The 72,089-nt window shown below is 37.0% G+C and overlaps 2 pseudogenes; both read left to right on the forward strand.

Moving 5' to 3' along the window:
* The first annotated feature begins 16,202 nt into the window (after nucleotides 1-16,202).
* On the forward strand, nucleotides 16,203-16,944 carry LOC121990862 (annotated as a pseudogene).
* A 186-nt stretch (nucleotides 16,945-17,130) lies between these two features.
* Nucleotides 17,131-18,663, forward strand: LOC121990863 (annotated as a pseudogene).
* The last annotated feature ends 53,426 nt before the right edge of the window (nucleotides 18,664-72,089 follow it).

Genomic DNA, 72,089 nt, shown 5'->3' on the forward strand with positions numbered 1-72,089 from the left:
GAAGTGATTGTTTGCTAATGTGTCGCATTCTAGGTACCCGAACCCATTCCGGGCCCCTCCAGCTGGTCGCCTCAATCCACTTCGCAGCAGCTAAGCGATAAGCCATTTATTCACTCCCGAGCACCCATACTAGTCCAGGTGCTTGGCTTGTTGCTGACGTGGACCCGAAAGTGATTCGCAATAATGGCTCTGGGACGAGGTGCTTATTTGGCACCAAGGTGGTTCGGGCGCCTAGATGTCCGGCTTCTTCTCCGGTCGCTTAGGTGATCCTCTAGCCATCCAAAGTTGAGCTTACCCAAAACCCAACTTCGACCTTCTCCTCAAGCAATCTTCCGCTCCAGCTTCTCATCCCTTTGAAGCATTGTGCGCATCCTTCTCGTTCGCCAGTGTACTCTTCCGCAACACCTCATCCCTCGGATGCACCGAGCCTGTCGACTATCTTCCTATGTCATCCTTCTCGCTAGCTGTGTCTTCCTCTTGATTTTTTATATTTCTAAGTTCTTGCACACTTAGATACAAGGATCAAACACAATATGACCTAACTTAACCCGGTTAATCACATCAAAACTCATCCCGGGTACTTATAATCGATCTCTTTTTGATGTGAATCAACCCAAGTTAAAGTTAGGGTAAAATAAACATAGAATTTATTTGAAAAATAAATTAACATGAATAATGCAATTAAGTACAACTATAATATTTCAAATAAGTCCTAAATTTAACCCACCAATTTCTCTCCCTTAGATCACATAAAAAATAGGGGTTAATTTTAAAAAAATGATTTTTTTTCTAAGGTTGATTAAACAATACCCCAATTTGACAAATTTTTTAAAATAATTATGTCTTGAATATCCGAATCTCTAAAAATAAAAAAAACAGATTTATCAAAAATAATTTAAAAATTATTTTAAAGTGACAAAATTTTTTATCAAAAATAATCATCATAATTTGAAACCATGATAAAAATTTCAAGTATAAAATATTTTAAATTTAACCAAAAACAATATTTAAAACAGATTGAGTCATTTTTAATAAAATGAAATTTAAAAATAATTTTCAATGTCTAAAAATCTATTTGATTTTCTCAATATTCATTATATAACGATAATCCCTTGAAAAATCAAAATTTTCAAAATTAGTCTCCAAAAAATTTTAAAATTTTAATTATATTTTTTAATAAAAAATTCATAAAAAATTATATGATCATTAAAAAATCCCAAAACTTTTTATACTAATAGATATTATCATTGTTTACCTCAAGAAAAAATCTTCAACACAAAATATGAATAGTAGCTATACAAGGTAATTAATTTTCTAAGAAATAATAAAACTTAAAATAAATTAAAAGTAAAGCATGCATGAAAATGAATTTTAATCTAGTTAAATATATTTTAGGAACCCAAAATAAATTCATTCCCACTAGATTTATCAGAAATTTTTTTGTATATAATTTCTAGGATTTTTTTTCTAATTTGGCCCTTGTGAAATCTAAAATACCAATTTAGCCTTGAAATTTTTAGAATTATGAACATTTGAAAATGCATAGTTCTTTTACAATTTTTCTAGTTGATCTTTTAATTTTTCATTTTCATCCTTAAGTTGTTAAATTTTCCTATAGGCATTCATATTCTTGTTTTGATTTTAGATATTTAGATCTAGTTTTACACAAAGATCTACTTAGTATTTTAATACTCTCAGACAGTTGATCTGGAGGAAACTTACATACCTGACTTACCATATCATATTCGTCGATAGATGCTTCCCCTTCATCAATGCTCTCCTTGGAAGTAGCTTCATCTTCAGGTAGGTATTCAGCTATTAGTACTGTGTTGGTGATCTCCTTGATCTCGAATTCCTCTGATGATGAGATGATGTCCATTGAAGAGTTGGATTCTTCTTTTCTTGATTCTTCGTGGAGTTACAAAAACTTTTTCCAAAGTTCTTTTGCACATTTATAGGCGCTGATTCTTCCAAGTTCTTGAACAAGTAGGACACTCAGAAGATGGAACTCAACCTTACCATTTGCCATTAATTCTTCCCTTTGCTTGTTAATCCAATAATGTTCCTCAAGTTCTTTTCCATCTTTATTTTTGTGCACTTCAAAACCAAATTTAATTGTTACTAAAATACCGAAGTCGATTTTGAAAAATACCTCCATGCATCTCTTCCAAAAAGTGAATTCCCCCTCAAACACTAGTGGGTAGATGCTAAATCTGGCCATTTCTTGTTGCTTTAGTCGACAGTAAGTCCTTCTGAACTATCCTTATTCTGATATCACTTGTAGATCCTAATTGGCAGGCAAGAGGGGGATAAATTATCTTGGTAACAAATTTAATACTTTCCTTTGCTTTCTCATTTTAGCAAAGAAAACATAGGTTAGTTGAGTAAAAGTTAATCAAAATGAATATAAAAAGAATAGTAAGAGACAATACTAATTTACTTGGTTTGCAATCAAAAAATTGCTAGTCCAAGACTTTGAAAGCTCCACTGAAAATCTCCTTCTGGCTGAGTAGCTTCTTACAACAAACAATTAAGTACAAAAAAGACTATAAAAGCAGTAAATAGAATTTGTAAGTTCAAATTCAAGTGTTGTGTAGAATCTTAAGCCCCAAGCCTCCTTTTATAGTTTCACTAGTCAAAGTGATTGTTTTCTAACATGGCACATTTCAGACGCTCAGACTCTGTCCGGGCACCCCCAGCTAGTCGTCTCAATCTACTTCACAACAGCTGAGTGATAGCCATTTATCCACTCCTGGGCACCCAGACCGATCTGGGCGCCCGGATCATTGATCATGTGGACCCAAAAGGAATCCATAGTAACAGCTCTACGATAAGGCGCTTGTTCAACACCAAGTTGGTCTAGGTGCTTGGATGTTTGGGCACTTGGACTTGATCTAAGCACCCACATGAGTCAGCTTCGTGCAGACTCGTCTGACTTTTTCTCCAATCGCTCAAGTGATCCTCCAGCCATCCATAGTTGAGCTCACAGTAAATCAAACTCCGTCATTCTCCTTGAGTAGTCATCCGCTCCGGCTTTTCTTCCCTCAGAAGAACCGTGCATATCTTTCTCATCCGCCAGTGTACTCTTTTGTATGACCTCATCCCTCAGATTCACCGAACCCGTTGACTCACTTCCTGTGCCATCCTTCTCACTAGATGCATTTTCTGCTTGACTTCTTGTGTTTCCTGCACACTAAGACACAAGGATTAACTACAATATGACCTAACTTAACCCGATTGATCACATCAAAACTCACCCAGAATACTTACACATATTGGCAAAGGAATGAACAACTTTGGCAATCATCAGTCTAGTTTCAAACTACTGATAATTTGCAGCCATAATCTCAATAAGTTCTCTAGCCTAAATAGGTGTCTTGTTGACTAGGGCCCCTCCACTAGCTACATCAACTATACTCCTGTTCATGGAAAACAATCCCTCATAAAAGTACATAATCAGTAGCTGATCACTAATCTAGTGATGAGAGAAACTAGCAACAAGTCCTTTATGTTGATGCAATTTGCACTAACGGTCTAACTCATATTTTGATGAATGAAAAGTGAGTAAAGTTAGGTATTGTCATAGTCTAACCTTGTTATCGAGTGTGCAGGGTTGACTAACCCCAGTTAGGATGTCAATTCTGGATTGGTTGAAGACCAGATGTGTGATTTCGATAAGTCGGGATGTTCGATTCCCGACAGGTTGAAGTCCAGATGTGAGATTCTAGCAATGGAGAAGACCGGATGTGCGATTCCAATAGGTCAAGATGTTTGATTCTTGAAGTCCGGATGTGTGATTCTGGAGATAACTCTACACTTGGTAAGTAGAGGTAAATCACAAGAGGAGAGTGACTAAGTGAGAACGTGTCCCCGTACGAAAGGACAATAGGTGTCGGTCCAATTAAGGTCCATTTTAGAAACTTAAATTGAGACATTGATTAAATCCTAGTCTTGAGGGATAGGATCTAATTGTTGGTGCGGTTAGCACTGATGGTTTAACTCAGGTTTTGATGAATGATAAAATAAGGTTAAGTTAATTTCAATGTGATCTAATATTTTAAATAAGTGTGCAGGAGAAGTTTAGCTAGGTCGACGGGTTGATCTGATAGCTGGTACGAAGATTAGCTAGGTCGACGGGCTGACCTGATAGTTGGCACGAAGCCCAGCTAGGTCGACGGGCTGACTTGATAGCTAGCACGAAGTCCAGACTGGTCGACGGGCTGACCGGATGTCTAGCACAAAGTCCAGCTAGGTTGACAGGATGACCTAATAGCTGGCACGAAGTCCAGACGGGTCGACGAGCTGATCGGACATCTGGCAAGTAAGTTGAGGTAAGTCACTAGAGGGAAGTGACTTGGTGAGGACGTGTTCCCCGTTTGAGGGAATAGTAGACGTCGATCCAACTTAGAACCATTTCAAAAATCTAAGTTAAGATCGTGACTCGATTCCGGTCTCGGTGAGACGGAATCTAATTACTACTCTTTTATTATATCTGTGCTAACTCTTGTCTTGCAGTGTAGTATAACTTTTATTTTACCTCATACTAACATTTTCTTGCAGGAGAAGGACTTTCTGGAAGATGGTGGTCCGAGCACCCAGAAGGGATCCGGGCGCTCGAAATTGGTCTGGGTGCTCGGAGGGCAAAACTCTATCTTGTCGCAACGAGGAGCACGCTGATTGGCCGGGCCTACATCACGGTCTGGGCGCCCGGAAGGATTCGGGCACCCAGAGCATCCTATATAAGGAGGTCTCACCCTAGAGCTGAGAACAACAATGTCTTCCAATGACTGCTCTACTGTGTTGTGCTTCTGGGACGCTGTGACTCTGCGAAGCTTCTCCGACAACCTGCGGCTCAAGCTTCTCCGATAAGCTTTTGCGACGCTGTAACACCCGACCCGGGCGGGCCCCACCCGGACCGAGCCGGGAACGCCACCAGAATTGCCCATCGGGTTGACGACTAGCTCCACAAACCATCGGAGGTCCTTTCAGCATGCTTTGTCCTCACTTGCACGCACCCTGGAAAACTTTCCAGGAGGTCACCCATCCTCAGATTTCTCCAAGCCAAGCATCTTTAAGTTTGGGCTTCCGAAAAGGAAGGTGCATCTTGGTGATATGGATAGTACCATCTAACCTTTTAAGTCATACATTACCAGAATCTTAGAACCGGGGTATTACAATCACCCCCACTTAAAGACACAATGTCCTCGTTATGTAACCATGAATCACACCATAGACGAATCCCAGAATCTCCCTCGCTAGGTGGTGCCCTGGGTGTTCCTGCCACAGGCGCATTCACACTCACAAGGTCGCTTTGATACCATCTGTAATGCCCTGGCCTAGGCGGGCCCCACCCGGACCGAACCGGGAACGCCACCAGAATTGCCCATCGGGTTGTCGACTAGCTCCACAGATCACTGGAGGTTCTTTCAGCGTGCTTTGTCCTCACTTGTACGCACCCTGGAAAACTTCCCAGGAGGTCACCCATCCTCAGATTTCTCCAAGCCAAGCATGCTTAACTTTGGAGTTCTTTAAGTTTGGGCTTCTAAAAAGGAAGGTGCACCTTGGTGATATGGATAGTACCATCTAACCTTTTAAGCCATACATTACCAGAATCTTAGAACCAGGGTATTACATCAAGTTTCTTTTATATTGTTGTCAGTATTTTCTCTCTAAAAGTTCTTGTACTTACATTTGTAATATAATTTTATGAACTATTAGTGATTGCCCAACGAAAGCACTCAACGAATGCGGGTCTTGGAGTAGGAGTCGATGAAGACTCCGAACTAAGTAAAATCAATTCTTGTTAGCATTGTTCCTTTTCTTTTTCGCTGTGCACACGACTACAAATTTTTTCGATCGCTATTCACCCCCTCTAGCGCTTTCATGATCCAACAAGTGGTATCATAGCAGGTACCTCTCTGATTTGGTGCAACCACCAATCAGACAAAAGGGGTGGATTTTTTTTTTCTTTTCCAGCTTTAAGTTTTTTGAAACAATCCAAACTAGTATTGTTGCCTTTTTGGACCTTTTTTCGTAGCAAGTTAAACTAAATTGGTGCAACACTAATTCAGTCTTAAAATTTCTTTCTTTCTCCCACACTACTAATCCAAGACCAAGTCTTGGGATTTCTTTTTTCTTATTTTTTTTTAGTGCAAGGTAAAATGTCTCAAATCGAAGGTTTCAGCACAGTTCGTCTCCCTCTATTCAACGGTGATGATTTCCCCTACTAGAAGAAGCGAATGGAGGTCTATCTGAAGGCCGACTTCGACCAGTGGTTTAGCGTCACCATAGGATACAAGGCACCGGTTGACAACTCTGGAAATCCACTAGAGCCGGAACAGTGGAATTCAGACATGAAGAAGATAGCCCAGACATATTTCAAAGCACTCAATAATTTGCAATGTGGGTTGACGAAGGCAGAGTTGAACCGGATGGGCCCACACCAAAATGCAAATGAACTATGGGACAAGCTCGTCCAACTACACGAAGGGACGAGCGATGCCAAGGTAACTAAACGTGATCTTTTTCTAAATAGATTATTTAATATTAAAATGCAAGAAGGAGAAACAACAAGTCAGCTCCACATGAGGATCAAAGACATCCTCAACAGACTTCATGCGATAGGCCACCAAATGGAGAATCGCGATTTGATCAGGTACACTCTAAACACGTTTCCTCAAAATGCATTCTGGGTATCCATCGTGGATGCCTACAAGATTTCGAAGAATCTTTCTAAGTTAAAATTAGATAAGTTGTTTTGCGAACTTGAGCTACACGAGCAAACTAACGCCAAGACCAAGAAAGGTATCACCTTGTTTGCAGGTTCCTCTAAGGAAAAGACAAAGACCAAGCCTGAACCAGAAGATGAGTCTGACCAAGATTCAGAAGACGAAGAGTACCTGATGAACTTGATAAGGAAGATGTTCACTAGGAGGAAAAGAACTTTAGCAGAAAAGACCTGCAGAAGATCAACTCCACAACTGAACCAAGAAACATGACCTGCTTCGGGTGCAACAAGAAGGGTCACTACAAGCACGAGTGCCCGAAATTGAAGAACGATACGTCAAAGTCAACCAAGAAGAAGGCACTTAAAGCAACATGGGTCGACTTGTCTTTAGATGAATCAGAGGCCGAAGAGCAGAAGCACCAAAGCCACCTCGCGTTGATGGCCCACGAAGCAGAATCGGAGAACGAATCGGAAGACGGGTCCGAATCCGAATCGGGCCATGAGTTCGTACTCATTTCCGAAGGTCCTGAGGAGGTATATCTTAGTTTAAATAAGAAGTTTTTTTAAAGTTATTGCATGTTTAGATAGAAAGTTAACTGCAATTGAAAATGAAAATAAAATTCTTCTTGAGGAAAACCAACACCTCAAGGAGCAAATTGAAAATTCAAATTAAAATCAATTTTTAACACTTGAAGAGGAAAATTCAACACTAAAAGCTGAAATTGAAAAACTAAAAGGGCTTTTAGAAAATTTTACAACTAGATCAAAAAATTTAGATCTTATCTTAAATAATCAAAAAGTTGTTTATAATAAATCTAGACTTGGATACAAGTCAAATACAAATAAGTCATTTATATCACTAATAACTCAACATAAACAACAAACTAAATCTTGGGTTTCAAAAGCGTGCTTAACCATGCAAGTAGGAATTAACCAATACTATATACCCAAAGATAAAAGTATATTATGTAAAATCAAATAAACCAAATCAAATGTCAAAATACAAACCTAGACCAACTAAACAAAAAACAAACTATTTTATAACCTACCAAAAATTAGATTATCGTCAAATCAAATACAATTATAAAAGTAATCGACATAAACCCAAAATTTAAACTTAAATCATATTAATAATTCAGGGAGAGGCTCCAAAATAGTTGGTACCTCCAAAAACTTACCTACCTGATAGGGTAATTAGGACTAGTTTAAAAAGGGGACAATAGTTTAACTTGACCTACGGTATTTGTGAAGTTTTGGATGATAGTACATTAGGAAAACTCTGTCTATGCATGTCTAAGAAGATATGGCTTCGACCTGGTGCATTTGGCTTAGTGGAACTAACCGAAGCTACCCCTTACGGATCCAAACTAGTTAGATCATGATTTTGTACTAAGTTCAGTGAATAAGACTATTTGGAAAACCTCGAAGGCATGGTTACTCTAATGATGTCTAAGTGACTCACCATAGCCCAGAAGTTTATCCAAAGAATGTCTATTTATTGAGCTCAAAGCTAAAACTGAATCTAACACAAGGTTAAACCGAACCCTTGTTGGAGTGTATACTAAAAGCCTAGCTTTTGTAAATATTTATTTTGAAATAAAAGAATCATATTTGGTCAATGTCTACATTTATTTGTTAAATGTAATTGTTCAATTAATTTATATAATATATAACATGGAGTGTGGTGTCACACTCAGAAGATCATGTTATCGGTTCTTTATAAATTATAAACAGATGCTCACGACTAAGATGGAAAGGAACAAACCATCGGAATAGTCGTAGTGTAATTAAGTATATCTTGATTAATAAATTACACTGGTACACTCTAAGTGTATTGAGTAGGACCATTTAGGTAAGTTCTTTTTGTACTGACTTAATAAAAGAACTAGACCTTAGTTATTATGGAAGTGTGTGCTCTTAATCCTAATATAATAACAAACACATATATTTAATATTTATTTCTTTGACTTATCAAAGGGTGAGGTTTAACTCGATAAATCAATATGCCCGATAAGTTGGGAAATGATATTACTTATAGTGTGTGTTGTTGATTATAGAAGGAATCTGTGTCCTAGTTATCTAGGTTGAGAATGCCCCCAAGAAGAGCTCATAAGGATTGCTATGTTAAACCCTGCAGGTGGACCTAGTTCGACATGACAATACAGTTGAGTGGTACTACTCTTGGATCTAGATATTAATTAAGTAAGTTGTCAATAACTTACTTAATTAGTGAACGTTCGTAATCTTAAACACAAGGAGACTAACACACTCATGATAAGAAGAAGCTCATAATGTAATTTGGGATTGGTGCGGTAGTACGATAATAACTCTCTAGTGGAATGAGTTATTATCGATGAACTTGAGTTGTGTGTTCGGGGCGAACACGGGATACTCAAGCTCATCGGAAGGCCAAAACCAATTTCTCCTCTAGGTCCCTGTCGTAGCCTTATTATAGCCTCAAGTCCATCCAAATGTAAGGCTCTTCTTGGTGTCCAAGAAGTGGGCCGGTCCAATGCTTGGTGACCAAGCAAGGGTCGGCCACATCCTCTTCTATAGGGGCCGGCCCTTTGCTTGGTGACCAAGTATGAAGGGGCCGACCACAATATTCAAACAAGGAGGGTTGTTTTTGAATTTTTAAAATCTTCTCTTTGTAGAAAACTATAAGTTTTAAAAGAGAGATTTTAATTTTAAAAACTTTCCTTATTTGAATTTGGCCACATGATTTAATAGAGAGTTTTAAAAGTTTTAAAACTTTCCTTTTTTTAACCATCCTCATGGTTTAAGAAAAAAGGGAGAAAAGTTTTAAAATTAAAATTTTCTATCATCATGTTAAAAAAGGAAATTTTATAAGAGAAGTTTTAAATTTTAAAACGTGGTTTTAATTTTTAGAACTTTCCTTTTTTAACTCCTACTTTAGGAAAGAGAGCTTGTAAATTTTATAAGAGTTTTTCTTGTAAAATTTTATAAAAATATATTTCCTTTTTCCCCTTGATGAGGTGGCCGACCACCTTGCTTGGTGCCCAAGCAAGTGGCCGACTATATTAAAATAATTAAAATCATCACAAAATTAAAATTGGTGATTGATTCAATCAAGAGGAAAGAAAAGGAAAAATTAAAAGAGAAAAGGAAAAACTCTTGGATGATTTTAATTTTTGTAAAAAGTTTTTCCTTATTTACCTTGGGCAAGTAATATAAAAGAAGGGGTGAGGGGGGCTTCATGAGACAATTCTTATTCTCTTGCTTGGAGATCATCAAGTGGTCGACCCCCTTTCTCTCTTCTCTTTTCCCTTTTGCTCTCTTCTCCTTGGTGGTGGTGGTGGCCGGATTTTAGAAGAAAAGGAGGAAGCTTTTGAGTGATGTTCATCTTGGAGGATCATCGTCCACACGACGTCCAAGGCGAGGTGAGGAATACGGCAGAAGATTTCGAGGTCATTAGCTTACAAAGAGAAGGTATAACTAGTAATTTTCTTCCGCATCATACTAGTTATTTTCTTTGTAAGAATTCTAAATACAAGAGGCAATTAGATCTAGTTTTTCAAAATAATTTTTCGAGTTTGTGTTTTCTTCTTTTTCGAATTTGTGATTCGATTGTTCTTTTTGGTTAACCTAGAGTTATTTAACGAAATAAATATTAGCTCTCCTTAAAAGGCTTTGCCTAGGCGGTGGTGGTTGTTCCCATATCCAAGAAGGCCATGTGCCTCGCCATGCAGTTCTGGAAGCCAATTTTGGAAATTAATATTTATGGAATTAATAACTTAGGTAGATTTGAATCAATAGTGTTAAGTTCCGCTTGCGATTCAAATCTAAACCATTAAGAACAGATAAGTTAAATTTAGAATCAATGATGTTAAGTTCCGTTTGCGATTCCTAATTTAACTTCTAAAGAACACAATAGGTTATTTAAGGAAAGGTTCGACACTTGTACAAAATTTTTTTGTACAGTGGAACCGGTACGTTTTCCTAGGACTAACCAATAACCCTAAAAATTGAACTTAACCTCACCTCACAAAAATTATAGGTTTCCCTAATTGAAAACATAGATCGGGTGAGATGACTAAGGACTTCAAATCGAACAAAATCGAATCGAATCAAACCAAATCGAATTGAATTGAACCAAATCAAATCGAATCGAATCGAATCGAACCAAATTAAATTAAATCTAATTTAAATTAAATTAAATCTAATTAAATCTAATTAAAATTAAACTAAATCTAATTAAAATTAAATCTAATTAAATTAAGTTAAACCCAATCAAATAAAATTCAATTGAAAATTAGATTATTTAAGTTAAAAAATTATTTTAAAAATTAATTTAACTTTAAAAAATAATTTTAAAAATTAATTTAACTTAATTTTTTTTAAAACAAAATTAATTTAGCTTAAAAAAATTTATTTTAAAAATTTATTTAACATAAAAAATTTATTCTTAAAATTTATTTAAATTTAAAAATTATTTTAAAATTAATTTAAATTAAAATAAATTATTTTAAAAATTTATTTAACTTAGAAAAAGATTAAAAAAATAAATTTAAGTTATTTTTTTAAAAAAATTCATTAAACTTAAAAATTATTTTAAAAATTTATTTAACGTAAGCAATTATTTTAAAAATTAATTTAACATTTAAAAAATATTTTAAAAATTTATTAAAATAAAAATTACTTTAAAAATTAATTTAACTTAAAAAAATTATTTTAAATATTTATATAACATAAAAAATTATTTTAATAATTACTTTAACTTAAAAAAATGTATTTAAATAAAATAATTATTTTAAAAATTAATTTAACTTTTAACAAAAGTTATTTTAAAATTTTTTTAGATAAAAAATTATTTTAAAAATTAATTTAACTTAAAATAATTATTTTAAAATTTTATTTAACCTAAAAAATTAATTTGAAAATTAATTTAACTTAAAAATTAATTAAAAAATTAATTTAACTTAAAAATTATTTGAAAATTAATTTACCTTAAAAATTAAGCTAACTTAAAAATTCATTTAACTTAAAAATTATTTTAAAAATTATTTTAACTTAAAAATTAATTTAACAAAAAAATTATTTAAAAATTAATTTAACTTATGAATAATTTTAATTGAAAAATTAATTTAACTTAAAAATTATTTTAAAAAATCATTTTAACTTTAAAATTAATTTAACTTAAAAATTATTCCAAAAAATAATTTAATTTAAAAAAAATTTTAACTTAAAAATTATTTTAAAAATTAATTTTACTTAAAAATAATTTTATAATTCATTTTAATTTAAAAATTTTTTTAAATTAAAATTATTTTAAAATTAAAAATAATTTAAAATTAAAAATAATTTTAAATTAAAAATTATTTAAAAAATAATTTTAATGTGAAAATAATTTTAATGTAAAAATTATTTTAACTTAAAAATTATTTTAAAAATCATTTTAGCTTAGAAATAATTTTAAATCAAAAATTATTTTAACTTGAAAATTATTTTAAAAATATATTTTAACCTAAAATTTTATTTTAATATAAAAGTTTAAATTATTTTAAATTTTTTAAAATTATTTCTTGTAAAAATCATTTTGAAAATTGTTTTAAAAAAATCATTTAAATTTTTTTCTTTAAAAAAACTTAAAATCATTTAAAAAAAATACTTAAATTTAAATCAAAATTCAATTAAATGAAACTTTAAACTTAATTTAACAAAAATAATAATATTAATAATTAAAATTTTGTTAGTTATTCTAACTTTTTTAAGAAATTAATTGACCTAATTAGTATCTTAATTTAACCTAATTAAAATATTAACTCTAAGTCATATTTAAATCAAATTTGACTATACATTAAAACGTAAATTTAAAATTAACTTAATCTAGAAACATAAATTAAAATTAAAAACTAACTTAATCAAATTTACTTAAAATTCAACTCAAATTAAAATTAACATAAAAAATTAAACCTAAATTAACTTAAAATTAAAACATAAATTTAAAATTAAAACTAAAACTTAAAACTTAAAGCTTAAAACTTAAAACTTAAAACTTGAAACTTAAAAATTATTTTTAACTTAAAAACAATTTTAAAAATTATTTTAACCAAAAACTATCTTAAAAATTATTTTATTTTAAAAATTATTCTAAAAATTATTTCCAAAAAAATATTTTAAAAATCATTTTAACTTAAAACTTATTTTAAAATTATCTTAAAATCAAAAAATTATTTTAAAATTTTTTAATTTAAAGACTTATTTTAAAAATTAACTTAAAAATATATTTCTAAAATTATTTTAAAATTAACTTAAAAATATATTTTAAAATTAATGTAAAAATCTATTTTGAAAATTATTTTAACTTAAAGATTAACTTAAAAATTATTTTAAACTTACTTAATCAGAACTAAAACTAAAATAAAAAAAAATCAAATTTAATATTAACTTAACTAAAAATTAATTTAAATTAAATTAGATTAAAATAAATTAAATTTAAAATTTATTTAAATTAAACTAATTTAATTAAATAAAATAAAATTAATATAATTAAATTATGTTTAACTTGAAACTTAATTTAATTTAAACTTAAATTAAACCTAAATTTAAAATTAATATTAAAATTAAAATTAATTCTAATCTATGTTACTTTACTTAAATTACAACGTAATTTAATGACTTATTTAATTTACTTAATTCCTAATCTTGATTAAAAAATAATAATAATAGTAACCTAACCTACTTATCTCCTAACTTATTTAAGAGATTAATTAATCTATTAAAAGGTCATTTTAAAAATCTTTAAAAATTATTTTAAATATCTTTCAAAAGTTATTTTAAATATTTAAAAATTATTTTAAATATCTTTTAAAATTTATTTTAAAAAATCTTTAAAAATTATTTTAAAAATCTTTTAAGAGTTATTTTAAAAATCCTTTAAAAAATTATTTTAAAAATCCTTTAAAAATTGTTAAAAAAAAAACCTGGTTGCTAACAATGATAACCAGAAAGTGCTAGGTTAAGAGAGAGTAAGGACCTTAATAATATGTTGCACATTCTAACATACTCAAACCCTAGTATAAATTAAGGGAGAGTAATAAATTAAGGGGAAGTAATAAATTCAGGAGAGTAATAAATTCAGGGGATGTATCAAATTTTTTTATAAAAAATTCTTTCCAGTTTTTTTTGGAATTCTTTAATTATTCCTTATCAAATTTCTTTTTCAATTTTTTTGAAAATCCTATCTCACTTTTTTTTTTAAAAATACTTTGAAAATCTTACTTTAATTTTAAAAGCCTTATTTCAAAAATAATGTCAAGTTCATGGGGAGGATTAATTATTTTCATACTTACTATTTTCTCTTCTTTTAAAATATTTTTGCAAAATTACTTTTGAAAAGTATTTTTCATTTCCTTAAAAATATCTCTAGCAAAATTGTTTTTAAAATTGCTTTAATTTTAAAATTTTAATTTTTGAAAAATGGTTTTCAAAATCTTATTTTTTTGAAAATAACTTTCAAAAACTATTTTTTTTTAAAATAACCTTCAAAAACTTATTTTTGAAAATGGATTTCAAAAACTTATTTTTTAAAATGGTTTTCAAAAACTTCTTTTTGAAAAGGGCTTTCACAAACTTATTTCTAAAAATTGGACTTATGTTTGAAAATTGGTTTAATTTTTCAGCTTATGTTTGAAAATTCGTTTTGAAAACTTATTTTTGAAAGATACTTTGAAAATTACCTCAATTTTACAAACTTATTTAGTTTTACAAAGTTAATATGTTTTATTCCTTAGTATTTCTAATAAAAAGTTAGCTATTTAAAAACTTAGCAATTTTAAAAAAGATAAAGGATGTTGTTAACTATTTTTGATCTTCTTAAACTTTTTCAAACCTTCCTTTAACTTATTCTTTTCTAAGTTAACTCCCCCAAGTCAACCTGAACATTTTAATTCTCTGGTGTTAAATTTTATTTCAATGTTAACTTATTTTCTGTTGTCAACTTGAAAATTATCTATGCTTGTCATTTCTTTGATGAATGCCAAAGCACTACAAGAAAAATCCTCATAGACATCGGTGGAACAACAACAGTTTTAAGCAAAAGCCGATGTCTTTGAGTATTTTACACCGATTTTTCTAAAAACCGGTGTCTATGAGTGCAGATTTTCACTCATAGACATCGGTTTTTTAGCCGATGTCTATGAGCGCCGTTTTTTTTGTTAATAGACATCGGTTTTAATAGCGGTTTTTAAAACCCGGTGTTAATGAACCAAAAAATAATAATTTAATTTTTCCACCATCCAAAATTTACAACACTTCACAAAGTTCCCTCCAAACCTAAACTAATATCGCACCCCTTCTCTCAGCCTAAACCTAAACCTAAACCTCCAAGCCTCATCTACCTCTTCCCCTTCGATCGACGCCCCTTCCTTCTTCCCCTTCGATCGACGCCCCTTCCTGGATCGACGTTCCGTTCTGCCTCCTCGTCCGATCCTCTCTTCCTCCTCCTCCTTCCTCTCTTCGCTCTTCCCGGCTAAGGTAGGGGCCGACGAGATCCGAACAACGAGAGGACGCCCACGACCACCATGGCACGGTTGGTCGGCAATGTGAGGGAATCCGAAGGAAGAGAGAACAGCACCGAGATCTAGGAGCTCGTACACAGAAGGGGCATCGACTTACTTCCTCCTATCCCTCCCCTCCCGCTATCTCCCCTTCTGTGCCAGATCTACCTCTCCGGCAATCACGACCTCGCCTTCGTCGGCGCCCTTCCGACGGCTCCCCCTTTGCCGCCACCTGGAGCGGGAGTGGTGGTTCGAGGGGGAGGGGTACGAGGCGATGCACGTTCAAGGCAGGCGGTGGAACGACGACATGGGTGGCCGATCTGATTGTCGGCATGTACATCTGGTCGCATTTCCTATTTCCTATAGTTTGTGGAAAATCAAATGTGAACCCACAGTCTAGGGACTTGGTGCTGCAATTGGTCGAAAGGTTTGTCATGAGGCAATGCTGATACTCTTATCCTTTTGTTTCTATTTATTGCTTTAGTCAAAAGCTACTTGCTGGCTTTATTTCAGGATTCTCTCTGGACCGAAAGCTCAAACTATTCTGTTAAATGGCGCTGTTCGGAAGGGGGAACGCATAGTACCACCTGCTGTACTTGATCTACTCATGCGGGCGACTTTTCCTACTTCTACAGCTCGAGTCAAGGTTTGCCTATTTCCATGGAAGATCTCCATATTGCATAAAATTTACGATGAGTTCCTAATATATCTTTCTGCAGGCAACTGAAAGATTTGAGACGTTTTATCCTACTCTAAAAGAGTTGGCTCGTACTGGTTCTGGTACCAAAACCACAAAGCAAGCATCACAACAGCTTTTGCCTTTTGCCATCCAAGCGATTCAAGAAAGTATAATTGAGATGTTGCATTATTATGTGTCCTGGGCTGATGTTTTCATAGTATGACTGTACTTAACATGGAACTTATATACAGATAATTCTGAGCTAACAAAGGAAGCGATGGATTTGTTCATCTGGTGTTTGACTCAGAATGCTGAGTGCTATAAACAGTGGGTGAGTTGTTCTTCAAACATGCTATTTATAGCTTTTATTATTTTGTAAACCTTGCTAACTGCTTTAACTGTTGTATCATGAAGGAAAAACTCTATGTAGAGAATGTTGGTGCGACAATTATTGTTCTTCGGAAACTCTCCACTGAGTGGCGAAATTACTCGGCCAAAATTTCCCCCGACACTCTCAAAGTAACACTTAAGCATTTGAGGGCTAAAGTAAGTATAGCTACTATCAAATATTTCTAATTTTCTTGTCCAAGTTCAGTCATTCGAAGCTCACGGTTTTTGGATTTCCATCCTTGGCATCTATCGTGTGCATGATATGATAAATTTACTTATTTGTTGCACTTGTATCTAGATGTGGTCAGGTTTAGTTGCACAGTGTTTTTCAAAATTTAGTTGCTGATCAGAATCTTTTTCTTCTTATTTTCTCTATCAAAGAATGAAGATGCCCTGTCAAGAAACACAGACCCAGCCAAGTAGCATCCATCAAAGAAGCTGACAAGTACTGCAAGACAATTTTGATGAAGTTAACACGTAATTTTGGCTGCATGAAGGGTAGTGTTTTGGTGCTTGTGCTGGGAATTAGTCTCTTTTTCACTCTTTCACCGAATGTCGAGTTTATTAACTGGGAGAACATCAATTGGGAGAAATTTCAGGTGTTGTTCAGTTCTCTCCAATCCTATTAGAACAACTTGGAGTTTAACCAAATTTTACCAACAAAGGAGATAGGTCAAGAAAGGATATGATGGCGCTAAATTCAAGGATAATAATAAGTTTGGTTTTTCACCTCGGCTAGATAACTATCTGAAATTGCTCTGGTGTTCGTCGTTGCAGCAAGCTGCTCCTACTGCTATTTGCTTTCCATCCCACCAATGTTACGCAAGTATGGTTTTCATCTTGTTTTGTCTGGAAACCGTTACTACATTTCTGATCAGGTACTCGATTGCATGTCAAATTCATCTTTATATTGAAACTTGTGTCTCAGATATTTAAAGCATGTTCAAAGTTTTATGTGCAAATTAAGGAATATATATTCAATGTTAGCATTTTGTTTATATATTGGAATATGTGGAAGTCGTTAGCAATGAACCTGGATGTATGAAGACATTCACAAATGCAGAATGCCTTAAAGCACATATCAAAACTTCTCACCTTTATGTTGATTGTGTGATTTGTGGAACAAAACAGCTGAAGAAGAATATTAAATGACATGAACACATGCATGAAGCAAGTGAGGTGACTAAGAGGACAAAATGTAACTTTGAAGGTTGTGAACGCACCTTTTCAAATGTAAGACCTGAATTTTGTGTAGTTATCGATTTTCTGTCTCTCAGGCCGTCAAAGCTTAATTGCTATTTGGAGGCAATCTAGTAGCACTTTTTCAGTTAATAGGATGAGGTTAAAATCATGACCAAATAAAACCATAATATGTTTGCATCCCAATTTGTGCGCCATCAGGAATTTGGTTAGGACATTGTTCGAAGCTTAACCTCTTTGCAAGAGACTAAGACATGCTGAAACTGTTATTGAGGTTGATTTTCCTGTATTAGAAGCAGTTCTTGAACTAGGAGACAATTATTGAATATGAATGGATCAAAGGTAAAGATCATGGAGATGTCTAATTTGAGCCTTTTTAACAGAAGCTTAAAACACCTAGGCAAAGACAATTATCAGATATGAACGGATCAAAGGTAATTTGAGCTTTTTTTAACAGAGGCTTGGAGTGTGTAGGCAGTTAAAATAGATGTTCAAATGGCCTTTTACCACATTCATTATTAATTGCATAAATGCACACTTGTTGATAAGGACAATTTATTGGAAGATCACCCTTTTTTTCTTCTCATATGCATCACTTAATTTATTTCTGGATAAGCAATCAATCTTCTATTTAGTAACTATAAAGTATAGTTTTTGCGCCTTGCAGGTATCAAATCTCAGATAGCACATAAAAGCAGTCCATCAAAATCTTCGTCCAATTGCATGTAGATTTTCTAAATGTGGGAAGAAATTTTCGTACAAGCATGTCAGGGATAACCATGAAAAATCTGGTGTGCACAGTTACATTCAAGTAAGTGTTTAGTCTAAGATTTATCTACTAGACTTGACATGGTGATCTGAAATGTTAGCAAATTCAATTTTGAATTTTGTTTGAATCTGAACAAATATTTAATCTAGGTTTGCATGAATTCTGAGTTGCTTTGAGCTTATTGTTGCAGGGTGACTTCCTAGAAATCGACGAGCAGTGGCAGTCACGGCCACGAGGTGGACGGAAAAGAAAGTGTCCTTCTATCGGATCTTTCTGCAGGAAGAGGATTGTTTCACCTGAGCAAGCATCAACGCTTATGTACAATGTTCTCCGAAACATAATGCAAGCAGAGTTTTGCTGGTGGGACGAAATAGAATAGGTGATTGTTTTTACGCAAGTAGAGTTTCGTTTTCCCTTCTACCCAACTCTTTTCCTTGCTTCTAATTTGAGTTTTGTGCAAGCAGAGTTTTTCTTCTAATTTAAGCATTCAAATTAGTCATCTTGTTACCTGGTACTCTTACTACTTTTTCAACTATGGTTTTTGGTCTTGGTTTACTAATATATTATTTATGTGTTTTTACAGTTTACAAATCTCAAGTACTCTAGAGTTGAAATTGATGAAGTGCGGTTCGAGTGGGCTGAATGCATGCTAGATTACATTTGAAGTGCGGTTCTACCTTGATGTGTTAAAAGAATGTTCTACCTTGATTTTGATATTTATTAGCTAGCTTTTGATGTAAAAAGAATGTTTGGGTATTTTATGGATATTGTTGTAAGAAGATTATTTATATAATTTGTGAATATTTGTGTATTTTATAGATATTATTGAATGAAGAGTATTTGTATAATTTATGAATATTTGTGTATTTTTTTTGTTATTGTCGGTTTTTCATTGTTTCGGAAATCAAATTTGTGCTGTTAAAAAATATACATATTACATCGATTTTTCACCGCTGCAAAACCGGTGTTATTAACTAATATTACACCGGTCATTTACCGCTGCCAAAACTGGTGTTATTAACATACAATATTACATCGATTTTACACCGTTGATGAAACGGTGTCGTTAAGTGATACTACTCCGGTTAATAACCGATTCGAAGACCGGTGTCGTTAAGTGATACTACACCGATTTTAACCCGATGTCTAAAATGGCAGACTTTTAACATCGGCTTTATAGACATCGGTCGAAAATGAAATAGACACCGGTGGAAAACCGATGTCTATGAAGGTTTTTGTTGTAGTGAAGGGAGAGGGTTAGGTGGTTTAAGTGAGTTAGCAACAAAAATAGCAAACATAAAACAAGGCTAACTTAAAAACCCTGTCGTTGTTTATAATTGCTTACTTTTTGTATTTTTTTCACTAACTTAACCCATGTTGTCATTGTATCAAAAAGGGGGAGATTGTTGGTACGGTTAGCACTGACGGTCTAACTCAGGTTTTGATGAATGACAAAATAAGGCCAAGTTAGTTTCAATGTGATCCAATACAATGAATAAGTGTGCAAGAGAAGTCCAGCTAGGTCGACGGGCTGACCTGATAGATGGCACGAAGACCAGCTAGGTCGACAGGCTGACCTGATAGTTGGCACGAAGCCCAGCTAGGTCGATGGGCTGACTTGATAGTTGGCATGAAGTCCAGACGACTGGTCGACAGACTGACCGGATGTCTAGCACGAAGTCCAGCTAGGTCGACGGGCTGACCTGATAGTTAGCACGAAGTCTAGATGGATTGATGGGCTGATCGGACGTCTGATAGGCAAGTTGAGGTAAGTCACTGGAGGGGAGTGACTTGGTGAGGGCGCGCTCCCTGTTTGAGGGAACAGTAGGCGTTGATCCAACTTAGAACCATTTCAAAAATCTAAGTTGAGATCGTGACTAGATTTCGGTCTCGGTGAGATGGAATCTAATTACTACTCTTTTATTATATTTGTCCTAACTCTTGTTTTAAAGGGTAGTATAACTTTTATTTTGCCTCGGACTAACATTTTCTTGCAGGAGAAGGACTTTCTGGAAGATGGTGGTCTGGGCGCTCGGAAGGGATCTGGGCGCCCAGAGGGCAAAACTCTATCCTGTCGCAATGAGGAGTGCGCTGATTGGCCGGGCCTACGTCACAATCCAGGCGCCCAGAAGGGATTCGGGCGCCCGGAGCATCCTATATAAGGAGGCCTCACCCTAGTGCTGAGAACAACAACGTCTTCCAATGATTGCTCTATTATGTTGTGCTTCTGCGACGCTGCGACTCTGCGAAGCTTCTCCGACAACGTGCGGCTCAAGTTTTTTTTGTATTATTGTCGGTATTTTCTCTCTAAAAGTTCTTGTACTTATATTTGTAATCTGATTTTGCGAACTATTAGTGATTGCTCAATGAAAGCACTCAACGAATGCAGGCCTTGGAGTAGGAGTCGACGAAGGTTCCAAACCAAGTAAAACCGGTTTTTGTTAATATTGTTCTTTTTCTTTTTTGCTGTGCACTCGACTACGAATTTTTCCGATCGCTATTCCCCCCCCCCCCCCCCCCCCCCCCCTCTAGCACTTTCACGATCCAACACTATTTACTGCTTCTTATTATTATTGGGTTAACATTGTCTTGCAGGTTATTGGATTAACACTTTTTTCAGGGCAAAATAAGCATAAAAGGTCTCGGATAAACAATGCCTAAAGCGTCTTCCATGGTATGGAAAGAGCCTTCGCACTGTTCATGGAACATGATAAACTTCAAACTTCATTGAAGAGAAGGAACAAGAAGTTCAGGATCAAACTTCAAGGGTTGGAGACACCATCAAGGGTTGGAGACACCTTCAAGGCTATGGACGACCCCTTCCACACCCTTTATAATGGTATCTTGACCAAGCTTCAAGACATAACTTCTATATGAGCTTCTACATGTCTGTTTGGCTTTCTAACTGCTCCAGCTTGCTGCTGCAGCCTTGCTACGACTAAGCAACACTCGACTACCACTGAGAAGCCATCCAAACACTGAGCTCGAGCTAACCATCTACAAAAGTGTTTGGTAACGATAATTTAATTACTGTACTTAATTTCTGTAAGCGAAAAGTGTAGCTTGTTACACTCTTTCAATTCTCGTGTATTCAATTCCCTCTTCCAGCAGTTCAAGAGGAGGTTTTTAGTGGATTACCCATCGATAGGTCCATGGGACCTGGGTCTTGGAGTAGGAGTCGTCGATACTCCGAACCAAGTAAAACCAACCATGTCATTACTTGATTTATCTTTTCTATTTTATTTGTATTTTCATTACAAACTTTGTTTTTCAAAATCACAAAAGTTAATTTTTGAAAATCACATGATTCACCCCCCCCTCTCACATGCATCTTAATCCAACAAGTGGTATCAAAGCCAGATTCTATTTTGAATTGGTGCAACCACCAATTAAGCTGGGGGAACCATTTTTTTCTTAGATTTTCTAGTTTTTTTTGCATCTTATTTGAATTGGTAGAACTTACCTTTTCAAATAATTATTTCTCGTTTAGTTTTACTCAAAATTAGTGCAATACCACTCGAATCATCGACATATTTTCTTTTCTTAAACATTACTAATCCAAGACCAAGTCTTGGTACCTTTTTCTAGTTTTCTCTTTCAGCAAATCAAATGACCCAACTTGAGGGATTCGGAATCGCTCATCCTCCTCTCTTCAACGGAAATTTCTTTTTATACAAGAAGAAAAGGATGAAAGTTTATTTGTAGGCGGACGTCAAGCAATGGTTCATCATTCGACAAGGGTACCGAGCGCCTGTAGATGAAGCAACAAAAATACCACTTAATCTAGAAAGATGGAGTCCAAAAGATAAAAAGAAAGCTCAGATCGACTCCAGAGCATTGAACATGATGCAGTGTAGACTCACAAAGGAAGAGCTCAACCGAGTCACGTAGCACGAGAACACAAAGGAGCTTTGAGACAAGCTCATCGAGCTATACAAAGGAACTCCTAATTCGAAGGTAACGAAATGTGACCTACTTGTTAATTCATTATTTAACATTAAAATGTAGAACAGTGAAACCATAAACTAGCTCCACGCTCAAATTAAGGATATCCTCAATGGCCTTCACCTAATTGAACACTAGCTCAAAAATTAGGATGTAATAAGGTACACTCTTAACTTGTTCCCCCAAAACACATTGTGGGCATCAATCATAGATGCGTATAAGGTTTTGAGAAACCACTCTAAATTAAAATCAGATGAATTATTTTGTAAATTAGAGTTGCATGGACAAACTAATGGCCTAAAGGTCGAGAAAGGGATTTCTTTTCTTGCAGGTACATCAAAGGGAACTACACCTAAAGCTGAGACTAAATCTGAATCAAAATTAGATGAATAAGAGAAGCTAGTGAACCTGGTAAGGAAGATGTTCACTAGATGCAAGAAAAGCTTCACCAAACAGGATATGAAGAAGATGCCCAAGTCTACATCCAACAACACAAAAGCAAACGTCATGTGCTACGGTTGCAACAAGAAGGGGCACTTCAAACACGAGTGCTCGAATGAAGACCAAGTCAAGAAGACAAAGCAAATGAAAGTACTAAAAGTGACTTGGGATGAGTCTTCGGACGGATCATGAGCAGACGAATTGAAGCAAGCTACCTCGGACTGATGGCTACCTCCCACTCTTTCGTCTTGTATGCACTATGCCACCATCTATACATCAATATTACATTGTACATGTTTCAAAATACCATCTATGCATCCAGTCTCATCACTGGAAGGCATGTTCATATACCTTACTATCACATTTTGACATATATATTTTCGACCGTATGGGTAGATATGACTCAGGGTACGTCCACTTCCCTTAGTGCGTATGACGAGATTGGTCAGCGTCAACTTGTATTAGTACATATAGACATCACCGCTTAGGGGGGACTGGCTTGGAGAGTGGGACCGCAGCTAGACCCTCCAGGCGATGTCGAGGATGATTTTCCACCTATCATTTCGATCGAGGGAGAGGAGTTGTCGACATTCCACCGCTCTTTGGACCTTCTCCGGCCCAACCCTCGACTCATCGAGAACCGCCTTGCTCGACTTGAGGAGTCCTCTACTCAGATTCGGTAGATAGTCTCAGATGAATTCATCACTATTCGAAGAGAGATGACCACGGGATTCTCATCTCTCTGAGAGGAGATGACCATCTAATTTCAGCAGATTCTTCGGGCTTTACGAACGCCTGAGCAACTCCCACCTCCTCCAGTTGATGATGATCGGACATGATTATGTTTTAGTACATTATTATACAGTGTAAATTTAGATGACTTGATCTATAGACTTTGCTGCTCTTTGCCATTGTTATTTGATTAATCTAGGAAATTCCTTTTTAGACTAGAACTGCTAATTTTTAAAACAATTTTTCAAATGGTTTACAAATTCTAGGAAAATTTCTTTACTTATATTTTCTAAAAATTTCCATTTACTTGGTATTTCAAAATTGATTTTAGCCTTAGACTAAATCAAATCCATAGAAAGCATGTTTCTATAAATCTAGGAATTGAGCATCTCACAAACACAATAGGTGTACCTTGATTGGGTATTCATAAACTTAGAATGGTGTGAGATACATAGACCTATTGCTTGAACTTCAGAAGCTTATATTAGTGCATCAATACAAGTATAGGTAAAAATACTAAAATTACAGTGATCAAGTTAAGAAATCCATCTTAGTCAAACACTAACTGGATACATTTACTTAACTTGACTAACCTAATGAACACTACTATCTTTTGATAGTTAGTTAGTAACTAACAGTTAGACATTTAAGGTCAAATTCCTAGATAAATATTTTTTTAAATATATCAGGTTTAGGGGAAGGATAATTGAAAATGATTTTCTAAATTTATTTCCTTTACTAAATACTTTAAAAATGATTTTCAAAATTATCTTCAAAATTATTTTTCTTTGTAAAAGAATTTCTTTTAAACTATCCGCTTTGCAAAATGCAAGTTGCAAAATACTTTAAAGGATACTTTCAAAAAATACTTTGAAATTTTCTTTAAAAATCGTATTCAAAGGTTATCTTTTTTACTTTGAAAAAACCTTTCTTTTTTTATTGAAAACAATTTTGCAAAATAAATATTCCCAAAATTATTATTTTGCTTCGAATAGTCTTTGAAACTACTTTATTATCAATATTCAAAATGTTAAACATCTTTGGAATTCTTAGAAATTCTTTTGAAATGGTTGCAAAAGATTATTTTAAAAATTATTTAAATATTTTTTACTTAGAAATTCTCTTTTACTCAAAATAACTTAAAGTATTTTTCATATATTTCTAAAATAACTTAAAATATTTTGAAAATTGTTTTGATAAAAACTCTTGTTTCAAGTATTTTGATAACAATTCTAAGTTATTTTTTAAATACCTCAAAATTGTTCAAAATTCCTAGATCTTTCTTTTTTTTTAAAAAAAAATGACTTATGTTGGAATTGTTTTGAACCCCCTCCTCAAATATTTTGACAAGTTCGATTGAAAATTTCTTGGAATCTACTCTAAAACTTTAAACCTTGAAATTATTTTGAAAACCTGTTATACATTACTTATTTGAAGTTAGCTTTTCAGTTTTTCTGCTTGTTTTGAAAAGTTCCTACTCACTTGTGTATTTTGATACTTTGGTATACTTACTTGCATATTTTTTGATGAATGTCAAAGGGGAAGGGTAAGGGTTAAGTAAGAAAAAGTTGAAAAATTCTTAACCCTAAAATGATCAAGAGAATAAAATAACAATTAATCTTTCTTAATTAATTTTCTTTTAAATCAATTATTATTGTTATTGCATATCTTTTTCTAACTTTAACCCAGGTTATCATTGTATCAAAAAGGGAGAGATTGTTGGTGTAATTTGTACTAACGGTCTAACTCAGATTTTGATAAATGACAAGCAAGTTAAGTTAGATGTTGTCGTAGTCTAACTTTGTTATCGAGTGTGTAGAGTTGACTAACCCAAGTCAAGATACTTGATTCTTGATTGGTTGAAGACCGGATGTGTGATTCTGGCAAATCGGGATGTTCGATTCCGGACAGATTGAAGTCTAGATGTGGGTTTCTTGCAAAGGTCAGGATGTACGATTCCCGATTGGAGAAGACCGGATGTGTGATTCTGGTAGGTCAGGATGTTTGATTCTTGAAGTTCGGATGTGTGATTCCGGAGATAACTCTACATCTGATAAGTAGAGGTAAGTCATTGGAGAAGAGTGACTAAGTGAGGACACGCCCCCGTTCGAAGGGACAATATGCGTCGATCCAATTTAGGTCAATTTTGAAAACATAAATTGAGACCCTGACTATATCTTGGTCTCACGAAGATAGGATCTAATTACTACTTATTATTATTGGGCTAACATTGTCTTGCAAGTTATTGAACTAACACTTTTTGTAGGGTAAAAGAACACATACGACCTCGAGTGAACAATGCTCGAGGTGCCTTCCATGGTAGTGATGTGGGTTATAAGGACTGGAGTCCGCGCAATAATGTGAGAGGGGATATAAGGAGAAGAAAGAGGAAATAAGGGGATTCGGTCAAGATAAATGCGCTCGGTAAGAAAATCTTAGTCGCCCACTTTAGACAGGCCGGGATAAAAATAATAGAGTACATAATATAAATAGGTAGATGAGATCGAACAAAAGTGGGTGAAGTACTAATGGGCGCGTCTACACCCAACAAGGGAGTCTTGATCGAGCAGGAAATATCGATCGAGAATGTAGGTCTGGTTGATAGTATAATCCAGGCTGAAATACCACAAACAAAGGAGTAGCACGTGTAAGATATCGGAAAAATTTAATTAATAAGGTTATTTTGGAAATAGCCTTATAAAATTTTTTCGGAATTTTTAAGAATTTTCTGGAAATTTTTCGGAGCTCGTACGACAGGTTTTGAGGGGACGGATTAACGAGTTCGGATAAGGCCTGTTTGGGATACCCAATTTAAGTGAGGAAATGTTTTAATTATAAATTCCTTTTCTTATTTCCCCAACCCATCGCCGATCCTGAACTCTCCTCTCCACCCGACCCGATCTCCCCTCTCTTCCTTCACGAGCGACGGCGACGGGAGCAAGGGTCCAGCTTCGGTGATCTTCTCTGCCGGCATCGACGCCCATTGAGCTCAAGTCCGGCCGACACTTTTCTCTCTGGGTCGCATCACAACATCGCGTCTTCTCACGCCTACCTGCCGATGCCACTGGATCGAGCGAGATCCACCCGATCGCGGGCGAGGGTTTTCTTCCGGAGGTCCGAGAGAGGGGCTAGCTTCACCCAAGACCTTTCTCCTTGTGCATCCGTGCCCTAGATCTCTTCGATTGGCTCCGAACAGTCGTCGCGACAACAAAGTCGAGCCCTAGCCGAATCTAGAAGGTAAGTGTTATACCTTGTTCGTGATATAGGTCTAGATCTTCTTCTCGATTCACTAACCCTTCTCGGTTCTTGATCCTCCTATTTCTTGGCTGCGGATTTATTTCTTGGCGGCTGAATTAGGCCACGGATTGGAGGGGATCAGTGAGTTGTGCTTGGGTTGTCGAGCAGAGACTAGAGGAGTTGTGCTTGATCAGTAATCTTCCAGCTTGATTCCAATCTTGATCCGATCAGGAGGTGAGGTTCTGTTTTTGCTGTGGTGTTCTTAGTGCCGGCAGAAACCCATCCATCAGTGAAGTTCTATTCCAGTGGTGTTTCCTTGCCGGTAGCACTCAAACCAGCATCAACAGTAGCTTGATTGAGGTATGTGTAGGAGTAATTGATACATGAGCATGTTGTGGATGAATTATACTAGTTGTTGATAGTGTGTAGGTTTTGATCTTGTTGTAGAACGGTTAATTTAGGTTTATGTGTTGAATTGGAGATGATATGGATTACTAGATGGTTAGTATATCATTAATTGATACATGTTGTATTTAGTTGCTAAATAGTGTAGATGTAATTGTTTAGATTAATCTAATGGAATGATTAGGGTTAAGGTTATTAATCCTAGTCGACCGTTAAATTACTAATCTAATTGGTGATTAGGGATTAGGTAACTAACCCTAATTGATCGTTAGATTTAATTAAGTAGATTGAGGTTGTGTTGATTAGGGTTTTACCCTAATTTAGTTATAGGGATTTTATTTAGCTATTCATTTGGATTTAGCTAAATAAAATATATATATTGTTTGACACAGGACTTTGATTCGAGACAGGCGTCTTGACGTTGAATTTGGCGTGATACTACCTGCTATTTGAGGCGGGTACCCTTTGACTTATCTTTTCGATATTGTCTTATGATATGTATAGTTTATATATAATTACTAGTGATTGGTAGTTTAGCACTTTCCCTGGGTTTAGTTTAGTTGATACCTGATACATATTTCTACTGTTAGCTGCTATACATTAGTCTGACATGTTTTTCTTTCTAGCTATGTTTATCTGTGTTCATAGAGATAGAGGTATTTATTGTGCTTCCCTCTATACTGGATTAGTTGATAGATATGTTGGATATGTGATGTTGGATTCATGTTGTTTATTATCCTTGCTATATATGTGTTTACCTTTCTGGCATCGATATATGGAGGAGGATATGTTCAGGTATGATATGATGTAGCCGCATGCACTATATCGCATGTTTGCATGTTGGGCGATTGACGACTCCATTATTGTTGAGCTCGTCGGCCGGCTATATGGACCTCTGCACACGTGACCACTGCATGGGTAGTGACACAACACTTAGGGTGTGTATGGTAGGTTGCCCGGTGGTGCTCCGCTAGGATGCTCATGGGTAGCGTGACAGGAGCGTGGTAGCACGCCGGGGTCCCTCCCCGTCATTGTGTACCGGGAGATGAGAGCATTGCGCTCCCTCACTATGTTTGAGGTAGGAGGATAGGTGTACTCTGACAGCATCCCATCCACTCGGTCACTCATCAGGGGTAGTGACGGCAGAGTGCACGGTTGTCAGAGCTCTACCCACTCGGTCTCACCATCGTGTGTGAGATGGCTGACTGGCAGTAGGGGTGACCAGGACATGCACAGATTGCATTATTTGTGATTGATGCATTTTGGTGATTGCATATGATTGACATGCATACAGGTTATATGCTTTTGCTCTGACTATTTTTATTTGTGTATGTTCACAGTCAGTTGCACAAGCCTCGCAGGTGAGTACAGTTTATTTCAGTTATGCATTTCTTATTATTCTTGCTGTAAACTGTATTACATGCTTACAGTTAGAACTGGGCATATAGGTCTTGATTGACAGTCGTGGTGCAATCAACCAATTTATCTAAATGATAATGGTTTATCATTTGGATAGTGGGTTGACAATTTTGTGACAAAAACTCCCTACCAATATATCTAGGTTTGATGGACTCAAAGGTAAACCTAGAGAAATCTATCCTATGCTGTTCCGAGGGGAATCTCGGATCCGTGGAAGGGGCCCTTGCTGGTGTGGTATCCACAATACGACGCTTCCTATTATGCAAGAAAAATTGCAAAACTAGCAAAAAATTGGATTTAAGCACTTAAAGAAGGGTTTAGATTGTACCTAGGAGGCATAGCTTGGATTTAAAGGGAAGGAAATAGGTAGAAGGCGCCTTGGTTGGGGAAGAAACCGAAGAGATCGGTGGCTTTACGGCGAGACACGAACAGAAGCAAAAATACTTCTGTTCGTGACAAAAGAACGGTTTTAAGGCGCCTCCAGATCCCTTTAGGGCGCCTTTGGAGGCGCCTTAAGGGCTTCTTAAGGCGCCTTAAGTGAGCGGCGGGAAATTTCCCGCCGCTGCTTGAGGGCGCCTCCTCTTAGATGGAGGCGCCTTCAGATGCTACGTGTCCCATAATTTTTTTTTTTTTTAATCGATACATTCTTGAAATTGATAAAAGAATTTTGTTTTGATAAAAACAATATGGTTTTAGAAATTAGGTTTTGAAATTTATTTTGAAAAGAATTAAAAAAATTTTGAAATTTACTTTGAAAAGATTTTTAAATAATTTTGAAATTAATTTTGAAAAGATTTTTAAATAATTTTGAAATTAATTTTAAAAAGATTTTTTAAAAAATTTTGAAATTGACTTTGAAAAGATTTAAATAATTTTGAAATTAACTTTGAAAAGATTTTTAAATAATTTTGAAATTGACTTTGAAAATATTTTTAAATAATTTTTAAATTGACTTTGAAAAGATTTTTAAATAATTTTGAAATTTAAGTTTTTAAGAATAATTTTTAAGTAATTTTGAAATTAATTTTGAAAAGATTTTTAAGTAATTTTGAAATTGATTTTGAAAAGATTTTTAAATAATTTTGACATTAATTTTGAAAAGATTTTTAAGTAATTTTGAAATTAACTTTGAAAAGTTTTTTAAATAATTTTTTAATTTTGAAAAGATTTTGAAATTAATTTTGAAAAGATAGACTTTGAAAAGATTTTCTTTTTTTTTGAAATTAACTTTGAAAAGATTTTTAAATAATTTTGAAATTGACTTTGAAAAGATTTTTAAATAATTTTGAAATTAATTTTGAAAAGATTTTTAAATTAATTTTGAAAAGATTTTTAAATAATTTTGAAATTGACTTTGAAAATATTTTTAAATAATTTTGAAAAGATTTTTAAATAATTTTGAAATTGACTTTGAAAAGATTTTTAAATAATTTTGAAATTTAAGTTTTTAAGAATAATTTTTAAGTAATTTTGAAATTAATTTTGAAAAGATTTTTAAATAATTTTGAAATTAATTTTGAAAAGATTTTTAAGTAATTTTGAAATTAATTTTGAAAAGATTTTGAATAATTTTGAAATTGATTTTGAAAAGATTTTTAAATAATTTTGAAATTAATTTTGAAAAGATTTTTAAATAATTTTGAAATTAATTTTGAAAAGATTTTGAATAATTTTGAAATTGATTTTGAAATTAATTTTGAAAAAGATTTTTAAATAATTTTGAAATTGACTTTGAAAGGATTTGAAATTAATTTTGAAAAGATTTTTAAATAATTTTGAAATTAATTTTGAAAAAGATTTTTAAATAATTTTGAAATTGACTTTGAAAGGATTTGAAATAATTTTATTTCTTAGTCATCTCACCCGATCTAAATTGTCAATCAGGGAATCCTATAATTGATGTCAGATGATTTATTGTTGAATTCAAGGGTCTGGTTTAACTTTGTGTTAGATTCAGGTTTAGCTTTGGGTTCAACAAGTAAGCATTCTTTGGATAAACTTCTGGGCTATGGTGAGTCACACGGAGCTCATTAAAGTAACCATGCCTTTGAGGTTTCCCAAATAGTCCTACCCACTGAACTTAGTACAAAACCTTGGTCTAACTAGTTAGGATCCATTTTAGGGTAGCTTCGGTCAGTTCCACTTGGCCAAATGCACCAGGTCGAAGCCATATCTTCCTAGACATGCGATGCCCAAGCTTCCCTAACGTACTATCATCCATAAACTTCACCAGTACTGTGGTTCAAGTTAAACTTATCCCGTTTTAATCTAATCTTAATTACCCTGCCGGGTAATCTATTCTTGTTTTACCCATTCCGGGTAAATTAGGTTCAGTTACCCTGTCGGGTAGTTCAGTTGGAGGTGTCAGCTAGTTTGGATCCTCCATCTACTTTTCATAATTTCGACTTGTTGAATTTTGAATTTGTAATTTAATTTTGAATTTAATTTAATTTAATTTCGAATTTGATTTTTAATTTTTGATTTTTAATTTAATTTCGAATTTTAAATTTTGAATTTGATTTTTAATTTTAGGTTTTTAATTTAATTTCAAATTTTAAATTAAGATCGTTTTCATTTTAGCTTTCCCTGGATCACGGCCTCGATATGGTCTGTCGAGGTAGTATATTTGATCCTTCGGAACCCAGTATTGGCCAAGTCCAATTTGATTGATCAATTTGGACTTGGGGACCCATGCTTGGACTGATTTACTACTTTGTTTGTTTATTAAGGATAAATAGGATTTATATTTCTTTTTTACTTTTATATCCTAGCCCAGTTCTATTGTAGACGGCTCTTTGTATCCCAAGAATTAGATCCAAATTCTTGGAGCCCAGAGAGAACTTTTCTAAAGTAATTTTTAAATCAATTAACTGATTTTTCATATTTGAATTTTCTTTCTCAAGTTGTTGTACTTGAGTTGAATCTTCAGTTAAAGATTTTGAGTTAGTTACTCCTTTAAGAATGATTATTTCTTTTAAAAGTGACTTAATTTTCAAATTTGACTTGGCTAATTTGCGAAGTAAATAATTGACTAAATTATTAAGCCTAGGAATACTTACAGCGGAGTCTGGCCCTTCGGAAACGGATGCGGATCCGTGGCTTGCTGACTCGCTCTCGGATTCGCTGATCTGGTCCCGGGCCATCAATGCGAGTAGACTCGTTTGATCGAGTTCGTCGTCTTCGTCCTCCGAAGAGGATTCGTCCCAGGTTGCCTTTAGGACTTTCCTTCTTCTTTGCTTCTTGGCTTCCTTTTGATTTGGGCAGTTGGCTTTTATATGCCCCTTTTGGTTGCACCCGTAGCAAGTGACTTCGAACTTTGTCTTTGAGTTCTGTTGAGCCTCCTTGGATTGAACTGTCTTCTTCAGATCTTTCTTGTTGAAGCCCTTCTTCTTCTTGTAGAGTTTCTTTACAAGATTCACAAATTCGCTGGCCAGTTCATCTTCTGAATCTTCTGATTCGTGTTCGACTCGTTCCTGCAACCAAAGCAATCCCTTTCTCGGATGGCTGTGCATTAGTTTGTTCATGGAGTTCAAAGTCACTAAATAATTCGTCTAATTTTAAGGAGGACAAATCTTTAGAGACTTTATAGGCATCTACCATTGATGCCCATAGTGTACTCCTAGGGAATGAGTTAAGGGCATACCTTATTATGTCTCTGTTTTCTACCTTCTGCCCGATTCCATGTAGAGAATTCAGGATATCTTGAATTCGGGCGTGCAAAGAGCTTGCCGTCTCGCCTTCCTGCATTTTCAAATTGTACAGTTTATTTAGTAACAAATCACGCTTACTTACCTTGGTTTCCGAGGTGCCTTCGTGAAGTTCAATCAGTTTCTCCCATAGTTCCTTTGCGGAGGAGAATGGACCGACTCTGTTGAGCTCTTCTTTGGTAAGACCGCATTGGATGGTGCAGGTGGCTTTTGCGTCGGCTTCCACCTTTTTGATAAATGCTGGCTCCCAATTTTCACAGGATGTGGGCTTACCATCGGTATCAGTTGGCAGTTCCAGTCCTGTTTTAACGATCATCCAGGTGTCGAACTGGATCTTCAGATATATCTCCATTCGCCCCTTCCAATATCCGAAGTCTTCTCCAGAAAATAGTGGGGGACGAACGGTGCTATATCCTTCTTGTTGGGCCATTTAGATCTAAAAGAACAAAAACAACAAGATCTATTCCAAGACTGAGTCTTGGATTAGTAGTGTGGGAAGAGAAAAAAGAATAGCAGGCTCAAGTGGTATTGACCAACTTTGAGCAGAAAATCAATTCGTGAAAAGAAATCAGAATATAGCTATGAGGCTAAATTCTAATCGACTCCGAACAAAACCACGAAAAGAAAAAAAATTGTCTCGAATAGTGGTTGCACTGATTCAAGACGACCCCGCTTTGATACCAATTGTTGGATCGAGACCGCGCTAGAGGGGGGGGGGGTGAATAGCGCTCGTGGCTATTTCGTTCGATTCGTAAAACTATCGGAGTAAAATACGCAGCGGAAAATGTAAATAAACACAAACACAAAGACACGGTCGTTTACTTCGTTCGGAGCCTAAGGCGACTCCTACTCGAAGGCCCGTGATCCTTGATCGCTTCCGGTGGGTAACAACTATAAGCTCGATAAAAGATTACAAGTTGAAGTACAATAAACGACAATAAATAATTATACCAACGACAAAGAAATGAAGATTCGGAGCTCCTGGTCGTCGGGCACAAGTAGCAGCACTTCGGAACGCCGTTTGGAGCAGCACGTAGCACTTGAATCACTTCAGACTTGATATTTTGAAGTGCTGGTCGAAACCCCCTTATAAAGGGTGTTCAAGGCGCCTTGAAGGTTGTTCAAGGCGCCTCCATGCTGCCGATTCTTCCGCACGGATCAAACTTGATCTGGTCGAACTTCATCTGCTTAAGGCGCCTCAAACCCTGCTCAAGGCGCCTTCCAAGGCGCCTTAAACCCCCTTCAAGGCGCCTCCATTGAAGCTTCGCAGCCAGCTCAGCCTTTGCACCCGAGGCGCCTCCAAGCTCCATGGAGGCACCTCGGACACTGTTCATCCGAGGCTTTAGGTTGCTCTTTTGCACCTGCAAGATACGTTAGTCCCAAACACTATCCTGCAGCACAAAGTTAGCACAATAAACATGATAAATAAAGTATAGACAATCTCCAGACTGTCCGAGTCTGACTTCAGGTTTCCAACCGGAAACCTTAGGTCGACCCGACGCCTATTGTTCCTTCTACGGGAAACGCGTCCTCACCTACTCCACTCAGGAGATTTACCTGTTGCCAGTCGATCCTCCAGATCGACTGGACTTTTGCTCAGCACTCGATGCTTCCGGACTTTCTGTTGGACATCCGCTTCCCGGCTAGTCCAGACTTTCACCTGGTTCGCGACACCAGGACTTTCCACCTAGGGTTACCACCCCATAGGACTTTTGCCTGAAGTCATCGACCTGCCAAGATTTTCCGCATAGGGTTACCACCCCCTATGACCTAGGGTTACCACCCCCTAGGGATTTCCCTTTTGCCTAACCGCAGCTAGGACTTTCCTGACATTCTCAAGTAGACTTGTTAGATTACAAAACATCTTAACTTTGAATTCTTTGCCGTTATCAAAACACGAGTTCGATCGTCGGATGCTTCCCGCACCAACAGTATGTCGCTTGCGGAAATCTTTATATGGTCTCAAGCAGTCACCCAGAGCATGGTTCAGTAGATTTAGTACCGTAATTCAGCAGTTTGGCATGACTCAAAGCGAGGCTGATCATTCTGTTTTTTATCGTCACTCATCTACTGGTTGCATCTATGTAGTGGTTTATGTTGATGATATTGTCATCACAGGTAATGATTATCTTGAGATTTCACAAGTAAAACAACATCTTTTCAAACATTTCCAGACAAAGGATCTTGGCAAACTCAAATATTTTCTAGGGATAGAACTGGCACAGTCTAAAGATGGGATCATTATATCCCAAAGGAAGTATGCAATGGATATTTTGGAAGAAACAGGAATGTTAAACTCAAAGATAGTCGACAATCCCATGGATCCTAATCTCAAGCTCCTACCAAATCAGGGGGAGCCTTTTTCAGATCCTGATTGGTATAGGCGATTGGTAGGGAAACTAAGCTACCTTACTGTCACTCGTCCAGATATCTCATTTGCAGTAAGTGTAGTAAGTCAGTTTCTTAGCTCTCCATGCAAAGAACATTGGGATGCAGTGACTCGCATTGTTCGATATATCAGGGGTGCACCAGGAAAGAGTCTTCTATATGAAGACAAAGGACATACTCAAGTCGTAGGATATTCTGATGCAGATTGGGCAGGATCTCCCTCTGATAGAAGATCCACTTCTGGATTTTGTATATTTGTCGGAGGTAACATTGTTTCTTGGAAAAGCTAAAAACAGAATGTTGTGGCAAGATCCAGTGCAGAGGTAGAATATCGAGCTATGGCTATTGCTAGTCAATAACTTATATGGTTAAAACAGTTGCTTCAGGAACTAAGGTTTGGAGAGGTCACACAAATGTCACTCATATGTGATAATCAGGCCGCTATGCATATTGCCTCAAATCCAGTCTTCCATGAGAGAACAAAGTATATTGAAGTTGACTGTCACTTTGTCAGAGAGAAAGTCATATCTGGAGAAATATCTACTAGTTTTGTCAACTCAAATGATCAGCTGGCAGATATATTCACTAAATCACTTAGAGGTCCTCGGATTGACTACATATGTAACAAGCTTGGTGTATATGATCTATATTCTCAAGCTTGAGGGGGAGTGTTAGAATAAGTATAGGGGTAGTTTGGTCTTTTGACTTATTTCTTCTTTTCTATATAAAGGCCTAACTCGTGGTTCCTAGAGATACGAGATTTTAGGTTTTACTTTGTACAATAACATTTAAGAAATATTTGGCTATTTGATTTCAGTTATATTTAATAATCACATATAGTTACATGTCATGAAGTATAGCATGAAAAACTTTAGCCGAATTTACTCAAAAGGTACCTCGGGAGCTCTCAGAGAAGCCAGTGTTGGTCTATAGATTGGCTAGAAGGTTCTGATAGCAGATGACCACCCTCTCGCAGTTGTTAGATCACTCCTACTGCATGGTCGAGTGTTCTAGAAAATCTCATAGCTAATTTTATTTTAAACTCGATAGAATCGAGATAAGCTCTCCTTCCTACCTCGATGTGTTTATTTTCCCCAGCCTGGTAAGTGGATAGCTCAGCTCGGGCAGCATCTACTTCAACCTTTGCTATATTCAACTTGGCCTACAAGGATTCTAGCTATGCTTCTCAAGCATTCAGTTCCTCCTATTGCTTCAGTATTAAGAAATTCTTAGTAGATAGTTCCTGAGTTAATTCAGGGGATCTGATGCATGTGTAAGCCTTAGCTCTTCTAGCAAAGTAGTCTTGTGAGTTAGGTCTAAAATGACTTTATCTTTCATTGCTCTCTCCACTTGGAGTTTAGATTCACTGCCTTGTAACCGGATCTCTAAATTCTGCTTGTCCATCTCTTGAGACTGTAGTAACTGGTGGCAGTCTTGCAAAGTTTTTTCTATACCAGAAATGAGCTCAGCTTGCTCCTCTATTTTTCCCTACAAGTGGATTGTCTCATTACTAGAAGTGGAAGTGGCCTCTAGTTCTTCCACGCGATCCTTCAAAACTTTGTTGGCCCTCTCCAAATCCATAACTAATTTAAAAAAAATCATGGATTTACTGCGGTAGCGTTTCGGTTATGTTCGTCAGCATACTCAAAATTTGAGTCACTTGTGCTTGCACCCATGACTCAGCTAATGGACCCTTCAACTTAAGTATCCCGTAAGGTAAGGGTGAAGTAGTGTCTATTCCTTGTTGAGATGGTAACTCATGAGATAGCTTAAAAAGACATGAGGATCTAGTTAAAGGAGGAGCAAGAGGGATATCGGGCAATTGTAAATGAACAGGAGCTGGTTGGATGGGTAAAGATTCTGATGTTTGTCCAGCTGGCCTAGGACTTTGATTGGGTATTGATCCTTCGGACACATGACCGGCCGATCTCCTATTGGAAGTTTTCTTAGAGTAGTGAGTAGTTGAAAAAACACTTAAGGTTGATAGTGGAATTGGCTGAGTAGTTAGAGATGTTGACGTTGTCTCAAGGGGCCGGATAACTGGGGGAATCACATGAGACATAGGTATAAGAAGATCTAGCCTCATCATAGTAAATGTAAAATGAGAATGACTATGTTTTTAAGACTCAGGCTCTTTATCTTGAGCAAAAGAGATCTTGGCCAAAGCAAGGGGAGACCTTTTGGTGATGGGTTGCTTAGGCATATCTGGGTCGGAAGCCTCTGTTTGGGGCCTTTTGGGCTTAATAACTAAAGGACTATCCAATTCTGAGGAGCTAGAAGAAGAATCTCATGAAAGTTCTACCGGAGGGAGTAGGCCAATAGAGGTGGAGGCCTGTTCAAGCTGATGTTCTTTCAGTAGATTTTCACCTAGATGATTTAAAGTTGCTTTTGTTAGTGGAGTGTTTTTGTATAGGAAAGGTGGAAGGATGGCCTCCACTACAAAAATAAGTGAATGTTAAAAGCTTATATAACAAATGGTCAGGGAATTTCAAATGGTTAATTACAAGGAAGATAATGATTTTTACTTACCAAAGGTGACACTATTACGAACCGCAAGTGCATGGTTACGTTGTCAGTAATATAAAAGATATCAAACCCACAGGACTGGTTATAACCACTAATGACCTCTCACATAGAATTATCTAAACAATTAACAGAAACTAGTTACGAGCTAAGTAGAAGAAGCAAGACTGAGAATGAGAGAGAGAGAGAGACTTGGTTTTGGGAAATATTTTAGGGGTTCAGTTTCATTGTGATGTTTATCAAAGTAATATGTTTATCAATTACCTATCCTCAATTCACATGCTCTTGTAGGAAGTTGTCGGCCCTTCCCTACAATGGACAAACCAACTAGATATTAAATCAACATCTTTTGTCATTAAATAGGGATGATTCCTATGAAGTTTGTTAGCGGGTTACCCCTGTCACTAGGGCCCTTCAGTCATACAACATAAGAATATACTCATACTCAATAACCACAAAGATGAGGATGACCATTACACACACAACTATCTACTTCCATGTGGAAAATTTTCCTTTCCTTTCAAGGTGATACCCTAGACGTCCGTTAACAGATTACCCCTATCACTAGGATCTCTCGGTCATATGAACTAAGACATTCCCCCTATGGGATCACAACTCTACACAACCATTCAATCAAATATGAGAATTAAGTTCAAACACATGCATTCACATAAGATCAAATAGATACAAAGAATGATAATATCATCGAGATAGGAAATTGACATATCCATGAGTTCTTACATCAATCTACACCATAACTACTCCCTTAATCCTAGAACAAAGGATCTACTCCATAGCAAGAAGAAAGGGATCCAAAGACATCTGAATTACAAGCATTCAAACCCAACAAGAAAGAAGAGGGAAGAGATGCTTATCCAATATTGTAGAGTGATCTTCGAATCCATTCCCAAGCTTTTAGAGTCGTAGAACATAAACCAAACAAGATGGAGATCGACACCAAGATGGAATTCCCAAAGGGAGAACCTTCCTATCTTTCAAAAGGGGAAGAAAACCCCTTATATAGTGTAGGGCACGGGCCTAGCTGTAGGACCGTTAGATTCGATAGAGGGGGGGGGGGGGGTGAATATCGATTCGAAAAAAAACGAGTATAAGCGCAGCGGAAAAATAAAGTAGACACAGATATTTTTACTTCGTTCGGAGCCTGTGACGACTCCTACTCGAAGGCCCGTGGTCCTTGACCACTTTCGTTGGGCAATCACTAACAAGTCGAAATATGATTACAGAATAAGTACAGGAAATGCTAGTAATAATAAAACAATACCGACAAAGAAAATTAAATAAAAACCGGAAGAGCACTTTTGTCGGAGCGTTGTTGACGTCGCACTTGTACGTCGAGCAGCAAGATCAGCAGTAGAAGAGTTCTCAGTAAAGATTGATTCTGAAGCTCCTGCCTGGGGCTTCTTTTATATGCTGTTAGGCGCTGGATCCCTTCAGGCGCACAGGTGTACGCTCAAACCAAGATGCTCACGTGGCGGCGACTTGACTTGATAAAATTAGCCTTGGGCGCCGGATCCTTCCGGCGCCCGGACCACCTTGTTCCAGAAAGACTCCTTTTTCCTGCAAAACAAAGTTAGTCCGAGGCAAATATACATCCTGTAAAATAAATTGTTAGCACAGTTAAAGTTCAACAGATGGATAAAGATAGTATGACTTAGATTCCGTCTTTCCGAGACCGGAATCTAGTCACGATCTCGACTTAGACATCCGAAATGGTTCTAAGCCGGATCGACGCCTAATGTCCCCTTCCCGGGAACGCGTCCTCACAGTCACTCCCCTCCAGTGACTTACCTCACTTACCTGCCAGACGTCCGGTCAGCCCGTCGACCCGTCTGGACTTCTCGCCAAGCGTCCGGTCAGCCCGTCGACCCGCTTGGACTTCTCGCCAGCTATTCGGTCAGCCCGTCGACCTAGCTGGACTTCTTGCCAAGGGTCCGGTCAGCCCGTCGACCCGCTTGGACTTCTCGCCAGCTATCCGGTCAGCCCGTCGACCTAGCTGGACTTCTTGCCAAGCCTCCGGTCAGCCCGTCGACCCGCTTGGACTTCTCGCCAGCTATCCGGTCAGCCCGTCGACCTAGCTGGACTTCTTGCCAAGCCTCCGGTCAGCCCGTCGACCCGCTTGGACTTCTCGCCAGCTATCCGGTCAGCCCGTCGACCTAGCTGGACTTTTCCTGCACACTTGATCAAAGTGTCAGACAACAACACAACTAACTTAACCTATTTGTCATTCATCAAAACCTGGGTTAGACCGTTAGTGCTACCCGCATCAACAATCTCCCCCTTTTTGATGGAATGACAACCTGGTTAAGTTAGTGAAAGCATATGCACGAAACAACATGCATTTGTGTGGTTTTAAAGTTAGTTTGTGTTTTCAAATTGGTTTAGCTAACTTAACCACCTAACCCTCCTCCCCCTTTGGCATTCATCAAAAAAAATGAACAAAGGTAAATAATCATAGTGAAGAGTTACTGTAACAGGTAATCAAATTTTGAAAGATAACTAAGTTTGGTTCAAAATTTGAAAGATAAAAGTGCAATTTTTAACACCAAGTTAAAAAATAGTCAAGTTGACTTGGGGGAGACAAGTTGAGTTTTGAAAAGTATAAATTTAACGTTAATCAAGTTTAACTCTAAAGCGTGTGGAAATTTTCAAAATAGGTTTTTCAAATTTACTTTTTATGTTTAAGTAGCATCTACTTTTTAAAAAGGTAAGTTTTTCAACTTTGATTTTTCAAACCAAAACAATTAAGTAACTTATCAAAAAAAATTTTGTCAAAAATTAATTTTTAAGGCTAATTTGATAGTTAACTTTTCAAATCATGTTTGAAAATTAGGTGGGATTAAATTTTCACATTTTTCAAATACTTAGTTAAATTTAACTTTTTGTAAATCAATGTTCAAACATATGTTAGGTTTTAAAAAGCATTTTTCAAACACACAAAATTTTAAGTTAATTCTCCCCCTGAACTTGATACTTAACTCTAACCAGCTGTCTAACCAATTAGGTACTAACTAACTATCAGAAGATAGTAGCTTTCACTTGGTTAGTCAGATTAAGTTAATTATAATCAGTCAGTGTTTGACTTGACTGATGAACTTTAATCTGATTAATATCTGAATTGTATTTAACGTCCAGACTTATGCTGATGCACTGAAATAAGCATCTTAAGTTCAGACAGTTGGCCTATGCATCTCACCCCTTTCTATGTTTGTCAAACACAAGCAAGGTAACCCTAGGGTGTTGGTGAGATGCTCAAAAACTAGTCCTATGGGTACATGCTTTCTAAGGATGTAAAACTAGTCTAAGGCCAAAACTGTTTTTGAAAGTCTAAAAATGGAATGTTTGAAAACAAACAAGTTTAGCCTATAAGTTGGTAAAATCAATTTTGAAAGTATTTTTGAAAGATTCTAGTCTATTAAGCACATCCCTAATTTTCGTCGTAAGTTGCTAAATTCACTTTCAGGGAGAGGTTTTGTAAAAATGTCAGCTAAATTTGATTTGGACTCAATGTACTTGAGTTCAATATCGCCTTTAGTAACATGATCCCTGATGAAGTGGTGTCTAATTTCAATATGTTTGGTTCTTGAATGATGCACAGGATTCTTGGTTAAGTTAATTGAACTTATATTGTCAATTAATACTTTTACATTTGTGATATTTAAGTTGAAATCTTTTAGAGTATGCATCATCCATAATATTTGTGCAACACATTCGCCTATAGCTATGTATTCTGACTCAGTTGTAGACAGAGTAATACAATGTTGCTTTCTACTAAACCAGCTAACAAGTGATGCACCTAATAATTGGCATCCACCACTTGTGCTTTTGCGGTCTAATTTGCATCCAGCATAATCTGAGTCAGAATACCCTATTAGTTCAAAATTATTTGTCCTAGGATACCAGATTCCTACATTTGTTGTTCCTTTAAGATATCTAAAAATTCTTTTAACCTGTGTCAGATGGGATTCCTTAGCACAAGTTTGGTATCTAGCACACATACTAACTGCAAATAAAATATCAGGTCGGCTTGCAGTTAAGTACAGTAGGCTACCTATTACACTTCTATAATATTTTAAATCAATTGGTTTTCCATTTGGGTCACTATCTAAGATTGTGTTTACAGCCATCGGTGTTTTTATTTCTTTTGTATTTTCCATTCCGAATTTTTTAAGTAATTCTTTGGTGTATTTATGTTGAGAAATATAGTTTCCTTCATTTGTCTGTTTGATTTGTAATCCTAAGAAATAGGTTAGTTTTCCCACTAAGCTCATTTCAAATTCTTTTTCCATTAGATTAATAAATTCTTCTAAAAATTCTGAATTTGTTGAGCCAAATATTATGTCATCCACGTATATTTGTGCAATAAATATGTTTGTATTTAATGATTTAACAAACAAGGTTGGGTCAATTTGACCTTGTTTGAATCCTTTAGATGTTAGGTAAGATGTTAGCCTCTCATACCACGCCCTGGGTGCTTGTTTAAGTCCATATAGGGCTTTCTTTAATTTAAAAACATAATCAGGGTGTTCTAAGCTTTCAAAACCAGAAGGCTGACCTACATAAACTTCTTCTCTGATTAGTCCATTAAGAAAGGCAGACTTAACATCCATTTGGTATAGTTTAAATCCCTTATGGGCTGCATAACTTAGTAACATTCTAATGGATTCTAATCTGGCTAATGGGGCATATGTTTCGTCATAGTCAAGTCCTTCAACTTGACTAAATCCTTTGGCAACCAGCCTAGCCTTATTTCTAGTAATTTCCCCAGTTTCACTTAGTTTGTTTCTGAATACCCATTTTGTTTCTATTATTTTCTTATTCTTAGGTGGTGGGACTAGGTCCCAGACCTCATTACGCTCAAATTGGGCTAGTTCTTCTTGCATAGCTATAATCCAATCTGGGTCTAGTAGGGATTCATCCACAGTTTTAGGTTCAATTTTTGAAATTAATGAAATTTGACTTAGGTTTCTAAAAGATGATCTGATTTGAACTCTTAAGTCTGGGTCACCAATTATTTGATCAGTTGGATGATTTGGGTTTACCCTTATTGTTTTAGGAGGTTGATTTCTGGAACAAACTCCGGTGGTTGTGTAGGTTCTATGTCTTGTTTAGTTTCTTTAAATTTTACATTAGTAGTTTCTTCAATTTTTAAGGTAACCTTATTATAAATTCTGTAGCCTCTACTGTTTAGGGAATATCCTACAAAAATTCCATTTTCAATTTTAGAGGTGAATTTTCCTAAGTGTTCTCTTGTATTTAAGATAAAAACTGGGCACCCAAATACCTTAAAGTATTTTATGTTTGGTTGTTTATTATAAAATATTTCGAAGAAAGTTTTGTTGTGAGTTTTATTTATTGTTGTTCTGTTCTGTACATAGCAGGCTGTACTAACGGCTTCTGCCAAAAGTATTTAGGTAGGTTATACTCATTTAACATTGTTCTAGAAGCTTCAAGTAAGGTTCTATTTTTTCTTTCTACAATTCCATTTTGTTGGGGGGTTTTAGGGTATGAGAACTCATGATGGTAACCGTTTTCTAGACAAAAACTGTTAAAGTTATGATTTTTAAATTCTCCCCCATTGTCACTCCTAATTCTTTTAATTTTAATATCTTTTTCGTTTTCAATCTGTTTGCAAAAATTTGTAAGAATTTCAAAAGTTTCATCTTTATGTTTTAAGAATTTTACCCAAGTAAACCTAGAGTAATCGTCTATAATTACTAAACAATATAAGTTTCCATTAATGGATTTGACTCCATGGGAGTCAAAAAGATCTAAATGTAGAAGTTCTAAGATTGAGTTAGTTTGTGGTTGATTTGTTTGTTTGTGGGTTGATTTAGTTTGTTTTCCTTGTTGACAAGCATTACATATAGTTGAATCTAAGTTAGGTAACTTCGGTAAGCCTTTTACAAGTCCATTTAGTTTACTTATATTTCTAAAGTTGGTGTGAGACATTCTCCTATGCCATAACCAAGTTTCTTCTTTTTGTGTTAAATAGCACTTAATGGAGGAAATGGTTAAGTTGATGACATAGATGTTGTCTTTTCTAAAACCTTTTAGGCTTATGGTAGGATTATCTAGGTGTTTGATTGAGCATTCTGTAGATAGAAACTTGACCTTATACCTAGTATCACACAATTGACTTATACTTAGAAGATTATATTTAAAGTTTTCAACAAGTAAGACATTTGTAATTATAAAGTCTAATTTTAATTCAATATTACCTATACCAATTACCTTGAGTTTGCCGTTGTTTCCAAAGGTAACTGTTCCTAGGCTTTTGTAAGTGAGTTGAGTGAACTTGGTGTGATCTCCAGTCATATGTTTGGAGCAACCACTGTCCAAAATCCACTTGGTTTCCTACAGTAAGTAGGATTTAAAGTTAGTCTTTTGAGCATGCATTAATTTAAGTTTAAAATTAATTTAAGTTTAAAAAAAAATTGAAATTAATTTTTAAGTTTAAGTTTAAAATTAATTTAAGTTTAAAATTAATTTAAGTTTAAAATTAATTTAAGTTTAAAATTAAAATTTTGAAATTAATTTTTTGAGTTTAAAATTAAATTTTGAAATTAATTTAAGTTTTAAAATTAAAATTTTGAAATTAATTTAAGTTTTAAAATTAAAATTTTGAAATTAATTTTTTAAGTTTAAAATTAAAATTTTGAAAATAATTTTTTAAGTTTAAAATTAAAATTTTAAAATTAATTTTTTAAGTTTAAAATTAAAATTTTGAAATTAATTTTTTAAGTTTAAAATTAAAATTTGAAATTAATTTAAGTTTTAAAATTAAAATTTTGAAATTAATTTTTTAAGTTTAAAATTAAAATTTTGAAAATAATTTTTTAAGTTTAAAATTAAAATTTTAAAATTAATTTAAGTTTTAAAATTAAAATTTTGAAATTAATTTTTTTAAGTTTAAAATTAAATTTTGAAATTAATTTAAGTTTTAAAATTAAAATTTTGAAATTAATTTTTTAAGTTTAAAATTAAAATTTTGAAAATAATTTTTTAAGTTTAAAATTAAAATTTTAAAATTAATTTAAGTTTTAAAATTAAAATTTTGAAATTAATTTTTTTAAGTTTAAAATTAAATTTTGAAATTAATTTAAGTTTTAAAATTAAAATTTTGAAATTAATTTTTTAAGTTTAAAATTAAAATTTTAAAATTAATTTTTAAGCCTTATTCATCTCACCCGATCTATATTATCAATCAGGGAATCCTATGATTTTGTGAGATGAAATTGGTTTGATTACAGAGTTTTGGTTTAACTAGTGTTAGATTCAGACTTAGCTTTGGTTTCCACAAATAGGTATTTTTCGGATAAACTTCTAAGCTTGGTGAGTCACAAGGACATCATTAGAAGTAACCAACCTTTCGAGGTTTTCCGAATAGTCCTATCCACGGAACTTAGTACTAAATCTTGGTCTAACTGGTTAGGATTCGTTTAAGGTTAGCTTCGGTCAGTTCCACTTGGCCAAATGCACCAGATCGAAGCCATATCTTTCTAGACATGCGATGCCCAAGTTTCCCTAACGTACTATCATCCAAAAATTTCACCAATACCATGTTTCAAGTTAAACTTGGTCTCTTTTTAACTAATCCTAATTACCCTGCCGGGTTGGTAAATTTTGGGTTACCCTATCGGGTAAGTTAGTTTTGGAGGTGCTAGCTATTCTGGAGCCTCCCCCTGAATTATTGGCCATTAATTTAAGTTTTGATTTTAGGCTTGTGTCGATTCTTTTTATAGTTATAGTTAACTTGGTGATAATTCTGTTTAGATTTTGAATTTGATTTAGGTTTGTATTTTGGATTTTGGTTTGGTTTATTTAATTTTATATAATGTATTTTTTCTTTAGGTATATAATATTGATTAAGTCCTACTTGCGTGGTCAGACACGCTTTCGGAACCCAAGCTAGATTGGTTGACTTGTATTGGGTTATTAATGATTTGAAGGTTTTATTTGAATTCGACTTATATCCTAGTCCGGTTTTATTATAACATGCTTTTTGATTATTTAGGATTAAGTCTAAATTTTTTGATCTTGTTGTGAATTTTTCTAACATCTCTTTTAAATTGTTTATTTCATTTTTTAATGATAAATTCTCCTCCTCAAGTGTTAGATCTTGAGTTGGATTTGAATTCTTTAATTGTTCCTTGAGGTTTTGATTTTCCTCAAGAAGTGATTTTTTTTCATTTTCTAATTTAGTTAATTTACTATTTAGACAGGAAATAATTCTAAAAATTTTTTTGTTTAAATTAAAGTATACCTCATTCGGGCCTTCGGAAACGAGTACGGACTCGTGGCTTGTTTCGGGTTCAGACCCGTCTTCATCTTCCGACTCGTTATCTGTTTCGGCTTCGCGGGCCATCTGTGCGAGGTGGCTCTGATGTTTCTGCTTTTCTTCCTCCGATTCGTCCGAGGAGTCGTCCCACGTTGCTTTGAGTGCCTTCTTTTTTGTTGGCTTTGGTTTGTCGAACTTTAGTTTTGGACATTCGTTCTTGTAATGTCCCTTTTTGTTGCAGCCGTAGCAAGTCACGTTCTTTTGTTCTGAGGGAGAGCTGATCTTTTGAAGATCCTTTTTGCTGAAGCTCTTCTTTCTCCTGGTGAACATTTTTCTTACCAAGTTCACCAGGTGTTCTTCGTTTTCGGAGTCTTGGTCGGAGTCTTCTTCAAGTTCAGGCTTGCCTTTCTTTTCTTTGGAGGAACCTGCAAATAGTGCTATACCTTTCTCGGCTCCGGCATTAGTTTGTTCGTGTAATTCTAATTCACAAAACACCTCGTCTAATTTTAAGTTAGAAAGATTCTTAGAAATTTTGTAGGCATCCACTATTGATGCCCTCAAACTATTACGTGGAAAAGCGTTTAAAGCGTACCTTATTAAGTCTCTGTTCTCCATTTGGTGGCCTATTGCATGAAGCCCGTTGAGGATGTCCTTGATCCTCGCGTGTAGTTGATTCGCTGTTTCTCCTTTCTGCATTTTTATATTAAAAATTTTATTTAGAAGCAGGTCTCGTTTTGTTACCTTAGCGTCGCTCGTTCCCTCGTGCAGTTCGATCAGCTTGTCCCATAGCTCTTTAGCGTTTTTGTGTGGACCGACTCTGTTCAGTTCTTCTCTTGTCAATCCGCACTGTAGAGTGTTGATCGCTTTATTTTCTGTTGATGCTTTTTTCTTGAGATCTGCTGTCCAGTCTTCAGGATCCACTAGATTCCCGGCGTTGTCCACTGGAATTTTGTAAGGTTTCGTAATACTCATCCACTGGTCGAAGTCTGTTTTGAGGTAGACCTCCATGTGCTTCTTCCAGTAAGGGAAGTCGTCCCCGTTGAAGAGTGGAGGTCGCACTGTGCTGAATCCTTCTTGTTGGGACATTCTGTGCACAGGTAAATAACCAAAAAATATCCCAAGACTTGGTCTTGGATTAGTAGTGCGGGAAGAAAAAGATAGGAAAAAAAATCTAGATTCGTGTTGCACTAATTTAAATTGATTAGTGAAATATTAAGTTAACGAAACACCAGTTTTAAAATTAATTATTTAAAAAAAAAACAATTCACCCCCTGTCTGATTGGTGGTTGCACCAAATCAGAGCGGTACCTGCTCTGATACCACTTGTAGGACCGTTAGATTCGATAGAGGGGGGGTGAATATCGATTCGAAAAAAAATGAGTATAAGCGCAGCGGAAAAATAAAGTAGACACAGATATTTTTACTTCGTTCGGAGCCTGTGACGACTCCTACTCGAAGGCCCGTGGTCCTTGACCACTTTCGTTGGGCAATCACTAACAAGTCGAAATATGATTACAGAATAAGTACAGGAAATGCTAGTAATAATAAAACAATACCGACAAAGAAAATTAAATAAAAACCGGAAGAGCACTTTTGTCGGAGCGTTGTTGACATCGCACTTGTACGTCGAGCAGCAAGATCAGCAGTAGAAGAGTTCTCAGTAAAGATTGATTCTGAAGCTCCTGCCTGGGGCTTCTTTTATATGCTGTTCCGGGCGCTTGGATCCCTTCCGGGCGCCTGGAGTGTGACGTAACTGCTCAAACCAAGATGCTCCACGTGGCGACGACTTGACTGGATAAAATTCGCCTTCCGGGCGCCCGGATCCCTTCCGGGCGCCCGGATCCCTTCCGGGCGCCCGGACCACCTTGTTCCAGAAAGACTCCTTTTTCCTGCAAAACAAAGTTAGTCCGAGGCAAATATACATCCTGTAAAATAAATTGTTAGCACATTTAAAGTTCAACAGATGGATAAAGATAGTATGACTTAGATTCCGTCTTTCTGAGACCGGAATCTACTCACGATCTCGACTTAGACATCCGAAATGGTTCTAAGCCGGATCGACGCCTAATGTCCCCTTCCCGGGAACGCGTCCTCACAGTCACTCCCCTCCAGTGACTTACCTCACTTACCTGCCAGACGTCCGGTCAGCCCGTCGACCCGTCTGGACTTCTCGCCAAGCGTCCGATCAGCCCGTCGACCCGCTTGGACTTCTCGCCAGCTATCCGGTCAGCCCGTCGACCTAGCTGGACTTCTTGCCAAGCGTCCGGTCAGCCCGTCGACCCGCTTGGACTTCTCGCCAGCTATCCGGTCAGCCCGTCGACCTAGCTGGACTTCTTGCCAAGCCTCCGGTCAGCCCGTCGACCCGCTTGGACTTCTCGCCAGCTATCCGGTCAGCCCGTCGACCTAGCTGGACTTTTCCTGCACACTTGATCAAAGTGTCAGACAACAACACAACTAACTTAACCTATTTGTCATTCATCAAAACCTGGGTTAGACCGTTAGTGCTACCCGCACCAACACTAGCATGGCTCGTGCCATGGTCGTATGGCATCCATACGGTCGGAGTCCTCTTTGCCTCAGCTAAGGTCACACAGCCGTGTGGAGTCACACGACCATGTCTTGCTTATTCTCTAGATGGGTGGCACAGTCGTGTGGGATCACACGGCCATGTTCTGCTTCTCTTTTGGTCAAGCCACACGGCCATATAGATTCACACAGTCGGTGTCTGCATCAGCTCTGAAAAGCTACATGCTCATGTGGGATCACATGGCCTGACCATGTTTCTCCTCTACTTGGGCCACATGGCTATGTGGAATCACACAGCCATGCCCATTCTCCCTTCTTCTCCTTTAACACGATAGTGTGAGATCACACGGCCAGTGTTAATTGACTTTATATGTTCTCCGGATCGTCAAAGAACACTGCTTTCACTCCAAAATGGCTCCTATCAACAGAAAAATACATAAAAAGCAGATCTCTGACAAAGAAGAGTAATTATGCTCAAAGTAAGATAAGAGGTGTAAAAATACACATATCAAACATGAGTAAAATACGTGAATGTGCATCAAAACATGCATAAAAGTATATATAATCTATGCACATCACACCCTCAGACTTAAACCTTTTCTTGTCCTCAAACAAAATGTCACAATCTAAATTCACGTGCTCCTATAATGTATCATCATCCCTAGTGCACTTTCTTAACTCTATCAAGTAGTTTCATTGGTGAGCATGATTGTGGAGACAACTTAAGTATGATCCAAGCATAAGGTCTTGTGCATAGAGTAATGAGTGACTCAAACTCTTCAACTTTCAATCTCTGCTCTAGTCAAGTGGTCATCCAATTGAGTTCCTAATGTTTCCAGTGATAGACACTTACCTACCACACACTTGGTTCATATTCCTTAGACTACACAAGGCCTCAAAGAACTACTCAGAATCAAGACAAACATAACATTTATTTTTCCAGTAACCTAACTCAGTCTCAAAGGGGTAAATTATTAGTTTCTACTCATGAAAAGTATTTTTTAATCCCTTATTCATCATTTTTTTGGTGCTTTGAAAGTGAAGAACTAATACAAATGCAAATGTGAATGTAAATGTGGGGATTTTTTATTTTTCCAAATGAGTTGACATAATCCGAGATCATCCAGTAACCAAAATACAATCCATGAAATCACCATGGGAACTAAAGTACTAAGCAAATATGATGAATCATGATTATTCCAATGATATCTACCATTCAAGCTTAAGTAAAGTGAATGTAAGATCCTTAAGCTTAGGCCAAAACTCAAACTTGTCTCCATACAATACTTACCTCATTTCATGCTACTAGAGATAGAAAAAAGAGATACACTAAACATGCTAGCATTATACCCACAACAACATGAATCAAGACATAAACGTGCAAATAATTTTATTATTAGACAAGTCAGCAAAGTAGTGAGGAATGATGGTCTCAATATGTCACAAAATAATTTAAAAGACAGTAGAAATGACGGTCAAAACAAAATAAGCAAACAATAACAAAAATGTAAGTAAAGATGCTAGCTAAAACTGAAACATATAAAACAAACAGAAGTGCAAACACTCAAAATAAATGAAAAAGCTGAAAAAGAAGCAAGACAAATGAAAGTACATGAAATGTAAAGAAAAGAAAGTGCAAAAGACTCAAGTTGTGCAATCAACACGGTCGTGAGAGGAAATGTTTAGACAATGAATTATAACAATGCATTTGTTCATCACTAGAGAAAATGATACCAAAATTGTTAGATGTACCTTTGAAGCGTATATTCCTTTCTTTTAAAGCAACCATCTTCTCCTTCCCTCTTCTTGATAAAATGCTTCCCTTGATTGGATTTGACATTGTGGATGATGGAGAGGTTGAGTTTTAAAGGGAATGGATGGTGTGGGTGGAAGGGAGCAATTTGAGAGCTTTTGGAAGAATAAGAAGTGAGAGTAGGGAGAAGAAAAGAGTGCAATTGGCGAGCATGCTGTGTGAACTTCACAGGCCCATGCCCTAAATAGTAGGTATTGGGCTAACCCATGTGAGCTTCACACGGCTTTTCTTTTACTAATTTCACACAACCGTGTTGATTGACAAGGCCGGGATATTCTTCCTCTCAGCTAACATTGGACGGCCATGTCAATTGACACGGCCAGGATCGACTTCCTCTCAGTTGGCTTCACTCAGCCATGTGAAGTCACACGACCACTCTCCTCTTCCTTTCTGCTAGAGTCACACGGCCTCGACCTCTTTCCTTTCGGCTTGCTCCACACGGTCGTATGAGATCACACGGCCAGTTCTTAAAGACACAAATGCTGATTTTTCTCCTCTTCAACTTTGTGGAGGTTATACACCATCCTGAAAACAAAGTTAAAGAATGGATAAGTCAACTTATTAACAGAATTAACAATTGAATTAAACAAAAATCCTTGGATTGCCTCCCAAGAAACGCTTGTTTAACATCCTTAGCTCGACCAATTTGAGCTTATTCTAGGCGATGCCGCTCGGAGAAATATAACGTTTGGCTTTCTTCAACCTGCATACCGTGGAGATATCTTTTTAAATGTTGTCCATTTACTTTAACCAGGCCAAGCTCTTCATTCCAAATATTGACTGCTCTGAATGGATAACCTTCTTAACTTTGAACAGACCTACCCATCATGATTTTATCCTCCCAAGAAAAAATTTTAACCTTGAATTAAATAATAGTATTGAGTCTCCTTCCTTGAATTCCCTGCATAGTACATATTGATCATGTCATTTCTTTGTTATTTCTTTATAGGATTTGGCATGCTCGTAAGCATAAATCCTCAATTCACCGAGTTCATTTAATTGAAGCTTCCTTTTTTCTCTCACTGCCTTAAGATCCATGTTAAGTCGTTTAATTGCCCAATAGGCTTTATATTCCAATTCCACTAGGAGATGGCAAGGATTTTCGTAGACTAGCCGAAATGGGGTCATACCAATTAGAGTTTTGTAAGTTATATGGTATGCCCATAAAACATCATCTAACTTCAATAATCAGTCTTTACGTGAGATAGAGACTGTCTTCTCTAATATTATTTTAATTTCACAAATAGAAATCTCAACCTGACCACTAGTTTGTGAATGGTATGGTGTCGCCACTTTGTCACTTATCCCATACTTTTTGAGCAAGTTTTCAAACTATTTTTTGATGAAATGAGAACCTCCATCACTAATAACTCCCCTGGGTACGCCAAATCATGGGATGATCACTTTCTTGAATAATTTGATAACTGTATTGGCATCACTTATAAGAGAAGCTATGGCTTCCACCCATTTTGACACATAATCTATTGCCAATAAAGTAAATTTGTTTCCACATGATGAAGGAAAAGGCCTCATGAAATCTATGCCCCATACATCAAATAACTCAACCTCCAGGATATAGTTCGACGACATCTCATTTCTCTTAGTGATGCTCCCGATCCTCTGACATTGGTCACAAGATTGCATAAATGCCCTTGTATCTTTAACTAAATTTGGCCAAAAAAATCCTGCCTGTAAATTTTTCGTAGCTATTTTAGAAATCCCTAAATGCCCTCCATAGGATGATGAATGGAAATGCAACAAAATGTCCTTCACTTCTTCCTCGGGCACACACCTTCAATAAATTGCGTCCCTGCATTTCTTATATAGTAATGGTTCATCCCAAACATAATGCTTGACATCTAAAAAAAAATCTTTGCTATTTGGTGAGATTTGGGGATAAGATTCCACTTGTAAGATAATTAGCAAAGCTTGCATTCCAAGGAGTCTTTACACAAGCCAATGCCAAAAGTTGTTCATCCAGAAAAATGTCATTAATAGGTGAATCAATCTCTGCATCCTTCTGCCCTTTTTTCCATGCTCAAGATAAATGATCCACATCTACATTCTCTACTCACTTCTTATCTCAAATTTCTAAACTAAATTCCTGAAGAAGCAGAATCCATCTGATAAGCTATGCTTTGGCATCTTTCTTGCTAAGCAAATATCTAATGGCAGTGTGATCAGTATACACTATCACTTTTGAACCCACCAAATAGGATCTGAACTTGTTGAATGCAAAGACTATCACTAAAAATTCTTTTTCTCTAGTAGAATAGTTCACTTGGGCTGCATCTAATGTCTTGCTAGCATAATGGATTGAATGTAATATTTTATTCTTCCTTTGCCCCAAAACTGCTCCTACTACAAAGTCACTGGCATCACACATGATTTTGAATGGAAGCTCCAAGCCTGGAGTTTGAATCACTAGGGTTGTGATAAGAGCATTTTTAATCTTTTTGAAGGCCTCCATGCAGTTATCATCAAAATAGAATTCAGCATCCTTAATTAACAAATTAGTTTAATAGCTTGGAAATCTTTGAAAAATCCTTTATGAAGCGCCTATAAAATCTAGCATGACACAAGAAACTCCTTACTCCTTTAACATTAATTGGCGGAGGTAATTTCTCAATAGCTTCTATTTTGACTTAATCCACCTTAATTTCATGTTTTGAGATATTGGGTCCCAAGATAATTCCTTATTTAACCATGAAGTAATATTTTTCCCAATTTAATACTAAATTCACATCTTCATGCCTTTGAAGAAGTCTAGAAAGATTTAATAGAAAGGTATCAAAATCATTCCCATAAACTAAGAAATCATCCATAAATACCTCCATAATTTTTTCTATTAAATCTAAAAAGATTGTCATCATGCACCATTGGAAAGTAATCAGGGCATTACAAAGTCCAAATGGCATACGATGATAAGCAAAGGTCCCATAGGGACATGTGAATGTAGTCTTCTCTTGATTTTGGGGGTGAATTAGAATCTAAAAGATACTCGAGTATCTGTCCAAGTAGTAGAAATATGAGTGTTTTGCCAGTCTTTCATGCATCTCATCAACAAATGGTTAGGAACAATGGGCCTTCCTCATTGCTTTGTTTAATTTTTTTGTAATCAATGCACATCCACCATCTTGTGACTGTTTGTGTTGGAACAAGTTTGTCATTTTCATTTTTGATGACGGTTATTCCTCCTCTTTTTAGGACCACATGCATTGGGTTCACCCACTCAATATCAGAGATTAGGTAGATAATCCCAGCATCTAGAAGCTTAAGCACCTCCTTCTTCACCACTTCTTTCAAGTTTGGGTTTAATCTCCTTTGATGTTCAATTGAGTTTTTTTTACCCTTCTTTAAGTAGAATCCTATGCATACAAATGGAAGGACTGATTCCTTTAATATCATCAATGGTGTACCCAATCCCCTTTCTATGCAACCTTAGCTCATTGAATAATTTTTGTATTTTCAGTTCAGTTAAATTTACATTATTATCACGGGGAAAGTAGAACCTAGACCAAGAAATGTATATTTAAGGTTGGGTGGAAATGATTTTAGCTCCAGCTGAGGTGGCGTGATCTTAGGCAAAGTGGGATCTTGCTCTAATAATTTTATTTCCTTGTTCACTATCATATTTTCTAAAATTTCCTCAGTTTTTTGTATCATTTCTTCCATTTCTTCATAATCCAAGCTCTCCTCTATACATGCAATATTGTCGCCTTTCTCTTCTATGATAGAATTAGTTGAAGAAATTTCTCCTCCAAATAATTGTGATAAGGACTCACCATACCAAGGAAATATATTTTGGAAGTCCCCACAATTCAAATTGATATCTTCTTTCGAGTTGTTTTGAGGTTTAGCATCTTCATGCCCTTGTTCATTTCTCCCTTTGGACCCTTCATTATTTTCTTTTACTTTAAATGCACATAATGAAACAGTCATTAGATTTTGTCTCGACCAATCATTAAGGTTTGATACTACCCGATGAACTATTTCATGTGCTTTGTCCAAACTTTTTTTCATGAAAGATCCTCCAGATGTCATGTCTAATTGACTTTTGTTTTGGAAAGAAAGCCCAATGTAAAATAAATGGATAATCAACCAATTCTCGATACCATGATGTGGACACTGATGTAGAAGAGATAAATATCTGTCCCAAGCTTGATGTAATTCCTCCCCATCTAGTTGCTTAAAATGTAAGATTTAATACCTCAAATGGATAGTATTCCTTGGAGAAAAATATTTATTCAAAAATTTTTGCTCTAACTCATCCCAAGTTCTGATACTTCTTATTTATAGAGTGTTGAGCCAGGCCTTTGCAACATCTTTAAGACTAAAGGGAAAAACCATAAGCTATATAGAATTAGCAGAAACCCCATCATATTTCAATGTGTTGCAATATCTGTAAAACTCCATGAGATATGAATACAGATTCTCTGAACCTGATCCCCCAAACTGATCCTCTTGAATCTTTGAGATGAAAGATGGTTTAAGCATAAAATTTTTCGCTCAAATTTTTGGCTGGACAATAGGTCCTAGCTCCATGGCTAACTCTGGAGTCCCATAATCTTTCAATGGCCTTAGAATTATATTTATTTGAACAAGCTAAACAAAATTGCAAGGAAAATTGAATTGCACTAAAAATACAAAAAAAAAAAAAAAGAAGAAGAAGAAGAAGCAAGGGAAATAGATTTTTTTTTAGTTTTTGAAATAGAATGAAATGGTTGGAAATCTAAAATGCAAAATTTAAATTACTAAAAGGAAAGATAATTGCAAAATTAAAAGTAAATAAATGCAAGATGTATTTACAAGAGCATAATTTCATAAAAGTATTTACAATAAAAGAAAATAAAATAAGTTTAAACTAACTCAAATGATTGTCAACTAATGTTATAAACGCAGTCCCTGGTAATTGCACCAAAAACTTATTACAAACCGCAAGTGCACGATTACATCGTCAGCAATACAAAAGATATCAAACTCACAGGGGCTAGTTAAAATCACTAGTGACCTCTCACTTAAAATTAGCTAAAAAATTGATGAAAACTAGTTACGAGCTAAGTAGAAGAAGTGAGACTGAGAATAAGAGAGAGAGAGAGAGAGAGCGAGAAACTTGATTTTGGAGAATGTTCTAGGGGTTTGATTTTATTGCGATGTTTATCAATGTAACTTGATTTACCAATTGTCTATCCTCAATTCACATGCTCTTGTAGGAAGTTGTTGGCCCTTCCCTACAGTGGACAAAACGACTGGATATTATATCAACATTTTTTTCTATTAAATAGGGATGATTCCTATGAAGTCTATTAACGGATTACCCCTGTCACTATGGTCCATAGGTCATACAACATAAGAATATACTTATACTCAATAGCCACAAAGATGAGGATGACCATTACACACATAACTATTTACTTCCATGTGGAGAATTACCTTTCCTTTCAAGGTGATATCCTAAACGTCCATTAACGAGTTACCCCTATCACTAGGATCCCTCAGTCATATGATCTAGGGTATTCCCCTTATGGGATCACAACTCTACACGATCATTCAATCAAACATGAGAATTAAGTTAAAACACATGCATTCACATAAGATCAAATAGATATAAAGCACGATAATGTCATCTAGATAGGAAATTGTCATATCCATGAGTTCTTACATCAAGCCACAACACAACTATTCCCTTAATCATAGAACAAAGGATCTACTCTATAGAAAGAAGAAAGAGATCCAAAGACATATGAATTACAAGCATTTAAACCCAACAAGAAAGAAGAGGAAAGAAGAGATGGTTATCCAATGTCATAGAGTGATCTTTGGATCAAATCCCAAGCTTTTGGAGTTGATGTGGTGATGGATACACTTTCGGATCATAGAATGAAGACCCGAGAAGATGGAGATTGTCACTAAGATGACACTCCCAAAGGGAGAACCTTCCTCTCTTTCAAAAACAGGAAGAAAATCCCTTATATAGTACAGGGCACAGGCCTGGCACTGCCTGTGCCACGGTAGTGTGGCATCCACACGGCCAGAGTCCTCTTTGCCTCGGCTAAGGTCACATTGTCATGTGGAGTCACATAGTCATGTCTTGCTTGTTCTATGGATGGGTGGCACGATTGTGTGGGATCACACGGTCATGTCTTGCTTGTTCTCTGGATGGGTGGCACAATTGTGTGGGATCACACGGTCATGTTTTGCTTCTCTTCTGGTCAAGCCACACGACCGTGTGGATTCACATGGCCGGTGTCTACATCTGCTCTAGAAAGCTACACACCTGTGTGGGATCACATGGCAGACCATGTTTCTCCTTTGCTTGGGCCACACGGCTATGTGGATTCACACGGTCGTGGCCATTCTCCCTTCTACTCCTTTGACACAACCATGTGAGATCACATGGCCAGTGTTAATTGACTTTGTATGCTCTCCTGATCGTCAATGAACACCTCTTTCATTCCAAAATGGCTCCTGTCAATAGAAAAATACACAAAGAGTAGATCTCCAACAAAGAAGAGTAATTATACTGAAAGAAAGACAAGAGGTGTAAAAATGCACAGATCAAACATGAGTAAAATACGTGAATGTCCATCAAGACATACATAAGAGTGTATATAATCTACACACATCAGACACTTAGCTTCAGGTTGATCGGAGTGAACCCAAAAATAAATAATAGGTCTTCTATGGTCAATGCGGGTAAATTAAACTTTGCACTCTTTAACCTTTCCTGAGCTTCACGAAGGGTTAGATCTGTAGAGATGTTACCTAAATTAGGAATTGGAAGGAGACTTTGTTGCTAGTTTGTGGGATAAGGTGGAGGAGTTGAAAGGCTAATGAAAAAATATTTATTTCTCCATTCTTCATGGGATGACACCCTGTTAAATAGGATCACCTTTGGGTGAGCTTGAAATTTAAATAGCTCATTCACTACTTGTAAAGGAAGAAAATAATAGTGAAATAGATGAGGAGATAAAGAGATGTTAAACAATCAAAAAATGATGACAAGACAACTCAAGATGTGGAATGATTGAGTGATGAGTTGATGTAGTGGAATGTTGAAGTATCGGCTAACATCGACAAAGAAAGGATGTAAGGGAAAGTGGAATCTTGATATAACTTGCTCCCTAAAGATGGCAATATTCTCTGGTGGAGGATGATGAGGGTGATCTTCTTCAAAGGGGACAACTATGTGGGTAGGAATACCATAATTGAGGGTGAGGTCATATGCATCATCGATGGTGAAACTGGAAGAACATTGCATATACCGCTCATTACTCTCGCCCATTTTTGAAAGAAAAGGTTACAAAAACACAAAGAGGAGATGAGCAAAGGGTCAAAGAAGGAGTGGCAATGAAAAAGAGGACTAGAGCAAAGCCTTAGGGTTTTCTCTCTTTTTCATAAAGATTTTATAAGGAATTTTTAGAAACACCTTTAGAGTTATACCGTTAGATCATAATAAGGGAAAAGTGGGGTCAGTTGTGAATCGTCGAATAGTTAGATAAAGCAACAGGTAAATAAAAAGTCGTACATCTATCATGACACACACGTGTCACCAATAAAAAGCCTTCTACGGTAACTGATTCGACGGGCACTTAGCTCGTAGTGTCGATGTTTTTATCGAAGCAAGCATGGTTTTCTATGTAATTCTTTAGGAAGCACGGCTAGTCCTAAGTTCAAATGAGTTTTTATGGTTCGCTTGGGAACATATTAAGTTAGAAGCGTGTAAAATTGGACGTATTTGCACTAGAGTGATCTTCACCTGAGGACAGAGTTTATATCGAGCATGTCCAATTTTGATTGATCCTAGACACCTTTACCTAAATAAGCAATATGTGTTGTAGTTAGCACTCTTTTAGGGCTTGAGTCCGGGCGAAAATAAACTTGAATGAGTTTCAATCTCGGCCAGTCATAAGGACTGACGTCTTTTAGCCAAATAAATGTTGCATGTTGAGGTTCGCCCAGCTTGGCTGGTAGGCTTTAAGCTGCTTTGTCCTTGCTCGTCCAGTTTTTCGCCCGAACGAAATTAGGTTATTTCTAATATAACACACACATATTAAAAATAGGAATTCCCACACAACTAGATTTTACAAAAAAAAGATGCTTGAGGAGTTTAACCAAAGACTTAAGTATGCGACAAAGATATGGCGGACATTAAGAACCAATTCATTAGTTAAACATATAAGGAAAAATAAGACAAATTAATATAAATTGGGAAGTAGACCAGACAAGGTAGTATGAGCTATCCCCTTGTGGTCCAAAACATTGCAGGGGGATCGGAAGCTAAATATCTATTTTCTTTTAACTACTTCATTGCCCCTTTTGCCCTGAGAAAAAATGCCTTGGAAATGGAGTTGACAATGGGTACATTAAACTCGCGTGTATGAAAAAGGGCTTTCTTTCTCGCTTCAAACCGATCATCTTCCCCCACCCGATAGGCTGTCAATTCCGCACGAGCACTTGTTGTTTCGATTTGGGTAGTTATCATATCTAATAATAGGGAATCTCACTCGATAATTTGGGCCATCATTTTAGATTCTTTGGTAGATCATTTAGCAGTGTATGTAGACTTCAATTCCTACAGTTGAGAGCATAGTTGTACATTCTTTGCAATTTGTTCATCCAATTTCATCTTCATTTCCACTTGAAGACTGATTTTTGATTGAAGTTAAGCTTTAAAGGTGTCCAGGGTGGTCTTCCACTGGGTCACCTTCTCATGCTCAGCTTCAGCCAACTCTTAAGTTTCTTTAAGTTGAGCAAATAATTTTTTTATTTGCTCGAAGTCTCATGTAGAAATCACTGTAGAAGTTTGCTGCTTTAGCAATTCATTTTCCTTAGCCAAATCATGCAATTACTAAGCAATGATCGTACTAATTGCCTAGCATTGAAATATAAACATAGTTACGAGTCTTCAAAATAGGTTAAAGATAGTTGATTAAGTGATGGTACCTTAGTTTGCTCATATGAAAATTCATCTGCTAACTCTGTGGGAGTGAGTTCGCTAAGCTGAGTTTTAGCCTATGTCTAGACATCTATTAAATGACCTCCTAATAATATTGGAAGAGTAGAAGGAAGGAGAGACATTGGTGAAACCGAAGCTTGGGCAGAGGGTAAAGAAAAGATGATGAATAATTGGTGACACTTTGGATCAGTAAGGGTAGTCTTCGTGCCAGGAGATACAGAAGGAATGAGATCTGAAGGGTAGCCTGGTAAAGAAGTGTGCTCTTGAGTTTGGGCATGTGCAAGAATCGAGAGGGTAGGATAAAGGATAACCAATGTTTGCTCAGGGGATTGGTCTCGTATATCTTCCCGAGAGAGATCTGACTGAACAAAAATTGCTTGCCTCTTAGGAGAAGGGGCAAGGGTTAGTTTACGTTTCTTGCATTTTCTATTTAGTGAAGCTGCTTTCTCTAAAGAAGAGCCCATAGTGGTCGGAGAAGGCTTCGAAGGTAACTCCACAGATACCATAGTTGTGCTCGTCTCATCCATGTGATCTTTAGAGGCCTCGTCAAAAGGAGTGGGTAATGGTAAACCTCGCTCAACCAATAATTCTCGTTCTTTGGCATGAATCTCCTCCTCTTTCAGGCTGTTTGATTCATCAATCAAGGAAAGAAGAATGGCATCCACTCCATAAAATAGAAAACACCTTAGTTAGCAATAGTGTAAGTATTGAAATTACCAAAACTTACCAAAGGGACAGGGTAGTCTCTTTTGAACGAGACTCAAACCAAAAAGATATAAAAGACCTTCTTGTAACCCCTTGTGAATTCTAAAACACTGATTACTCAGCTTGGGAATATAGGAAAGGAAGATAGGATCCTGTTTAAGTTTTGTAGGGTTAGGAAGAGGAGGAAAGGAGGATTACCAATTGATAGACCAAGTAGCAGGATTTAGCATCTCTAAGAAGAAAAAGTGAGAGTTCTAGCCCTTGCTCGAGGATGATATGTCCTCAAAGAATATCACTTTCAATTGAGCCTGGAAGAGAAAAACCCTGAGTTTTGATTTTTGGGGGTAAACAAATAGATAAAGATTGCAAGGAGTAGAAGGAATTTCGAACAGACAAAACAACATAAACATCTCGCACATATAACGAAAGGTGTTCGGCATAAATTGTTACAATGAGATGTGGAAATATTGGCTTACTCCAGATAAAAAAGGATGAATGGAGAAACGCAGACCAACCACTAATTGGTAAGAAAAGAAAGTGATAGGGTTATCGGGAGGAAGGTGAGGATGATCGTTCGAGGAAGGATGACGGATACAATAACTATGAGGGATTTCATATCTGGAGTAAAGGTAGGCTTGATTATGTTAGGGTCAATTTATCGCTAGAGGAGGGTGAATGACTCGTCGCGCTTTGGTGATGTGCTTCTTCGATGATGTGCAGTGGAATAAAGAACAAGAAAACACACTCACAACACTAACAAGTAGATTTACTTAGTATCCACCTCAAGAAAAGGTGACTAATCCAAGAATCCACATACGACACTCACTCCACTAATAAAAACACTCCTTCTCGGTAACTACCGGAGGTGGAGAAACCTCATACAATACTCACACATACAAGAACTCAACACAAGAAGAAAAATACAATGAATACAAATGAAAAACCCTCTCTTCTTGCTTACTTGTTGCTTGTTATTACCTCTTGAACCTTGGAAGTACACCAGCACTTGTCCCCAAAAGCCTCCACGAACTAGCTGTGAGCAGTGGAGAAATCGTATGAAGAATCGGGAAGAATCGGGTGTAATCTCCTGAGAAAAATGCTCGCAATGGCTATATACTGTGCGCTCCTGCGGCTCCCAATCGATTGCCACGTCACATCCCAGCCATCACAGCCGTCCATCACCTGTATCCTGCACAACAGTTGAATCCCAATCTATCGACTGATCGATTGGGGAAGCTTTAATCGATCAGCCGATTGATTCATCCCTCTTCTGTGCTCTCTGGAAAGTGCCTGAATCGATCGACCGATTGATTCAGGCTTTCTAGCAATCGCGCGAGAAAATCAGCCCCCAATCGATCGGCCAATCGATTGGGGACCCTAATCCATCGACCGATCGATTAGGGAGCATTCTGTGCTCGCGATTTCACTTTCCAATCGATCGGTCGATTGATTGGGTCAACCTTCTTCGCAGCACGCCTTTAATTGATTAATTGATCGGCTGATCAATTGAACCACAGTTCAATCGATCGGTTGATTGATCGAATTCCCTTTAACTTCCTTAACTCAAGTCTAGGGTCCCCAATTTCAACATCCAGTCAACCGTGACCTGTTGGAACTCCTTATGCCTAGCATCCTGTCAACCTTGACTTGCCGAGACTTCTTCGCCAAGTGTCCGGTCAACCTAGCCTTTTGCCCCACTTAGACTTTTCTCCTTGTACCAAGTGTCCGGTCAACCTTGATCCACTTAGACTTACTGTTTCGTGCCAAGTGTCCAATCCTCCATGACCCACTTAAACTTTCACCAGATGTTCGATCACCTTTGACCCATCTGGATTTCCTTGTGCCAAGTATCCGATCAATCCTTTGACCTACTTGGGCTTCCCAACACCAAGTGTCCGGTCAACATTGATCCACCTGGATTTCCACGTACCTGGCTTCACTCACTAGGTCTTTCTAGTCAAGTATCCGGTCAACCTTGATCCACTTAGACTTACTGTTTCGTGCCAAGTGTCCAATCCTCCATGACTCACTTAAACTTTCACCAGATGTTCGATTACCTTTGACCCATCTGGATTTCCTTGTGTCAAGTATCCGATCAATCCTTTGACCTACTTGGGCTTCCCAACACCAAGTGTCCGGTCAACCTTGATCCACCTGGATTTCCACGTACCTGGCTTCACTCACTAGATCTTTCTAGTCAAGTATCCGGTCAACCTTGACCTACTTGACTCTTCTTCACATCAAACTGGTCATTCCTTGACCAGAGGAGATTGCTCCAACAATTTCCCCAATTAGACGATTGCACTTGCAATCTCCATGTTAAATATCAAAATCCAAATATCAAGACTCAAGCTTGAGTCAACTCAAGTTTAGTCAACCTAGTCAACCTGACCCAAGGGATATTGCACCAACATATTAGAGGAATAAAAGTTTGAAGAGGTAGAGGTATACCAAGGGACGAAAGACTCTTGGGCCGTTGCAGAACAAAACTTAAACAAAGGACGAGTAACTTACTGGGTTATGGGGAATTCGAGAAAGAAGGAATATAGAGGAACGAAGGTTACCGGAGAGAATAGATGGAAGAAGAAAGGTCGCCGGAGAGAATAAACTAGAGAAAAGGAAGGACGAAGTGTGAAGAACCCACAACATTTAGGGTTTTATAAAAAGGACTTTAATTGCCACCATTAGATTGAAGTGGCATGAATAAGGAGGATTGTTGATTTGTAATGTGGGGCATGCCATTGTCTTATACAAAATGATGGATGTTAAAAGACGTTGGAGAGAATGAGTAGTGGGGCCACATGGCATTCACCCATAAATGGGCATTTATGAGGGACGTAACAAGTGAAACATTTTGTAGCCAGAAATGCCTTTTCGCATGTCCTCGGTACTAGCCCTAACAACGAGCAGATCTTTTTTGAAAAAAATCATTAAGTACCTTAGGCACGATCAGGAAAATGTGTCTTGAAAATCACCATGTATAGAAGGTGAGCTGGCGAGACTAAAGCTCGAGTCCAGTCAGTCGACTACGCCTCCTTCGACTATACTTGGAGGAGAGGCTAATAATATGAGTTATAGCGAGCAGATCCAGAAGATGATGTGGTAGTCAAAGTCAAAGTGATGTGGTAGTTAAAGTTAGGATAGAGGAGCATTCCACACCAAGTTCTATTGAGCACCCAGCCTCAAAGTTCTTGGGTCATGCCTACATGGACCTACAGTAGGATGCTCGGATAAGGACGACCGACTACAAACTTGGTCAGATATAAGGACTTTACTCTGAAACTAAAGAAATAATATACTCAATCGATAATTAACCGGCCAAGTTCAAAGGAGCACGGTCGGATGAAAGGCCAGATGGGCTGTAGGCACTTAAGCCTTCTAAAACTCTTTATACTCGCACAGCCAGATGAGAGGTTGGTCAGGCTCGAGGTACTTAAGGCTCTCTATGTATGCCCGGCTGAGCAAAGGTTAGCAGGGCTTAGCACCCTTAGCCTCGTAAAGTTCTTAATATATGATTGGCTGGATAAAGGCTGGTCAAATATAAGTTTCTCCATGTCTACCTAGCCGAGCAGAGGCCGGTTGGACTTAAAGACACTTAGCTTCATAAAGTTCTTAATATATGATCGGATGGATAAAGGCTGGTCGAACATTAGTTTCTCCGTGTCCACCCGGTCGGGCATAGGCCGACCGGGCTCAAGACACTTAACATCATAAAGCTCTTGACATATGCCCGGACGAGGAAAGGCTGGCCAGGTTTAAAGGCACCTATCCTTTGGAGGCTTAACATGAATGATTGGTCAGGTAAAGGTTGTCTGAATTTAAGATTACCTATATCATATCGTCTCTTAAATGTTGTTTTAATATACAATTTATCATATGACTCCTTAAATAGATTTTTGGCATACTTTGGGTACAATATCATATATGAACGTATTTTTTACAAGTATTTAGTGCACGACAAAAAAAATTAATACAAAGTTAGGTATAAATATGGTCGGCCTTATGGACCAGTCAAGATATACTCAACAGACAACTTCTGACAACAATATAACAACTTATCAAAATTTGTCGGGAAATATTCCTTTGAAGCTTTCTTCAAAGATTATTATGTCTCTTATAAGCCAACTAATCATGACAATATATTCCTTTAACCGTCTTAATAATGGCATGAAGCATAAACGACAAAAGAGGTACATCTATGGGTAGAAAAAAGATTCCTCAGACTATCATTACGGGGCACCCAGACTGTATTTTTTTCATCACCTAACAAACTTCGACGCAAGAGGTCATCTCATGATCATGAAAGTTGTGAGAGGCAGTATATAAAGGGGGATCCTCTTCGTTAGCAAGGTACGCAATTAGCAGCATCTACACCTTATGCTCGCACATATCCTCTACTGTGCTCCATTCACTCGCCGAAAATTGTACTGACTTGAGCGTTAGGTGACCTTGCTAGGGACTCCTTTCCTAGTTTTTAGTCACTAACGCTTTTTCAGATCATCTGATGTATGCAGGATCAAAGGAAGGTTCCATTCTAAGCTGAAGAAGTCTTCCACCGATCAACAAACCATCCACCAGAGCTAGTGCACCATCTCCCTAGCCTTCAGACAGGATCAATTATCATGTCGGTAAATTTTATTATGATGTGTTGTAATGTAATTTTGTAAACATTATTTTGGCAGAGCAGCAAGCAGTAGCAATCCGTGGCTACAAGGTACTATGAGTTGTTGGGAACTCATAAGTATTTTTTGTTATTAGTTATTCAAGTTCATATATCACTTTCTTTATAATATTTCTCATACTTTAATATTTTTTTCTTGCAAGTTTACCCATGATAGCCACCAAGTTGTCACATATATCACCGATAAATTCAAAGAATGAATCTGCACTTCCAGTACTACATGGAGGCATGTAGACCAGGAGACTAAGTCATTTTATTATAATGAATTTATCATAAGTATATTTAATATATTTTGTATTCTATAATATATTTATCATTTAATATACTAAAGATTTGACTCAACTTATAATTGCAGAAAGAATATACATGAGAGAAAGGTCACGAGCGATAATTTTAAAATACTTGGAATAGTTATTGTTCTAGACTTTATAGAGACCTTCTTTATTATATGAGAAAGAAGGGCACCAGACCAACATATGTGTTAGTCGAGATATGGAGTGCATAGATGAACACCTGGAATGCAGAAAGGTATCAAATAAATGTTGAAAAGGCTAGAACAAATAGAAATACAGAATCAGGTGGCCCGAGCACCGGAATAGCTCGGCATACGTCAGAATCCATATCTATTGTTGAGCATGTCATGGATATGGTGAGTTTAATTTAAATTTTAATAAGAAAATTTATATTTATTATTAAATTTGTATAATTTTGTCCCAAATTATGTATGGAGTTCTTTCTTAATACATACAAGATGTCACGCCCCAGATAGTCTCTACCAGAAGAAATTTCGGTAGCATCTCTCGTGTACGGATGATAATATGAAACTTTACTACATCAACTCATACATGGCCAATACGACCGGAACAATAATAATAATAAAACAATCCATAACCATGTAATTTAACTATAAAACAGCCTTCGGCTATCAACATAAATACGAGAATCAAAAACAACCTCTACACTTACCTCGTCTGTCGTTTGGGCAGGCACGTAGCAAGACATATCAAATAACACCCATCGACATATAAAAGACCATACAAAATTCATGGTGCAAAACCAATACAAGTCTGAAACATAGACTAGATAGTATAATAAGAAAAACAAAAGACCAAATGACAATCCTTGCGATCTGGAGGGGGACTAGCGATTGGAACTCCTGACGATCTCAACCTGAAATAGTATAAATCAACGAGGTGAGTCAACTCCTCAGCGGATACCAAGTTGACATGCATAGCCAACTATAACTAATAGTAATAAATATGCGTACAGTCTCCTGAGATAATATACAATGCAAAACTGAAAGAAAAAAAAGAGAAGCTGTACTCACCAGGACCTCCTATCAGGATAGGTCATCAGACCGAAAATAACATGTCCCTGTATGCATGTCAATCATATGCATTCATCCAATATGCAGCAAATAAGTGCAGCAAACACAAGCAATAAATGCAATAATGCATATGACGCAAATGACATGTCCTGGTCACCCCTGACGCCAGTCAACCATCTCACACACGATGATTAGACCGAGTGAGTAGGGCTATGATAACTGTGCACTCTACCATCACTGCTCCTGATGAGTGACCTAGTGGATAGGATGCTTTCGGAGTACACCTATCCTCCTACCCCAAATTATAAGTGGGGGAGTGCAATGCTCTTATCTCCTTGAGCTAGTCCAGAGGAAGGATCCCTGACGTGCTACCACGCTGCAGTCACACTACCCATGAGCGGACTAGCAGAGTACTGATAGAGCAACCTGCTACAACACACCCTGCCTAAATGAAAACCACTAACCCATGAGTGATTGTGTATGCAGATCCATGTAACTGGCGATGTGCTCAACAATAATGGAGCATCCAATTGCACAGCATGTAATTATGCAAGCTGGTGCATGACACTAAGCATGCAAATCCTGACCATATCTACCTCCAAAAAATATGTACCAAAAATAAATGGATCAAATAAATAGATCTAGGTACATGGGTCAGATATGGTAACTAACTAGTCCAGTATATCATAAGGCATGGTATGTCACTACCTCTATAATATAAATAATAAATAGGGTATGTATGCAAAACAAGTAGGTAACAAACAACGCATGCTCAGGAAACAAATAGTGACATACCGATGCAGATATAAACATAATTATTACTACTTATTAAAAATCTACTAAGCGTATCAACATGACATATCAAAAGAGATAAGTCAGGGTACCCGCCTCAAATGTAGATCAAATCGAACCAATCCGACGTCGAGACGCTCATCTCGAATCACAATCCTGTAATCACGTAATGTGCATCTTGGTTAATCACATTTACAATATTTAGCTAAACCCCAAGATTCAACCAATAAGGAAAACCCTAATCCAAACGATCACTAATTATCCTAATTAATGACTAACTTCAAGTAATCCAATTCAGTGATCAAATTAGGATTAACCCCATTTAATCCATCTAATCAGATTAGCTTATCCCTAAGCATGCCATACTCATATCGGTTATGCTAAACATGAACAATTCTAACAACTTATCCAAATTTTTTAGATGTGTAGCTACTGATTCGCCGCTGGAGAAGTTGTTACCGCAAGTTAATGACTAGGGTTAGGTGAAGCTGCTGTCCACCAAACCATATAGTGTATATCAGCAATCCCACGTAGAGTTTATCCAATCTGAGGTAAGACTATGTTACCCTTTAGCTCCTCGATGGCAGTTCACAAGCATACAAGGATGGTGGTTCGACGATGGCGCACAGGGACGAATATAGGGCTCAACTCTCAGCCCTTGGTTGAAGATCTTCCCGTGTAGAGGGGCAACGTCTAGGGCTCGATACGAAAGGGAGCTTGGGTTCCGGTGAACGCCGAGTGTCCGCGGCCAAGAGAGGGAAGGCGACGGTGAGAGTGAGGAAGCCCCGTGGCTCTCAGGATGGCCGACGTTAGGGCGGCAACGATCGACGCGAGCAGGAGAGGGAGGAGGGGAGACTACGTCGGGTGATGGAGAAGGTGGCTAGGGCACGGAAGAAGGGGAAGAGGAAATGGGAAGGACTCGAAGCTTCCGCCGGCGATTTTGTACACGAGGGGAGGAGAGGAAGCGCCATCGGTTTGAGGGAGGCGATCGGTTGGCGCCGCGCAAAGGAGACGAGGAGGAAGGGATCGGGAGGAGAGGGGGTTTGGGTGAGAAATGGAGGAAAAGAAAAAGAAAAGAAAAATAAAAAGAAAAAATAAAACTTTTCCTCGTTCAATGGGATAGCCTAAACAGGCTTTCCGGGGGTCCAATATTTATCCTCGTAACCTACGTCATATGATCTCCGAAAAATTCTCAAAATTTTTTTAAAAATTTCTAAAAATTCTCTTATGGCTATTCACGTTTTTTCAGTATTTTACACAAGAAGAAGGAAGATACATTTATCGATACTAGATCGAACGTCATACACATAAGATTATTTACTTTATTATAATTAATCATTTCTATGTTGATTAACTTTAGTTGTAAAATACCAAAAAATGGTGAATAATAATAAGGGAATTTTTTGAAATTTTTGGAAATTTTCTGAAAATTTTTCGGAGACCGTATGGCTTCGGTTACGGGGATAAAAATTAGGCCCCGGGAAAGCCTGTTTAGGCTACCCTAATTTAATGAGGAAAGATTCGATTTTTATTTTCCTTTATTTTCCTTGTTTTTCTTTTTCTTTTCTCCCGACGCCGTGCCCTCACCCGACTCCTCGTGTCGACGGTTCTTTGCCTCCCCGAGTGTACAAAACCCAAGTAGCCATCCCATTACTCTTTTCTGATCGCGCTCAACCCCTTCTCCACTCCTTCTCCAGACGTCGAGTTCCTTGCCAAGCGCCGGCGACGCCCGAGCCACTCCCTCTTCGTGAGTTGCTGCCGTCGCCACTCGCCGTGGAGATTCCAGTCGCCGATGCCACTGACGCTCCTCCTCAGCCCTAGCACCGGTCAATTTCTCTTTTGCCCTAGCCACCGCAGTGAGGGAGGAGCCGACCGATTTTCACCTCTCTTCTTGCTTCGCCCGGTCCCCACAGCCGACAGCCACCGTGCGCCTCCGACTACTGTCGCTGGCCACTAGGACCGACCCACCACAGATCGTCTCCCCTGTGCCCTAGCGTCGTCGCCGCGCCGGTTGCCGTGAGCCCTAACTGTGGTCGCAGGATTCTGCCGAGCCCTAGCTTTCGATTACAACCCCAGTCGTGCCTCTCTGCATCGCCAACTAATTCCTCTTCGATCTTCACTGTGCACGTCCTACCACCGGTATAGTTGTCGCTGGAAGGGGGAAACAGCAGGGAAGGGCTGATGGCATAGCATCGCTGCCACTTGAAGAGTTCTCCAGTGGATTTCACTAGTGGAGAAGAAGAGGTAAGATGAATAGATTTGGTTGGAATTAGGTTATGGCTGGACTAGTGATTTTCATTCCTTGATTTGATCCGTAAACTCCACTGCTTGATCTTGTTCTTGATCCGTTTGATTTCAGCAGTGAGGTTCTTTTCTGAAGGATTATGAGATGGCCTGGAGAGCTTCCTCTTCATCACAGCGGCCACTGGATCCTTCATGGAGTGGCTACATATTTGGATTGGGGTAAGAAGTGTGTAGAATTTCATTTCATTTCTGAAATGATAGATTGGATTAGTTGATTCGGAATTATTATGTTAGCTGGAAAAGAGTGGGCAGCAATAGATCATCTTTCGATGGTGAAAACCCTTTCAGTCGTGAGCCACCATTAGCTACTACAAATTTGGTGAGTTTGTAGGATTATAAGGGTTCATGGATTGAGTTAAATTTAATTGAACTAACGAGAATGGATCCCTAATCAGATTAGGGTTAAGTTAGCTATTGGTTCATGATAGATTTAGCTCACTAGTTCATATTTGACCTAGTTGTACCATGCGTTATGTGGTTGCAGGACTTTGACGCGGGACAAATATCTCGACGTTGGATTTGATTGGGTTGGACCTGCTATTTGAGGCGGGTACCTTGTCTTATCTTTGATAATGTCATGTTGATATGTTTAGTAGGTTATAACCTTTAGTAATGATTATGTTCGTCTTTGCTTCGGTTGGTCACTACCCGATGCCTGTTACAGGCTTGTTTTGTTTACCTATTATGCACTTCATGTTAGTACCTACCTGATTATACATGCTTATAGGGGTAGTGACACAACCATGTGTTTATTATGTTCAGGATCCAGGTTTTTATACCTTATCTGGTCTGTGTACCTTTGATTTCGTTCATTGTCCTATGGTACACATTATATATATATATATATATATGGATATTGCTATGCTGTTCAAGATTTTGTCATGCTTAGTGTCATGCATCATTCGCATGATTGCATGCTGCGCTATAGTCTGCTCCATTATTGTTGAGCACATCGCCAGTTTCATCTCTGTCGGTGCTCCGCTGGTCCGCTCATGGGTAGCGTGACACAGCGTGGTAGCACGTCAGTTTTGCTCTGTCGGTTCTCCATTGGTCCGCTCATGGGTAGTGTGATGCAGCATGGTAGCACGTCAGGGATCCCTTCCCGTCATCGTGTACCGGGAGATGAGAGCATTGAGCTCCCCCACTTATGATTTGGGGTAGGAGGATAGGTGTACTCTGACAGCATCCCGTCCACTCGGTCACTTATCAGGAGCAGTGACGTCAAAGTGCACGGTTGTCACAGTCCTACCCACTCGGTCTCACTATCGTGTGTGAGATGGATGACTGCCGTCAAGGGTGACCATGTCATTGACATCATACGCATTTGTGCATTTACTGATTGTGTTTGCTGCACTTATATGCTGCATTTGGATGGATGCATTTGTTTGACATGCATATTGGATTTATGATACTCTCGGTCTGACGACCTGACTATTCTGATAGAAGGCCCTAGTGAGTACACTTCTCTTCAGCCTTTTCTATTGTGCATCTTCCAGATTTTGTCCAGGAGACTGTACTACATAGTTATTACCATTTGTTATAGTTTACTACACATGTCAACTAAGTATCTGCTGAGTTGTTGAACTCACCCCGTGGACACTATCTTTTTCAGGTACCAGGTTGTTTATGGTATCGCTTGGAGTATCCTGCTTACCGGTTCCCACGTCACATCAGAAGACTTACCTTTTCCATTTATGTTTTATTTGTTTTATGTATAAGTGTATTTAGCTTTGTGCTCCGGTTTTACTTCTGGAGTGTTGTTTTGTTGTGTGGTGTAAGCCTAGCCGGCTAGCAGTCTTCATTTTTAGTTTGTATGTTTTGTCCATTGTATTTCCACTGTGTTTGGTTCTGGTACAACCGAGTGGGATGTTAGTTTTACATATAACTGCGTGGTTGTGTTTTTATTGTATCAGTCGAGTAGGCTGCATTTAAACTACATGGTTGTGTGTATATTCTAGCCGTATGTGATTGAGGTATATTGTGTCTGTAGAAATTGTTCAGATTGTCACCCGTACAGGGGAGTTGCTCTCGGGATTTTCTCTGGCAGAGACTCCTCTGGGGCATGACAATTTATTTGGTATCAGAGCGAGGTTGGCTATACTTGTTTGTATATCGTGTTACAGATTTCGAGATTTATCTGATACCAAATTTATTTGGTATTAGAGCTCGGTTTACGAGTCTTATATCCCGTGTTTCGGATTTCGTGTTTTAGTTTTCTCGATGTGACTTTTCGGGTTTTGGGACCTGGCAGCAGCAAGACATCTCGAAGCTGTAGGAGGTATGTTGGTATACTGTTATCCTACCTTTTTGTTAGTATGCATTGTTGACTATGATAGTTTATGACATGTATTAGCATTATTTATTAGTACTTGTCTAGTTAATATAACATATATTTTATGTATTAGGTAAACCACTGATCATGGTCGACCTTAATAGAGATCAAGGATTATAGTCTCTGGTGATTTTTCATATCATACCACCAGTAGTTTTAGCTTCTTTTACTACTAGTTGGTTAGGATGGAGGCACATACTAGCCTCTGCTATTATTAGTTGGGTAGTGGATAGTATCTACATATTCATGTTGACTTAGCCAGTAGAATACCATGTTATCTTAGTTAATTTCGTTAGTAGATAATTGATTTACTCTTGTTAGATCGGTCAGTAGAAGTCTGATTTACACTTGTTGATTTGGGTAGTCGTGGATCGATATACCTTAGTTACTTGTGGAGGATCAATGTATTCTTGATTAGTTAGTAGATGACTGATTTAGTTTTGTTGATCCGATCAGTAGGGGATTATGATACTCTATTTTTAGAGGTTCGAATCTTTGGGTTATTTGTGCTTAGTTAGGTATCTAGAGCACATTTGAGTACATGTTTTGTATTGACGTGGAAATGACTGAATTAGCCGTATACCATTATCGGTTTGGGTCAGTCTATAGAGGATCAATGTATCCTATTTCATGTGGACTTTAATTTTTGACTGTATGTACCTAGTTGGATAACATAGAAGGTAGCATAGGGAATGTTAGGTTGATTGGGTTATATATGTTGATTATTCATATCTATGTTGCATATACATATGATTGTTATGTGTTGTAGGAGTCCTGTGGTAGACTGTCCATTTGTAAGTAGTATTTGTATACATGTCCCGATATGGTTATTGTAGGTTCCTTGTGGATTATAGCTATGTAGTTAGGTGTACGTGTCTGATTGTATTATTGAAGGTATCACGTCGATTAAATCTGTGTTATGGTATGCGTACATATGTTTGGTGTATTTTGGGAGGTATCTTGTTGATTATAGTTGTTCTGTGTGTACACTTGTGACTATTATGATTCGTTGAAAGTATTACGTTGATTATACTCTTGACATAGGTGTATATATGTTAGGTGAGTGTGTTGTTTGAGGTGTATTAACGATTATACCTACGTTGATTTATGCACACGGGTTTAGTATGTATTGTTGGAGGTATCACGCTGATCTATACATGTGATATAAGTGTGTTGGGTGTGTACTAATTGGAGGATTATGTCGATTATACCTATGTGGTGTGTGCACGTGTGTCAGGTGTATTGTTGGTGGCATCATGATGATTCTACC

The sequence above is a fragment of the Zingiber officinale genome, chromosome 6B (genome assembly GCF_018446385.1).
Source record: "Zingiber officinale cultivar Zhangliang chromosome 6B, Zo_v1.1, whole genome shotgun sequence".
In the NCBI taxonomy this organism is placed as follows: Eukaryota; Viridiplantae; Streptophyta; class Magnoliopsida; order Zingiberales; family Zingiberaceae; genus Zingiber; species Zingiber officinale.